The sequence below is a fragment of the Eleutherodactylus coqui genome, chromosome 10, assembly GCF_035609145.1.
Source record: "Eleutherodactylus coqui strain aEleCoq1 chromosome 10, aEleCoq1.hap1, whole genome shotgun sequence".
Lineage (NCBI taxonomy): Eukaryota > Metazoa > Chordata > Amphibia > Anura > Eleutherodactylidae > Eleutherodactylus > Eleutherodactylus coqui.
Genome location: NC_089846.1, coordinates 97,419,362 through 97,491,450, shown reverse-complemented (window position 1 = coordinate 97,491,450; position 72,089 = coordinate 97,419,362). Strand labels below are relative to the sequence as shown.

The window sequence follows — 72,089 nt, the reverse complement described above, 5'->3', positions numbered from 1 at the left end:
CAGCAATGTCCTGAGATGAGAGACACTGAACCCAAAGATCCAGTGGAAGGCGAAAATACCCCGCGGAGGGTTCTTCCGCAGGGGGGGGGGGGGGGGGGGGCAAAAAATTCCTTCCTGACCCCAGATGTGGCGATCGGCTATCACCCTGGATCCAGTCTGTGCTACTGTATATTGCTGAAATTATAGATGGCAGTCAGTGTACAGTCTCATGTTATGCTGCAGTCAGTCAGTGTACTATCTAGTATAATTCTGTAGTCAGTCAGTCTATAGGACAGTGTAATGCTACAGTATGTCTACTCTCTAGTGCACAATTTCGGACAGCCGGTCAAAAGTCCACCTTTAGGGTGCCCACCCACTGGCGATTTTTTTCCTTGCGAAATACGCAGCATTTTTTTCTCTGCAGGGGTCTATTGGACTTGTAATGTTAAAATTGCGATCGCGCAAAATCACAATTTACTGCGAAATCGCGATTTTGCCGATCGCGATTTTAACATTACAAGTCCCATAGACCCCTGCAGAAAAAAAAATGCTGCGTATTTCGCAGGGAAAAAAAATCGCCAGTGGGTGGGCGCCCTAAGTCAGGCAGTACACAGTCCAGCCTCTCTCAGCCAGTCCTCAGTCCAGCCTTGATCTTAACTAGAGATGAGCGAGCGTACTCGGAAAAGTACTACTCGCTCGAGTAATGTGCTTTATCCGAGTATCGTTGTGCTGCTGCGGCTGACAGGTGAGTCGCAGCGAGGAGCAGGGGAGAGCGGGCGGGGGAGAGGGAGAGAAAGATCTTACCTCCGTTCCTCCCCGCTCTCTGGTCCCCAGGAATGGTTAGGGCCGGGTATAACTTTACTTGATATAACTTTTGCAAAAACAGATATTTACAGAAAAGCAGGTATAATTCTTTTACGTGTAAGCAGGCTAAAGCTCAAAGGTCAGGGAGGATACACAGGATGAAACTGGTCCTACAGTCCACGTTATCTGTATGGTACCGTTCCTGGCCTAGGAGCACTCCAGAGGAGGAAGGGGGCAGGGGTCACTCCGGAGACGCTGTGGAAGACAATTATTCACTTGAAAGACTTAGCAATAACACCCCGCACGACAGGCATGTGGGTTTGTCTCAGTAATGTACCTCTGTGTGGTGATCCTGACTTTGGACGGACGCACAGTAAAAATTGGTAGAGTGAATTGGTACTTGAACGATGGGTTCCTCTATAAAATCTCTCTATTGAAAATCTCTCTCTCTCTGGGATCTTGGGACTCACCCCAATCACATCCAGACTCCTATCGCTACGGAATATCTCTCCTCTTCCTCCATCTTCACCTACATGGAAGCTAAAGGTGCTTTCATGTGGCTCTATGTTAGCACTCTCTCAGAAGACAAAATGGAAGCCCTCTTCCCGTTCTCAAGCACTCACATTTATACCTTATCTCATACTACGTGACATGACAATCTGATACATCTACATGCAGGCAATGATTTTATTACTGTTAACCTCTCAAGTGCCACAGCTGCGCAACACACACTGAATATGACAGGACAAGTTTTGCACAGTGCATTTACATATGACATTTATGGAGGGGACCAGGATAGTGTTCTGCGCCACTACAATGAGCCTTGTGATGTCATCATAACTGCCAGTGTTGTTTTGTGTATCCAGGTTAAAGCAATAAAGAAGTATTAAATTACTGTATATTCCCGACTATGTGCACAGCTGAAAACTACAGGAAGCAGGAGTGCCACCAACGCAAAGTGTAGTTTAGCACCAGTGACAAGTCTGGCGGGTACATGTTTGGGAACATTATACACACAAGCTACTCAGTCAAAAATTCACAGTTAGATCCGCGGATTTTGGTGTGGAATTCCACAGCTGCAGATTTGGCCGTGTCCTGCAGTGTTATTCCGTCCTGGGTAAAAGGTCTCTCAGTAGTCTCGCTTTGTCTTCTTGTAAACCTAACTTCACACGGGCGAGCACAATATCGGACCGTGAATCCCCAACATGCCTCGCATCCCTTCAGGGATCACAGAGTTTTTCCCATTGTTTTCAATGCATCTCTCTCTAGAGGTCCTGGCACTTTTGGAACTGACCATGGAATAGCAACAATGTAATACTTTATTTCTCCTGTGGAGGCAACAAAGGAAAAATGGACACTCAGTAGCAGGTTCCCCTATTTATGGCTGGAATCATCATCCTACTTTATGCGGTTAATTCTACCAAAAAACAAATGATCTAAGGGCTTATTCAGACGACCGTATATCAGCTGAGGTTTCACGCCCGGCCAATATACACTGTCCCTCTCTGCAGGGGGAGGAGGCGGGACGGCACAGGAGCAATGCACTGAGCTCCCCCCCCCCCTCTCTGGTCCTCACCACTGTTTGCAATGGGAGGGCCAGAGTGGGGCGGTGCTAATTCGCGCCACCGCCCCTCCCATTGCAAATAGTGGCGAGGGGCGGAGAGTTCAGTGCACTGCTCCCATCCTGTCCCATCCCAACCTCTTCCCCTGTAAAGAGGGACAGCTCTCTGAAAACCCGGCCGATATATGGACATCTGAATAAGCCCTCAAGCAGACAACCCTTTTAAAAGTGATTAAAACAGCTTCTTACCACCTCTGTAAGGAAGATGATCTGCAGTGAAAATAATGTGGGCTGTGGAATTTCTCACTGTGGAAGTGCACTGTTAGCCCCTTAAGGACAAGGCTTATTTTGACCATGAGGACACCACAATTTTTGCGGGATTTTCATCTGCACTTTTCAAAAGCCATAACTTTTTTTCCATTGTGTTTTTAGCGCGGCGAACTGTCGTTTTTATTGTTACCATTTTTGGGTCAGATAATGTATTGTAAAACGTTTTTTTTTTATTTGTTTTTGAGAGCAGGGAGAGAAAATCGATCAATTCTGCCAATGTTTTTTAATTTTTTTTTTTTATAGCATCAGGGCTTTTTGCACATGAACATATATCGGACGCCGTTTTCACGGCCGGCCTATATACGCTATGATCTGGTGCATTGGATTCCAGTGCATCAGATCACACATGCGTGTTGTCGCGGCATAAAAGCGCCTGTGTGGGTGCTTTTATGCCGGGCAGGAAAGACAGTCCTGGAACTATCTTCCTGGCCAGACTATGGCTGCTGCTATAGACTTCTATGGGAGCCAATGACAGCGGCTGGAGAAGGGAGGTGGGAGGGAGTTTAACTGCTAAACTCCTTCCCCCTTCTCTCCTCTTCTCTCCTCCCCTCCAGCTGTTTACAATAAGAGGAGGCGGGGTGGGGGTGGGGCTTAGCCCTATGCCACTCCTTCCCCTCTTATTGTAAACAGCCAAAAGGGAGGAGAGAGGAGGTGAGTCGGCAAGGGGGAGGGAAGGAGGAGAAAAGCTTAGCAGAGCTATGCTGTCTCCCCCCACCCGATGGCATATACGCCAAGCCCGTGCATCACATGGTAGCATATATCGGTCAGCCGTAAACTCAGGTGAATAAGCCCTCAATCATACAGCACAAATGACACAATACATTTTTTCTGGAGGTCAGTACGATTGCAATGATACCAAAAATATTATCTTTTTTTTAAAGTTTTTTCACTTTTGCACAATAAAAACCCTAATTATAATTACTTTTACATCGCTGCATTCAAAGTCCCATAACTTTCATATTTTTTCATGGACGGAGCTCTGTGAGGGCTTATGTTTTGTGTCATGAGCTATAGTCTTTATTTGTAACATTTTGGGCATTTATGATCACTTTTATTGTGCTTTTTGGGAGGTAAAACAAATATAATAAGCCTTTTGCCTCTCTTTTTTTATGTTTCTTGCTGTGCAGGATTAATAGTGCGCTCAATCCACCAGGGGTAGATACTGGATAACAGCCTGGAGGCTGATGGAGGTAATAATGAGTGATAAGGATTTGGGATCACAAAACTTTTTTCTAAGTATCAGATATCATGATGTATAAAAACGACGAACATATCATAGAGGCGATTCCTTTATTGGCTAACCAGAAATATTGTATTTGAAAGCTCTTGAGGTTAGACAAGAGTATCTATGAGTATTTAGATGGAGGTACTGGCATACTCTGTGCAGCTTATATCAGAATATATCCAAAAGAAAGCAGCAGGAGCATCCAGGTGCAGTAAAACAGGTATTATTCCTTTATTCCATCCTCAGTAACCACGCAATGTTTCGGCCGTTACAAACAGCCTTTGTCAAGCATGTTATACAAAATCTCCACCCCCCTTAAATAGTTTAAAACAAGGAGAGTGCAAACATCACATTGAATAATAAATTGTTCCTCCTACCGCTTAATCAGCTGTCAGCTGCACCATGAACGTTCCTGTGTCCAATCAAGGACACCCAGGGCTTCAGAGTCCTCCTCTCTGTCTGGGCACACCACCATCAGAGCTTCTGTCGCCATTACCAGCGTCTCCATGGAAGCAGCGTGTCCGCACCGACTTCCTGATGACGTCATCACGTTCCTTACGTCTCATCACGAGTTCCACATCCAATCACAACACTAGCATATGGTAACCTAGAGACTGCTGCACCTATCACGGTGCAGCCCTATGCATCCAGGACATTTTACCAGCTCGGACCCTAGGATCATGTTCCAGCGTCCATAGCAGCAATCTCAGCGTTAAGTGGCATAGCATTAACCCCTTCTTACTGCCACAATGCTACGTTATTCTCTCCATTATCGCAACCTCTGCATTAGGTCCTATATGTTATAATGGGCACTCAATATATCTATATGAATATATTGTGAATCACAAGTTGATTTTAAAGCTATTTTGATGTTAACACCGCACACCATAACAAGAACAGCAGCAACCTCAGCGTTAAGCGGCATAACAATAGCTCCTTCTCATTGCCACAACGCTATGTCATTCTTTTCATTATCCTAACCTCTGCATTAGGTCCTGCAAAATATGACGTACACTCAGTATATTTATGTGTGCATTGCGAATCACAGGTTTATTTTAAAGCTACTCTGATGTAAACACTGCACACCATAACAGGGGTCATTATGCAACATCCCAACATCATTTATACCATGTTACACAAATCTAACCCCTTTATTCAGCGAATCCTAAAGTATGTTGCACCCAATCTATTTATCAATAGTTCACATGACGCATTACCATAAACCTAGTTATATCCCTCACTAGATCACTTATTACAATATTAATTACGCAATTCACAATGAATCTCTTTGCATTGATTTATTAGATACAAAAGTTGAAAAAATAGCACAAGAATGTCCCGAGACACAGTAATATCTTTTCGTTACTATTGTGTGTCGCCCCTTTTGCCATCAAGGAACGCATCAGAGCTTCGGTGATGCAGCCCAACCTGAGAAGGAGGAACTCTGATCCTGAAAAATATAGAGGAATATATTAATATCCACCCATGTTATACAAACTCTCCATTGAATAAAAACAAGCACATTTCAGAATCACATTCTAGATGTGCGGCAAGTAACAATATTCATTATTGAGCCCCTTTGGTACCATAGTGTCAAGCGTGTGGATCCATCGCAATTCTTTGCGTTTCAAGAGATTTTCTCTGTCCCCCCCTCTAGTAAGTGTAGGGACATGGTCTATAACCCTAACCGTAGTTGATCCACGGTATGACCATGCTCTAGAAAATGTTTGGGGATAGGCAGTTCTTTCTTTTCGGTACGAATTGTACTTTTGTGTTGGAAAATCCTCTGCTTCACCTCTTGCGTGGTCTCCCCCATGTAACCCAGCCCACACGGGCAGGTTATTAAGTACACTACAAATCTAGAGTTACAGGTGAATCTCCCCTTAATTCTGAACTCTTTTCCTGTGTACGGATGCCTAAATGTGTTACCTTTTACTAAATTGCTGCAACAGGCACATCCCAAGCAGGGAAAATTGCCAGGCCTAAAGGGCTGCAATACTCTCTGCTCAGGACTCCTCTTCCCCTCCACTAATGTGTGTACCAGCATGTCTTTGAGGTTCTTTCCCCTCCTGTACGCCATAACTGGAGGGGAACAAAACTCACAAATCTCATCACAGCCTCTTTGTAATATATCCCAATGCCTCTTCAGTGTATCCGCTATTCTGCAACTCATGTTATTATAAGTCATTACACAGGGAATCCTGTTAGATGTCCTCTCTCTCTTCTGTGTGCCTATCACTTCAACCTCTTCCACCTTTTCTTTTGCTCTTTCTAACACCACTTCTGGGTAACCTCTCTGGCGAAACTTATCGCACATTTGCGGTAACCTTTCTTCCACCACCTCTTCATTAGCAATTCTTTTCACTCTCAAGAGTTGGCTACCCGGCAAAGATATGATCATGGGTTTAGGGTGAAAACTCTCATATCTCAGCAGGTTGTTCCGATCGGTGGGCTTCCTATAGATGTCTGTGCTCAAAGTATTCGCTGTTTTACTAATTAGTACATCCAAAAATTGGATCTGTGTCTGCGAACACGTTAAGGTGAAACGCAATTCAGGGAGGACACTGTTCAGGGCTTCCTGAAAACAGTTTAGCTCCTCAACAGTGCCCTCCCAAAGCACAAAAATATCATCGATGAAGCGCCACCATGATTTTACATGTTGCCAAAATCCAGAGGTGTACACATGGTCTTCCTCGAACGCCCTCATGAACATGTTCGCATATGTCGGAGCCATGTGCGCCCCCATGGCAGTGCCCTGTCGCTGCCGGTAGTACACCCCCCCAAACAAAAAATAATTGTTGGTGAGGATGTACTCCAGCAGCGACAGGGCAAACATAACACATCGCGTGGAGACACCAGAACCGTTCAGATAACGCTCAACCGCCTCCAAGCCTCTGGGGTGCTTGATAGAAGTATATAAGGCTACGACATCGAATGTCGCCAGTATGGTATTTTGCGTTATCTGAACTTCTCTCAAGCTCTCCAAAAAATGGCTCGTATCTCTGATATACGATGTGGAATTCACAGCAAATTCACGTAGCACCCTATCCAGGAATTTCGAGGCATTTGAAAACAACGAATCATATCCAGAAACAATTGGGCAGCCCGGGGGATGAGTCAGATCTTTGTGGATTTTTGGCAACGTGTATAGGATAGGGATTCGGGGGGATTCAATATCAAGAAACTTCACCAACGCTTGATCCACAATACCTTCCAAGAGGGGCGTCATTATACATAATCCTTAACTCCCTCTGAAAGCGTATTGTAGGATTTGTCTCCAACTTTTCATATACGTCTGTTTGGGCCAATTGACTTCTAATCTCTCCTACATACTGCTCCGTATTCATCACAACAACTGCCCCGCCCTTATCAGCAGCCCTTATTGTTATGTTGGCATCACCAGCAAGAGACTTGATTGCTAATTTTTCATCTTTACAAAGGTTGTTATTATATTTACTCCTACCTCTCAAACATTTCATTCTTAGTCTCCTAATATCCCTGTCTACCACATCAACATATGTTTCGACAGGGTGATTATTAGCTGGTGGCTGGTAGCGACTCTTGTTGCGCAGTCCAACCCCTCCGAGGCTAAATCCCTCACGTGGGTTGGACTGCGCAACAACGCCACCAGTCGCCTCAGCATGTGATGAGAAATATGCCTTAAGGCGTAGGTTCCTATAGAACCTCTTCAGATCTAGATCCACCTGGAACCAGTCCACATTATTCACCGGGCAAAAGGACAGTCCTTTACTTAACACAGCGGTTTCAATTTTGCTTAATGTTCTAGATGATATATTCACCACTAGGTCTGTCTCTGCATTCTCCCCTCTGGCATCGGTGGTCTGTCTGCGGATCTGGTCATCATTCTTCCTTGACCCCTTCCGTGTCCTCTTATGTTTCCTTCCACCACGTCTCTGTCTGCGTTGGGATTTTCTTTTCTCTTCTTCTGGAATCTCCCACCAGCTCCTAAAAAAGAATCTCTGTTACTCTGTTCACCCATCAACTCATCAGCCGAACTCGAGCCTGCTGAGGAAAAACCAAATTCTCTGCGTGGTTTAAATCTTCTTCACTGTCTGTGTTTCACAGCCCTGGGTTCATGCATATTCTGGGAAGCTTGTCCTTGCCAACTATAAACACGATTGTTATTATAGTCCTCTAAATCCCGGAACCATTTGCTTTTCTTTTGCTTCTCCAAATCCGCTCTATATTTTTTAATGAAATCCATTTTATTAACATAATGCACTTCCCACTCCTGTGAGCTGAACATGTCTGCCAATAGTCTCTCAGTTTTCTCAGCTTGTTCTTTACATACAATCACCTCCTTTTGGAGGAACTCAATGTTCAGCAACATTATATCCAACGCAAACTTATTGCAAATTGATTCAAACTTCACCGTAAAGGCCACATTACCAGGCAAAAGTGTTGGTTTTACATGGGCTCTCAGACCTCTAGGTATCCTCTTCACCTTGAAATACTTGGTCAAAGTTATTAAATGTAACTCCAGGGACGTTATACGTTTTAACCCCTTGAGTGGTGGGTTTCCTACCACCCTGTCGTGCCCACCAGGGCAGGTTTTTTAAAATGGTCTAATCATTGAATTTCAACTACTTTTGCAGTTGTGTCTCAAGAGCCATAACTTTTTCATTTTTCCATTGACACGGCCATATGAGGGCTTGTTTTTTGCGGGACAAGTTGTGATTTTTTAAACAGGGGGGAGGAAAAAAAGAAATGGGGAAAAAAGAAAAAAAGGGGCCATGTCATTAAGGGGTTAAATAATGCATTAACTTCCTTCTCTGGGTCATTACGACGCATGGATACCACATGTGTGATTGTATTTTTGATTTTTTACAAAGTAAAGGGAGACAAGTGTTTTTATAATTTTTTTTATCATTTTTTAACTTTTTTTTTTTGTCCCTTTAGGGGACTTCCACAGGGACCCATCAGGACCCCTGATCACATTCCGGGGGTCCGATGCTGACAGCCCTTTACATGCTGCAGTGACAGCCCTTTACATGCTGCAGTCACATAGACTGCAGCATGTAAAGGGTTAACACAGCAGAGATCGGAGGTTTTCTCTGATCTCTGCTGTAAGAGCTAGTACCTAGCTGTCCTCTGACAGCCAAACACCAAGCTCTCGCTGCCACAGAGACCATTGGCTTGCTTCTGACAAGCCGATGGTCTCTATGGCAACCTGTAAACAAAGCAGGAGGTTGCCGGCATATCATCTTCTGCTGGTTTTTCAAAGCCCTTGCTTCGTTCACTGTGGGTCTGTGCAGGCAGAGCACACTGACACAGCTTGTGGCACTGTGCTCTGCAGCTCCCGTAGTGATACATAGCCCGGAAATCTGGAGCTCGTCCCAGAAATTTTCCGGGCGTGCCACTCAAGGGGTTAATTCGCCTTCCCATCTTCTAAGGAGCATATCATTAGATGGGGAGTCAAACATGGCGCCATTAGTGGCATAAGCCGCCATGATTCTGTCAGCATCCGCTGATGTGTAAAAAAAGGTTGGTGTACCTGCAGCACCTTGTTCAAGATGTCCACTCATCCCCTCGCCTCCGCTGTGTGCTCGCTGGTTTGGATCCATAGTATACACTTCCAACAATATATAGATACCTGCAGCACTACAGCAAACCCTTATCCAAGGGGAGGCTCTCCCTGCACAGCCGTTAATTAGGAGACGGATCCAGATCATCCAAAATCTCAGAATATATCCAAAAGAAAGCAGCAGGAGCATCCAGGTGCAGTAAAACAGGTATTATTCCTTTATTCCATCCTCAGTAATAATGCAACGTTTCGGCCGTTACAAACAGCCTTTGTCAAGCATGTTATACAAAATCTCCACCCCCCTCAAATAGTTTAAAACAAGGAGAGTGCAAACATCACATTGGATAATAAATTGTAATTCCTTTATTGGCTAACCAGAAATATTGTATTTGAAAGCTCTTGAGGTTAGACAAGAGTATCTATGAGTATTTAGATGGCGGTACTGGCATACTCTGTGCAGCTGACAGGAAGGGGTCATCGATTCATGCTACTTGTGCCTAATTCTGACCTCCCAAAATATCCAACACATCTTCCTGGTTCAATAGCATATGCTCCGGTTGTGACTGGAGTAGAAGACGCAATTTCAGTACAGCTCTGGATCCAACTGGAGCAAAAGACACAATGTGACCACAGTTCTGGGTGTAACCGAAGCAGAAGACATGATGTGACCGCAGCTCCAGGTGTAAACAGAGTAGAAGTCGCGACTGCAACAGAAAATGTGATTTGACTGGAGTAAAAGACATGATGCGACCACAGCCCTAGATGTAACTGGAGTAGAAGAAGTGTTCCTTCTCATCAGTGTCTTAGTACTTTACAAAGAGTAACCAAATAGGGCTATAGTCCATATCCCATATGGAATAGAATCCACCTAATGACTTCTGATGTCTACAATAACGGCATCTGTCTTCTTTTCCGAGCGTTGGATGCAGTTAAACTCCCTCCCTTTTATTTCAGACCATTGGAGTCTATGGACACTCCTGCGAATTGCACACTAAAGATACATCAGGTCCCATCTTTTCGTGTAGCAGGGAATTTCAGCCGCTCATGTACTAACTCTTTGGGTACAATTGTTTTTGTGTGGCTAAATTCCTTTGTCTGAATGTTTCCATAGGAAACCATTAGTTCTAATAGTCACGATTTTGCTCATGTAAGTTAGCTACGCCAATTCCCTTATGTGAATGAGCCCTACGTGTGCTGCTCTGTATTACGTGTATGTCTAGTCTAATGATATTCACAGTGTTAAAACTGCTGAGTACATACAACGAGAGCAGAGAACCCAAATAATACAAGCAGTAGTGTAAGGATGCAATGGAAATAAAACCAGTCACACAAAGATATCGGGGTGAAAACAGAGAATTTTATTGATTTACAATTTTATTAATGAGGATGATTTGACGTGTATTTTGAATAAAAGTCAAGGATATGTTAGATCCATTGATTTTCATTGATTCAAGGGAAGGCGAAAAACCCTGTAAGGGGAAAAATTCCTTCCCGACTCCACTGAGGGCAGTCAGACAAGTTCCCTGGATCATTTATTGTAATACATTAATCCAGGGGAAGGAGAAAAAACCTCAATGAGCCATCTGCCAATTCAGCTTCAATGAGGAAAAATTCCTTCCCGACTCCACATATGGCAGCCAGAACCGTCCCTGAATCAATGGATGACTCGTTTGTCCCAAGCAAGTGACAAAATATTGGGAAGTGGCCAAATGGGGGAGGGAGGGGTTTGGCAGTTATATTGATCCAGTGGAAGGCGAAAAACCCCACCGGAGAGTTCTACCTCAGGGGGGCAAAAAATTCCTTCCTGACCCCAGATGTGGCGATCGGCTATCACCCTGGATCCAATCTGTGCAGCTGCATATTGCTGTAATTATAAGATAGCAGTCAGTGTTCATTCTCATGTTATGCTGCAGTCAGTCAGTGTACTATCTAGTATAATTCTGTAGTCAGTCAGTCTATAGGACAGTGTAATGCTACAGTATGTCTACTCTCTAGTGCACAGTCTAAATTTCGGACAGCCGGTCAAAAGTCCACCTTTAGTCAGGCAGTACACAGTCCAGCCTCTCTCAGCCAGTCCTCAGTCCAGCCTTGATCAGATAATCCATAGTATGTCCTTGGTCAGCCAATCCACAATCCCTCCTCAGTCTGCAAGTCAACAAAACTGTCCTCCGTCACCAAGTCCACAGTCCATCTTCGGTCACACGATGTGTGGACAAGGCATCAGCACTTACTGAGGAGCTACTTACCTGCACCCGTCCTCTTCAAGATGTCACACTGAAGTCCGCGGTCTGTCCTCGATCACCAGCTCCAGAGACTGTCCTCGGTCACCAAGTCCGCAGTTTATCCTCGGTCACTAAGTCCACAGACCGTCCTCGGTCACCAAATCCACAGTTCGTCCTCAGTTATACGATGCATGAATTAGACCTCAGCACTTACTGCGGAGCTACTTACCTGCACCAATACTCTTCAAGATGTCACGCTGAAGTCCGCAGTCAGTCCTCGGTCACCAAGTCCACAGTCCGTCCTCGGTCACCAAGTACACAAACCGTCCTTGGTCACCAAGTCCACAGACCATCCTCGGTCACCAAGTCCACAGACCATCCTCGGTCACCAAGTCCACAGTCCGTCCTCGGTCACTAAGTGCAAAAAAATCTTTAGTCACCAAGTCCACAGACCGTCCTCGGTCACCAAATCCACAGTTCGTGCTCAGTTATACGATGCATGAATTAGACCTCAGCACTTACCTCTTCAAGATGTCACGCTGAAGTCCGCAGTCTGTCCTTGATCACCAGTTCCACTGATCGTCTTCAGTCAGCAAATCCACAGACCGTCCTCGGTCACCAAATCCACAGTTCGTCCTCAGTTATACGATGCATGAATTAGACCTCAGCACTTACCTCTTCAAGATGTCACGCTGAAGTCCGCAGTCTGTCCTCGGTCACCAAGTTCACAGTCCGTCCTCGGTCACCAAGTACACAAACCGTCCTTGGTCACCAAGTCCACAGACCATCCTCGGTCACCAAGTCCACAGACCATCCTCGGTCACCAAGTCCACAGTTCGTCCTCGGTCACTAAGTCCAAAAAAATCTTTAGTCACCAAGTCCACAGACCGTCCTCGGTCACCAAATCCACAGTTCGTCCTCAGTTATACGATGCATGAATTAGACCTCAGCACTTACCTCTTCAAGATGTCACGCTGAAGTCCGCAGTCTGTCCTCGGTCACCAAGTTCACAGTCCGTCCTCGGTCACCAAGTCCACAAACCGTCCTTGATCACCAAGTCCACAGACCGTCCTCGGTCACCGAGTCCACAGACCATCCTCGGTCACCAAGTCCATTTACTGAGGAGCTACTTACCTGCACCTGGCCTCTTCAAGATGTCACGCTGAAGTGACACAAGCTGGCTCTGGTTAGAGCTTTAAACATTCTGAGCCAATTGTGATGTCTATGATGTCATCATAACTGCCAGTGTTCTTTTGTGTATCCAGATTAAAGCATTAAAGAAGTATTAAATTACCGTATTTTCCTGACTATGTGCACAGCTGAAAACTACAGGAAGCAGGAGTGCCACCAACGCAAAGTGTAGTTGAGCACCAGTGACAAGTCTGGCGGGTACATGTTTGGGAACATTATACACACAAGCTACTCAATCAAAAATTCACAGTTAGAGCTGCGGATTTTGGTGTGGAATTCCACAGCTGCAGATTTGGCCGTGTCCTGCAGTGTTATTTCGTCCGGGGTAAAAGGTCCCTTAGTAGTCTTGCTTTACCTTCTTGTAAGCCTAACATCACACAGGCGAGCACAATATCGGACCGTAAATCCCCAACATGCCTCGCATCTCTTCAGGGATCACGGAGTTTTTCCCCTTGTTTTCAATGCATCTCTCTCTAGAGGACCTGGCACTTTTGGACCTGACTATGGATTAGCAACAATGTAATACTGTATTTCTCCTGTGGCGGCAATGCAGGAGAATTGGACACTTGGTAGCAGGTTCCCCTATTTATGGCTGGAGGTTCCAGTGGTCATGAAGCATCAGCTTACTTTATGGGATCCTTCTACCAAAAAAGATTATCTAAAGCAGACAACCCTTTTAAAGGTGATTAGAACAGCTTCTTACCACCCCTGTCTAGAAGATGATCTGCAGTGAAAATAATATGGGCTCCTATTTCATGTGTGTGGATAGAATTCACGGCTTGTCTCATATTGTCGTGCTTTTATAAGTTTCCAGTTTTAGAGCAACTGCTCCCTCAACCCCTTAAGGACAAGGTCTATTTTGGCCATGAGGACACAACGATTTTGGGGGGATTTTCATCTCCACTTTTCAAAAGCCATAACTTCTTTATTTTTCCGACGTGGTTTTTGCGCGGCGAACTGTAGTTTTTATTGATACCATTTTTAAGTCAGATAATGGATTGTAAAACCTTTATTATTTGTGTTTAAGAGCAGTAAGAGAAAATACATCAATTCTGCCATTGTTTTAAAAAAATTTTTTTACAGCATCAGGGCTTATTCACACGAGCGTTTATCGGCCGCTGTTTTCACAGGCGGTCTATATACACTACAATCTGATGCATTGGATTTCAGTGCATCAGATCACACAGGTGAATTTCCGCAGCATAAATGCGCCTGGAACTATCTTTCTGGTTGGACCACGGCCGCTGCCATAGCCTCCTATGGGCGCCAATGACAGCGCCCCAGAGAAAGGAGGTGGGGGGGAGTTTAGCAGCGTGAAAACGCCGGCCGATATATGCCCGTGTGCATAAGCCCTCAATCATACAGCACAAATGACACAATACATTTTTTCTGTGGGTCAGTACGATTGAAACGTTACCAAAAATATGATCATTTTTTTAAGGTTTTTAACTTTTGCACAATAAAAATCCTGTTTTTAGGAAATTATAATTACTTTTACATCGCTGCATTCAAAGTCCCATAACTTTTATATTTTTTCATGGACGGAGCTCTGTGAGGGCTTATTTTTTGCAAACAGCCAGAGTGGAGGAGAGAGGCAGAGAGTCGTTGAGCGGGAAGGAAGACAGAAGACATCTCAGACGGTAGCGTATATCGGCCGGCCGTGAAAACGGTGGCCGATATACACTTTTGTGAATAAGCCCTTATTGCGACTTTTGGGTGGTAAAATGAACAAAATAAGCATTTTGCCTCTAAAACGCCGGGAGTAAATGTTTGATAATAGCCTGGAGGCTGTTGGAGGGAATAGCGAGTAATATTCACATGGACAGAGACAGTCTATTAATTAAGCACCCTTCACAGAATAGATGTCAAATAAAAACTTTATTAATTATCATTAAAACCTCGGGCTGGACAGACACACACCCAGGGGCGTACCTAAAGGCTCAGGGGCCCGGGTGCAAAAGTTCAGCTCGGGGCCCCCCCACCCCGGGCCTCCACCCCACACGCCCCCGTACCCATACCTAGATCGTGCTGCATACATGATCTGCCCCTTGGCGTAATCTTTCCAAACATGACACATTTCCTGCACTACATAAAGCTTTGTTTGTAGCCCCGCAGGCCGCTCTCACACACACCGCTTTTTACTGCTATTAGCACAGCGCCCCGAGTGCCGTACTAACCGCGGTACAACACTCCCTTAGATTTCGATGAGGTTACTCAAATTTGTGCTCGAACACGGTGTTTCTAACGCTGTGATTTTCGAGAGCTGTCTGTTCTGTTCCTGCATTTTTGTGGTTTTTAACACACCTCATCACCCATCACAATGATGGGGTGCATTGAAGAGTGCTGTCAGACGCTGTAACCTGTGTTCAAAAACACTGCTCGAAATTACGGTAAAAATGCCACGATTTTGAGCTGCGTTTTCTGAACACCTGTGAGAGCGGCCTCAGGGGGGTCGTGTTCATGTTGCACTTTAGAACCACAATTAAGACACATAAAAACCTGCATGCAGCATTTAAAGACCGCGTACGGTATTAGGGGGACTGCCCACTACAGGTTTTTTTCACGACGAAATTTACAGCGTTTTTTTTTTTCTGCAGGGGTCTATGGGACTTGTAATGTTAAAATCACGATCGCACAACATCGCGATTTCGCGGTAAATTGCGATTTTGCGCGATCATTATTTTAGCATTACAAGTCCCATAGACCCCTGCAGAGAAAAAAACGCTGACAATTTCGCCATGAAAAAAAAATGTAGTGGGCAGTCACCCTAAAGGAGCTGCAGACACTATTAATAACAGCATGCGGTTTTGATGCGGTTTTTAATTGCGTGTAAAGGGTGCAAATAAATACAGAAAATCCAGGGAGAAGGAGAGGGAGAGAGAGATACACACACACACACACACACAGATATACACACACACACATATACACACACATATATACACACACACACACAGATATACACACACACACACACAGATATACACACACACACAGATATACACACACACACACACAGATATACACACACACACACACAGATATACACACACACACAGATATACACACACAGATATACTCACATACACACACATGCATACACACACACAGATATACACACACACACACAGATGTACACACACACATGTACACACACACACAGATGTACACACACACACACACGTACACACACACACAGATGTACACACACACACACAGATGTACACACACACACACACACACAGATGTACACACACACACAGATGTACACACACACACAGATATACACACACACACACAGATATACACACACACACAGATATACACACACAGATATACTCACATACACACACATGCATACACACACACACAGATATACACACACACACACACAGATGTACACACACACATGTACACACACACAGATGTACACACACACACACACACAGATGTACACACACACACAGATATACACACACACACACACAGATATACACACACACACAGATATACACACACAGATATACTCACATACACACACATGCATACACACACACAGATATACACACACACACACAGATGTACACACACACATGTACACACACACACAGATGTACACACACACACACACATGTACACACACACACACAGATGTACACACACACACACACACACAGATGTACACACAGACACAGATATACACACACACACACACAGATATACACACACAGATATACTCACATACACACACATGCATACACACACAGATATACACACACACAGATATACACACACAGATATACTCACATACACACACATGCATACACACACACAGATATACACACACACACACAGATGTACACACACACACAGATGTACACACACACACACACACACAGATGTACACACACACACAGATATACACACACACACACACATATATACACACACACACAGATATACACACACAGATATACTCACATACACACACATGCATACACACACACAGATATACACACACACACAGATGTACACACACACATGTACACACACACACAGATGTACACACACACACACATGTACACACACACACACAGATGTACACACACACACACACAGATATACACAGACACAGATATACACACACACACACAGAGATATACACACACACAGATATACACACACAGATATACTCACATACACACACATGCATACACACACACAGATATACACACACACACACACACAGATGTACACACACACACAGATATACACACACACACACACAGATATACACACACACACAGATATACACACACAGATATACTCACATACACACACATGCATACACACACACAGATATACACACACACACACAGATGTACACACACACATGTACACACACACACAGATGTACACACACACACACAGATGTACACACACACACAGATGTACACACACACACAGATGTACACACACACACACATATACACTTACCCCAGGGCTCGGTCCACTTCTCCTCCATGTGACAGCAGCAGCAGGAGAGGTAAACTCAGAAGCTTCCCCGTTCAGCAGGAAGCAGGGGGGGCAGCACATGATCCCTGTCCCCTGCCGTCCCATGTGACCTCCTCCCTCCTCCCCTGCCGGCCCATGTAAGTACCTCCCTGCTTTTCCTCTCAGGCTGGCTGTTCTGACTGCCGCATCATGCGGGGGAAAGAACGGTCAGCCATTAATGCACTGAATGTGCATGGGGGTATGTCGGAGGGCGGCTCCGGGGCCCCTTGAGCTCATGGGCCGGGTCGCCATGGCGACCCCAGCACCCCCTGACGCTACGCCTATGCACACACCAATACCATGGGATTCCACTAGAAGAACATGGGTCCGTGGGTAAAGAGCAATTAATGGAATAAATAATAATGGATCCGAACCGGAACACTCGTCAACCTGATCAGGTATCACGGAGGTCTAGATACAAAGTAATATAGTATGTTAGGCTGAATGAAGACAATGTCCATCTAGTCCAGCCTGCTTCAATCCCCTTTCTTGTTGGTCAGGAGGAAGGCAAAGAAAAACCAGGGAGCCAATTAGCTCCTATTGAGGAAAAAAATTCCTTCCTGACTGCATAATGACAGCGAGGGTAATCCCTGGATCAACATTTGAGATCAACAACCCCGGTGGATATGTAATGTCTATATCCTGTAATATCATAGCGCTCTAGAAAGATATCTAGTCCCCTCTTAAACTCCTCTATGGATTTTGCCATCACCACGTCCTCAGGCAGAGAGTTCCACAGTCTTACTGCTCTTTCAGTAAAGAACCCCCTTCTATGTTGGTGATGAAACCGGCTTTCTTTTAGACGTAGAGGATGCCCCCTTGTTACCGTCGCAGTCCTGGGTATAATCAGATCATGGGAGAGATCCTTGTATTGTCCCCTCATGTATTTATACATAGTTATTTGATCGCCCCTTGGACGTCTTTTTTCCAGGGTGAATAATCCCAATTTTGATGCCTCTCTGGGTATTCCAGTCCCGTCATTCCATTTATTATTTTTGTTGCCCTTCTTTGAACCCCCTCAAGCACTGTAACATCTTTCCTGAGCACCGGTGTCCAGAACTGTACACAGTATTCCATGTGGGGCCTGACACGTGTCTTATATAGTGGGAGGATAATGTTCTCGTCTCTCGCCCCTATACCTCTTTTAATGCACCCCAAGACTTTATTAGCTTTTGCAGCAGCTGACTGCCATTCATTACTCCAGTTTAGTCTACAGTCCACTAGTACCCCCAGGTCTTTTTCCATCTCACTCTTCCCTAGCAGTACCCCATTTAGTGTATATTGGTGACATCTGTTTCTCCTGCCCATGTGCATAACCTTACATTTATCAATATTAAACTTCATTTGCCATTCTTCTACCCAAGCCCCCAGCTTATCTAGGTCGGTTGTAGCCATACCTTGTCCTCCATTGTATTAATTATATTGTATAATTTTGTATCATCTGCTGATATTTTATATTGATATTTTACTGTGCAGCCCCTCTATCAGGTCGCTGATAGATATATTGAACAGAATGGGGCCCAATACTGAACTTGAATAAGACTATAATAGGCTGCACTGGTTGGGCGAGGTGATACAGAGATAATTTACTACCCCACAGACCAGTATGGAGCCTAATATCGTGATAGTAATAATGAGATTTAATTTCAGACTTCAGCACTGATGTTATCAGAACTCAATTTTTGCCAGACTTAGGTTACACTTTTATTCTAAAGCACTTTTATTATTGGTTCAATGCATTTCATCTGTCTATCTATCTATCTGTCTCTCTGTCTATCTCATATCTGTTTATCTCATATTTATCTATCTATCTCCTATGTATCTATCTAATATCTATTTAGCTATTTCATATTTTTTATCTGATATCTAGCTATTTCATATCCATCAATCAATCTATCTCACATCTATCCATCTATCTCATTTCTATCTGCCTATCTATCTATCTATCTATCTATCTATCTATCTATCTATCTATCTATCTATCTATCTATCTATCCATTTCATATTTTTTATCTGGTATCTATTAGAAATGAGTGAGCACCAAAATGCTCCGCTGCTCGTTACTCGAGTCGAACTTCCCGCGATGCTCGAGGGTTCAATTCGAGTAACGAACCCCATTGAAGTCAATGGGCGACCCGAGCATTTTTGTATGGCACCTATGCTCCGCTAAGGTTTTCATTTGTGAAAATCTGGGAAATTCATGAAAGTGATGGGAATGACACAGAAACGGATAGGGCATTCGAGGGGCTACATGTTGGGCTGCATCTCAAGTTCCCAGGTCCCACTATTAAGCCACAATAGTGGCAACAATTTTTACTTCTGAAAAACCCTCATTAGCAAGGCATACCTTAGCTAAGCACCACACTACCTCCAACAAAGCACAATCACTGCCTGCATGACACTCCGCTGCCACTTCTCCTGGGTAACATGCTGCCCAACTGCCCATTTCAGTAATAATAGCAGTCAAGACAGGCCCCAGTAACATATCACTAGCAGCAGTATAGGGGGAGCACAGTATTAGTTCCATTTCAGTAATAGTAGCAGTCAAGACAGGCCCCAGTAACAATTCCGAAGCAGCAGTATAGGGGGAGCACAGTATTAGTTCCATTTCAGTAGTAGTAGCAGTCAAGACAGGCCACAGTAACATTCCCGTTGCAGCAGTTTAGGGAGACAACAGTCTCTTTCACATTTCAGTAGTTGCAGTATAGACAAGGCCCCAATTACATTTATGTAGCAAAAGTGTAGGCCAACCCCACACACCTTGCTGTACCATGAGTGCAGGCAAAGCCCATAAAAATTACTAGGATTACACTGTAGGCGAGGGCCCAAAAAAATTGGTGTACCAGCAGTACTAATGTACCTCAGAAAAATTGCCCATGCCCAACCAAGAGGGCAGGTGAAACCCATTAATCGCTTTGGTTAATGTGGTTTAATTGGTAACTAGGCCTGGAGGCAGCCCAGTTAAAATAAAAATAGGTTCAGGTGAAAGTTTCAACACTTTAATGAGAATTGAAATGTATAAACATTGTTTACAAAAGTTCGGCGTGATTACATGAGGTTTCAGGAGAAGGAGCAGGAGGAGGAGGATGAATATAATACACAGATTGATGAAGCTAAAAGGTCCCCGTTTTTTATGGTGATAGAGAACGATGCTTCCATCCGCAGGTGCAGCCTACGTATTGTTTAGGTACCGCTGCTGTCCGCTGGTGAAGAAGAGAAGTCTGGGGAAATCCAGGCTTTGTTCATCTTTATGAGTGTAAGCCTGTCGGCACTGTCAGTTGACAGGCGAGTACGCTTATCTGTGATGATTCCCCCAGCCGCACTAAACACCCTCTCTGACAAGACGCTAGCCTCAGGGCAAGCAAGCACCTCCAGGGCATACAGCGCGAGTGCAGGCCACGTGTCCAGCTTCGACACCCAGTAGTTGTAGGGGGCAGAGGCGTCACCGAGGACGGTCGTGCGATCGGCTACGTACTCCCTCACCATCCTTTTACAGTGCTCCCGCCGACCCAGCCTTGACTGGGGAGCGGTGACAGTCTTGCTGGGGAGCCATAAAGCTGGCAAAGGCCTTGGAGAGTGTTCCCCTGCCTGCGCTGTACATGCTGCCTGATCTCCGCACCTCCCCTGCTACCTGGCCCTCGGAACTGCGCCTTCTGCCACTAGCGCTGTCGCATGGGAATTTTACCATCAGTTTGTCCACCAGGGTCCTGTGATATAGCATCACTCTCGAACCCCTTTCCTCTTTGGGTATGAGAGTGGAAAGGTTCTCCTTAAACCGTGGGTCGAGCAGTGTGTACACCCAGTAATCTGTAGTGGTCAGAATGCGTCTAACGCAAGGGTCACAAGAAAGGCATCCTAACATGAAGTCAGCCATGTGTGCCAGGGTACCTGTACGCAACACATGGCTGTCCTCACTAGGAAGATCACTTTCAGGATCCTCCTCCTCCTCCTCAGTCCATACACGCTGAAAGGATGACAGGCAAGCAGCATGGGTACCCTCAGCAGTGGGCCCGGCTGTCTCTTCCCTCTGCTCCTCCTCAGGCTCCTCCATCTCCACCTCCTCTTCCTCCTCAACGCGCTGAGATATAGACATGAGGGTGCTCTGACTATCCAGCGACATACTGTCTTCCCCCACCTCCGTTTCCGAGCGCAAAGCGTCTGACTTTATGCTTTGCAGGGAACTTCTCAAGAGGCATAGCAGTGGAAAGGTGACGCTAATGATTGCAGCATCACCGCTCACCATCTGGGTAGACTCCTCAAAGTTTCCAAGGACCTGGCAGATGTCTGCCAACCAGGCCCACTCCTCTGTAAAGAATTGAGGAGTCTGACTCCCACTACGCCGCCCATGTTGGAGTTGGTATTCCACTATAGCTCTACGCTGCTCATAGAGCCTGTCCAACATGTGGAGCGTAGAGTTCCACCATGTGGGCACGTCACACAGCAGTCGGTGCACTGGCAGATTAAACCGATGTTGCAGGGTCCGCAGGGTGGCAGCGTCCGTGTGGGACTTCCGGAAATGTGCGCTGAGTTGGCGCACCTTTCCGAACAGGTCTGACAAGTGTGGGTAGCTTTTCAGAAAGCGCTGAACCAGAAAATTAAAGACGTGGGCCAGGCATGGCATGTGCGTGAGGCTGCCGAGCTGCAGAGCTGCCACCAGGTTACGGCCGTTGTTACACACGACCATGCCCGGTTGGAGGCTCAGCGGCGAAAGCCAGCGGTCGGTCTGCTCTGTCAGACCCTGCAGCAGTTCGTGGGCCGTGGGCCTCTTCTCTCCTAAGCTGAGTAGTTTCAGCATGGCCTGCTGACGCTTGGCCACCGCTGTGCTGCCACGCCACGTGACACCGACTGCTTGCGACGTGCTGCTGCTGACACATCTTGATTGCAAGACAGAGGTTGCGTAGGAGGAGGAGGAGGGTGGTTTAGTGGAGGAAGCATACACCGCCGCAGATACCAGCACCGAGCTGGGGCCCGCAATTCTGGGGGTGGGTAGGACGTGAGCAGTCCCAGGCTCTGACTCGGTCCCAGCCTCCACTAAATTCACCCAATGTGCTGTCAGGGAGATATAGTGGCCCTGCCCGCCTGTGCTCGTCGACGTGTCCGTTGTTAAGTGGACCTTGCCAGTAACCGCGTTGGTGAGGGCGCGTACAATGTTGCGGGAGACGTGGTCGTGCAGGGCTGGGACGGCACATCGGAAAAAGTAGTGGCGACTGGGAACCGAGTAGCGCGGGGCCACCGCCGCCATCATCATGTTTTTGAAAGTCTCCGTTTCCACAAGCCTATACGGCAGCATCTCCAGGCTGATCAATTTGGCTATGTGCACGTTTAACGCTTGAGCGTGCGGTTGCGTGGCGGCGTACTTGCGCTTGCGCTCAAACAATTGCGCTAGCGACGGCTGGACGCTGCGCTGAGAGACTTTGCTGGATGGGGCCGAGGACAGCGGAGGTGAGGGTGTGGGTGCAGGCTGGGAGACGGTCGTGCCTGTGTCCCGAGAGGGGCGTTGGATCTCAATGGCAGGTTGGGGCACAGGGGGAGAGGCAGTGGTGCAAACCGGAGGCGATGAATGGCCTTCGTCCCACTTTGTGGGGTGCTTGGCCATCATATGCCTGCGCATGCTGGTGGTGGTGAGGCTGGTGGTGGTGGCTCCCCGGCTGATCTTGGCGCGACAAACCTTGCACACCACAGTTCGTCGGTCGTCTGCACTCTCAGTGAAAAACTGCCACACCTTTAAGCACCTCGGCCTCTGCAGGGTGGCATGGGGCGAGGGGGCGCTTTGGGAAACAGTTGGTGGATTATTCGGTCTGGCCCTGCCTCTACCCCTGGCCACCGCACTGCCTCTTCCAACCTGCCCTGCTGCTGCACTTGCCTCCCCCTCTGAAGACCTGTCCTCAGTAGGCTTAGCAAACCAGGTGGGGTCAGTCACCTCATCGTCCAGCTGCTCTTCCTCCGAATCCTCTGTGCGCTCCTCCCTCGGACTTACTGCCCTTACTACTACCTCACTGATAGACAACTGTGTCTCATCGTCATCGTCCTCCTCACCCACTGAAAGCTCTTGAGACAGTTGCCGGAAGTCTCCAGTCTCCTCACCCGGATCCCAGGAACTTCCCAAAGGTTGGGCATCGGTCATGAGAAACTCCTCAGGTGATAGAGGATCCATTTTTTCGCACTGAAGGCCGGGACCCGAGAACAGTTCCTGGGAGCCTGTCTGCTCTTCTGAATGTGTCATTTGCTGGGAGGGAGGAGGCTGGGAGAAGGGAGGAGCAGCAGCGAGAGGATTCAGGGATGCAGCAGTGGACGGCGTAGAAGACTGGGTGGTGATGGTGGATAGTTTGCTGGATGCACTTTCTGCCATCCACGACAGGACCTGCTCACACTGCTCAGTTTCTAATAAAGGTCTACCGTGTGGACCCATTAATTGTGAGATGAATCAATGTATCAATTTATGTCCTGTCATATGGCTTTTGATAAATGGAGAAGAAAATCCGCCAAAAATTCTTGCGTCCTCAAGCCAAAAATAGGCCATGTCATTAAGGCGTTAACATAATTGTACAAATTCAGAACTGATTAACATTAGCATTTTATATAATTTATTGCCTTTCACACATCTATAAATGGTCATGTAGTCAACAGATTTATGCATTGAATCAATGTTTTTAAGAAACCAAGTTACAAAATATATTTACTTATTGTCTTCGGAGTCAAAATATTGAACATGAATGGATTTAGGGCTCACACCCACTTGTGTTTTTTAACGCTGCGATATCACTGCGTTTTTTTCCACGTAATTGTCAATGGGACTTTCTAATGTTAAAAACGCATCTTAAATTGGTGCTTTGCAATTTTTGTGCGATGTATTTTTAACATTAGAAAGTCCCATTGACAATCGTGTGAAAAAAACGCAGCGATATCGCATGAAAAAAAGCGTAAGAAAAACGCAAGTGTTCAGGAGCCCTAACTCTTCTGATACCATTTGGCGCTCTGTGATATTGCAGAGTCAGAGGGTATACAGCCCATGGAGCCTTGTTTACATATAACATTATTGTCTATAGCAGTTGGAACATTTACCCCAGAGGAGGTTACTACACTACCCATCAGAGAAGATGGAAGAGTAAGTGGAGGTCCATCAATATGGACAGAAGATACAACACAGGTGACTATGAAAAGAGAGCTACACAAGGTCTGACAACGGCACCGAAAAGCCAACACTGCAATAATAACCAGAGTCAGGGCAAAGTTACAAAATGCACTTATCCCTGCTACAGAAGTTAAAGGGGTTGTCGGAGTTGCACCATCCGTGGAGAACCCCTTTCCCGTGCACTTAGATAACAAACTGTCATATCCTCCTGTCTCCCGCTGTGTCCCGTGAAGGTGCTCAGTCTCCAGCTCCACTCTGTTGGCAGCTGCAATCCCGCCCAGTTTACAGGATGTCACAGGGGCTGCAACCAATAACAGATCTCAGCGATCAATAGCACTAGTGATCCAGTTACAGAAAGTACTACAATAATGAGTGCAGAAGGTACAACAATAATTCCCCAGAGTACTAGAATAAATGCAGAAAGTACAACAGAAATAACTCCAAAATGTACAATAGATGCAGAAAGTGCGACTATAATAACTACTAACAGTCTAACGATGAATGCAGAAAGTGGACAACTATAATAACTCATAAAAGTACAATAAATGCAGAAACCACAACTATACCAACTCCTAAAAAGTGCCACAATAAATACAGAAAGTATGGTAGTTTTTAGTAATTACTAAAAGTACAAGACATACAGAAGGTGCAACAAAACTAATTCCTAATAGTATAACAATAAATGCAGAAAGTATAATGACTCATAAAAGTACCAAAAAGTGGACAACTATAATAACTCCTAAGTATTCTTTCACACGGGGTAAAATTAGCCATCAAATTGCACCTAAATTTGCTGCTGTGACTTCTGCATCAAAACCCGCAGGGCTAATTCCACCTGTGAGAAAAGGTCCCTAAAAAGTACAACAATAAATAAAATAATTCCTAAAAGTACAAAAAGAAATGCAGAAAATGCAATGCTAATAGCTACTGTCACATTCATCACAGGGCTTATTCACCTTGTCTGCAAGAACGTACATATGGCTAAAACTATACAGAACAACTTCCTTCAAACCCCTACAGTCCATCACAGGACAGTAAGTTTCAGGACATACATAGACACCACATGAACATACGAAACACGTAATGTTATCAGACTAGACAAGGATATTAGTGTGTTTTGACGCCACCGGAAGCTAGGGGTTTGACAGGAGGAATGCCCCTCTCACACCCCTAGCTCCCAATTGGCGCAAGTATGGAAAGTCCTAGCAGCCTGTATGCAGCCAATGTACGCTGCTAGTAGCTTGCTTGGAAGCTACAATAGGTTATCTGCCCACTACCTCGCCCCCTAAAACACTGCAAATATCGTGCGAGTACACCCCAGAGCTGCAAGCACCTTTCCCGTAGTCGCACCAGAAGAGGCCCCCCACGTTGTATTTCACAGCAGAAGGTTGTTGCCACAAGGGAGAGGACAGCCGCCTGAAGTGCCTTCCCCATCGCAACGCTCACTGCCGTCGGAAGCAGGGAGTCCTCAGCGCCACATGGCTGCCCAAAGACCGCAATGCAGGAGGACACAGTGGACACTGGGAGCCCATGCACAGTTACATGAGACCTAGGGGGAGCTTCCTTGAGAGCCGGGACAGAAGGGAGCCCATACTGCCAAAATACAGTGGCCAGCCAGCAACGCACACCAGGAAGAGCAGCGGGGAAGGGCCAAGTATAATCACAGCAGCTGCGGGGACACTTCCATCTGCGCCGTGAGCAGCAACAGCAGAAGAATAGTGGGCAGCCAGGACCTGCAGGGGACCGTTGTCTGCAGCCAATGAGGTAGAGAGGGGCCTCTCCCCCCTGTCAAGTTTGACTCCACCAGGACTTCCTGGTGGCATCAAGATACACTAATACCCTAGACAAGTACACAATATACAACTATATTGTCATATAGGAGCAAGGAGAAATCTAACCCTGGTCTAAAATGGGAGGGGTGCCCTGCCTATAAGCAGGGTAATGGTCCCAACAAGGATGGCCCCATATCAGGAACCTAGGGTTAAACTGAAAGCAGAGGCATAAATGTCACATAATGTAAACTCCAACTAATAATACAACATGAACAACAGGCAAACCCCCAAGACCAGGGAACAGAGCCGACATCAGACAGGAGATAGTTCAGACAACACATACCTTAGATACAAATGTGACTGAAACCTCTGCAGATTGGTCAGTCTGAGTGATGTCCGTATGTCTGCACACCTACAGGGGATTCAGACAGAAAGGGAATACAAACAGAACTGCATGCATGAAGAACACAAAACTAGACAGACAAAACTAGATGTTACCTCCTATCACCAGAGCTCAGTGAGGATGGTCCATATACACATGAAGCAGCATCAAGGGGTATCTTCTTAATAACGTTGTCCACTCACATCCGTTGATCTAAATCATCTTTATTGTGCCCAAAGTGATGACAACGTTTCCACCACAACGTCAGTGGTCTTTGTCAAGTCCATGACAAAGACTTGACAAAAGACCACAGACGTTGTGGTCGAAAAGTTGTCATCACCTTGGGCACAATAAAGATGATTTAGATCAACAGATGTGAGTGGACCCCATTATTAAGAAGATACCCCTTGATGCTGCTTCATGTGTATATGGACTATTGGCATTTACCCGTTTAGGATCCAAGAACGGGTGAGAAGCGTGCATCTGGCAACCGTTTGTAGATACCTTCCTCTTATATGACCACTCGTATCAAATAGAAAAATTTCCCCCGCACTCGTGGGTTCCAGCAGAGATAGAGGACACAATGTCCATAAATAACTTTAAATGGTTTATTAATTCCTTTGCTACGCGTTTCTGCGGGCTTACCCGCTCTCTTCAGGCATACAATTGAACAACACAGTACACATTTTATACGTTACTAAGGCTCACAGGAGTGCTCAGACGCCGACTTTCGGAGCCGCCCTCTGCTTCATGTGGGATAACACGTCATATCATTAGTCAGTAACCCTTTACATACTACTACGTTTCTCCATTCATAAAAAGCAGCAAAATATGCTATTTAAAAGTCCGTTCGACTCACTTATGCTCTTCATTATCTGCTATATTCCACAGTATTATTTAAAAAAACATAAATTATCTATATCAATAAATAACTACTACAATTATATTCTAAAAATAAAAATATTACTATAAACGAATTAACAATTAATTACATTTTTCCCGATTTTTCTGCTATATATACTATATAACCATCATTCATTTTTTCTCAAATAGACCTCCTCCATTGTAAAAGACAACATTTTATATATAAATACTAGAGATGAGCGAACGTACTCGTCCGAGCTTGATATTCGTGCGAATATTAGGGTGTTCGGGATGCTCGTTACTCGTAACGAGTACCACGCGATGTTCTGGTTACTTTCAGTTTCCTCTCTGAGACGTTAGCGCGCTTTTCTGGCCAATTGAAAGACAGGGAAGGCATTACAACTTCCCCCTGTGACGTTCAAGCCCTATACCACCCCCCTGCTGTGAGTGGCTGGGGAGATCAGATGTCACCCGAGTATAAAAATCGGCTCCTCCCGCGGCTCGGCTTAGATGCCTTGTGACTTAGCTGAGGGAAAGTACTATTGTGCTGGAGCTGCTGTAGGGAGAGCGTTAGGAGTTAGTGTAGGCTTCAAGAACCCCAACGGTCCTTCTTAGGGCCACATCTAATAGTGTGCAGTACTGTGTTAGCACTGTATTTTTTTTTTTTTTTTCCAAAATTGGATCTGCAGAGCATTGCGCCCTGCAATAGGGACAGCAGTGGTGGTTAGGCAGGGAGAGAGTAGGAGTTAGTGTAGGCTTCAAGAACCCCAACGGTCCTTTCTAGGGCCACATCTATCCGTGTGCAGTACTGTCCAGGCTGCTGTTAGCAGTGTTGCATTTTTTTTTTTTTTTTTCTCAAAACCGGCTGTGCAGAGCATTGCACCCGGCATTAATACTACAGGGATAGAATTGTGTAGGCAGGGCCAGAAGACATACATTATTCATTGAATACACGCAGTGTGGGTTTTCCTTGGAAAAACAAGGGAAAAAAATCTATTTGGCCTGCCTCTGACAGTCCTCAGGGCTCTGGGTACGTGTGTGTTGCGTGCAGAAGGTTCAAAAAAATCACACGCAGCCAGCAACGTTTTACTGCAGGCTTGCGCCAATTTTTTTCCTGCATGGGAAATTCCTGATGTGCTGTAGCGAATAACTTTGCATCACTGCAGTTCTGTGACACTTTTGCAGGGCCACAACACAGTTATTAAACTTAGTAGTATTCATTGAATACACGCAGTGTGGCTTGTCCTTTGAAAAACAAGGGAAAAAATTGTATTTTGGCTGCAGGCTTGCGCCAATTTTTTTCCTGCATGGGAAATCCCTGATTTGCTGTAGCGAATAACTTTACATCACTGCAGTTCTGTGACACTTTTGCAGGGCCACAACACAGTTATTAAACTTAGTAGTATTCATTGAATACACGCAGTGTGGCTTGTCCTTTGAAAAACAAGGGAAAAAATTGTATTTTGGCTGCAGGCTTGCGCCAATTTTTTTCCTGCATGGGAAATCCCTGATCTGCTGTAGCGAATAACTTTGCATCACTGCACTTCTCTGACACATTTGCAGGGCCACAACACAGTTATTAAACTTAGTAGTATTCATTGAATACACACAGTGTGGCTTGTCCTTTGAAAAAGAAGGGAAAAAATTGTATTTTGGCTGCAGGCTTGCGCCAATTTCTTTCCTGGCTTGGAAATTACTGGTAATACAGCATGCTGAGGGGTAGGGGTAGGCCTAGAGGACGTGGACGCGGCCGAGGACGCGTAGGCCCAAGTGAGGATGTGGGCACAGGCCGAGCTCCTGATCCAGGTGTGTCGCAGCCGACTGCTGCGCGATTAGGAGAGAGGCACCTTTCTGGCGTCCCCACATTCATCGCCCAATTAATGGGTCCACGCGGGAGACCTTTATTAGAAAATGAGCAGTGTGAGCAGGTCCTGTCGTGGATGGCAGAAAGTGCTTCGAGCAAGCTATCATCCACCCAGAGTTCTGCGCCGTCCAGTGCTGCAAATCCGAATCCTCTGTCTGCTGCTCCCCCTTCCTCCCAGCCTCCTCACTCCACTACAATGACACATGCTCTGGAGCGGGAACACTCCCAGGAACTGTTCTCGGGCCCCTGCTGAGATTGGGCAGCAGTGGTTCCTCTCCCACCAGAGAAGTTTATCGTCACTGATGCCCAACCATTGGAAAGTTCCCGGGGTCCGGGGGATGAGGCTGGGGACTTCCGGCAACTGTCTCAAGACCTTTCAGTGGGTGAGGAGGACGATGACGATGAGACACAGTTGTCTTGCAGTGAGGTAGTAGTAAGGGCAGTATGTCCGAGGGAGGAGCGCACAGAGAATTCGGAGGAAGAGCAGCAGGACGATGAGGTGACTGACCCCACCTGGTGTGCAACGCCTACACAGGACAGGTCTTCAGAGGGGGAGGCACGGGCAGCAGCAGGGCAGGTTGCAAGAGGCAGTGCGGTGGCCAGGGGTGGAGGCAGGGCCAGACCGAAAAACCCACCAACTGTTTCCCAAAGCGTACCCTCGCGCCATGCCACCCTGCAGAGGCCGAGGTGCTCTAAGGTCTGGCAGTTTTTCACAGAGACGCCTGACGACCGACGAACAGTGGTGTGCAACCTTTGTCGCGCCAAGATCAGCCGGGGAGCCACCACCAACAGCCTCACCACCACCAGCATGCGCAGACATATGATGGCCAAGCACCCCACAAGGTGGGACGAAGGCCGTTCACCGCCTCCGGTTTGCACCGCTGCCTCTCCCCCTGTGCCCCAACCTGCCACTGAGATCCAACCCCCCTCTCAGGACACAGGCACTACCGCCTCATGGCCTGCACCCACACCCTCATCTCCGCTGTCCTCGGCCCCATCCACCAATGTCTCGCACCACACAGTCCAGCCGTCGCTAGCGCAAGTGTTGGAGCGCAAGCGCAAGTACGCCGCCACGCACCCACACGCTCAATTGTTAACCATCCACATAGCCAAATTTATCAGCCTTGAGATGCTGCCGTATAGGGTTGTGGAAAAGGACGCTTTCAAAGCTATGATGGCGGCGGCGGCCCCGCGCTACTCAGTTCCCAGTCGCCACTACTTTTCCCGATGTGCCGTCCCAGCCCTGCACGACCACGTCTCCCGCAACATTGTACGCGCCCTCACCAATGCGGTTAGTGGCAAGGTCCACTTAACTACGGACACGTGGACAAGCACAGGCGGGCAGGGCCACTACATCTCCCTGACGGCACATTGGGTGAATTTAGTGGAGGCTGGGACAGAGTCAGAGCCTGGGACCGCTTACGTCCTACCCACCCCCAGAATTGCGGGCCCCAGCTCGGTGGTGGTATCTGCGGCGGTGTATGCTTCCTCCACTAAACCACCCTCCTCCTCCTACGCAACCGCTGTCTCGCAATCAAGATGTGTCAGCAGCAGCACGTCGCCAGCAGTCGGTGTCGCGCAGCGTGGCAGCACAGCGGTGGGCAAGCGTCAGCAGGCCATGCTGAAACTACTCAGCTTAGGAGATAGGAGGCACACGGCCCACGAACTGCTGCAGGGTCTGACAGAGCAGACCGACCGTTGGCTTGCGCCGCTGAGCCTCCAACCGGGCATGGTCGTGTGTGACAATGGCCGTAACCTGGTGGCGGCTCTGCAGCTCGGCAGCCTCACGCACGTGCCATGCCTGGCCCACATCTTTAATTTGGTGGTTCAGCGCTTTCTGAAAAGCTACCCACGCTTGTCAGACCTGCTCGTAAAGGTGCGCCGGCTCTTCGCACATTTCCGCAAGTCCCACACGGACGCTGCCACCCTGCGCACCCTGCAACATCGGTTTAATCTGCCAGTGCACCGACTGCTGTGCGACGTGCCCACACGGTGGAACTCTACGCTCCACATGTTGGCTACGCTCTATGAGCAGCGTAGAGCTATAGTGGAATACCAACTCCAACATGGGCGGCGCAGTGGGAGTCAGCCTCCTCAATTCTTTTCAGAAGAGTGGGCCTGGTTGGCAGACATCTGCCAGGTCCTTGGAAACTTTGAGCAGTCTACCCAGATGCTGAGCGGGGATGCTGCAATCATTAGCGTCACCATTCCTCTGCTATGCCTCTTGAGAAGTTCCCTGCAAAGCATAAAGGCAGACGCTTTGGAATCGGAAACGGAGGCGGGGGAAGACAGTATGTCGCTGGATAGTCAGAGCACCCTCCTGTCTATATCTCAGCGCATTCAGGAGGAGGAAGAGGAGCATGAGGAGGATGAGGAGGAGGGGGAAGAGACAGCTTGGCCCACTGCTGAGGGTACCCATGCTGCTTGCCTGTCATGCTTTCAGCGTGTATGGCCTGAGGAGGAGGAGGATCCTGAAAGTGATCTTCCTAGTGAAGACAGCCATGTGTTGCGTACAGGTACCCTGGCACACATGGCTGACTTCATGTTAGGATGCCTTTCTCGTGACCCTCGCGTTACACGCATTCTGGCCACTACGGATTACTGGGTGTACACACTGCTCGACCCACGCTATAAGGAGAACCTGCCCACTCTCATTCCCGAAGAGGAAAGGGGTTCGAGAGTGTTGCTATACCACAGGACCCTGGCGGACAAGCTGATGGTAAAATTCCCATCCGACAGCGCTAGTGGCAGAAAGCGCAGTTCCGAGTGCCAGGTAGCAGGGGAGGTGCGGAGATCGAGCAGCATGTACAGCCCAGGCAGTGCAACAGTCTTTAAGGGCCTGGACAGCTTTATGGCTCCCCAGCAAGACTGTGTCACCGCTCCCCAGTCAAGGCTGAGTCGGCGGGAGCACTGTAAAAGGATGGTGAGGGAGTACGTAGCCGATCGCACGACCGTCCTCCGTGACGCCTCTGCCACCTACAACTACTGGGTGTCGAAGCTGGACACGTGGCCTGAACTAGCGCTGTATGCTCTGGAGGTGCTTGCTTGTCCTGCGGCTAGCGTCTTGTCGGAGAGGGTGTTTAGTGCGGCTGGGGGAATCATCACAGATAAGCGTACCCGCCTGTCAACCGACAGTGCCGACAGGCTAACACTCATCAAGATGAACAAAGCCTGGATTTCCCCAGACTTCTGTTCTCCACCAGAAGGAGCAGCGATACCTAAGCAATACGTAGGCTGCACCCGCGGATGGAAGCATCGTTCTCTCTCACCATCCAAAACGGGGACATTTCTGCTTCATCAATCTGTGTATAATATTGCTCCTCCTCCTCCTGCTCCTCCTCCTGAAACCTCACGTAATCACGCTGAACGGGCAATTTTTCTTAGGGCCACAAGGCTCACTCATATAATTTTTCTAAAATTTTTTTATACGTTTCAATGCTCTTAAAAGCGTTGGAACTTTAACTTGAAACAATTTTTCGTTAAACTGGGCTGCCTCCAGGCCTAGTTACCACTTAAGCCACATTAACCAAAGCGATTAATGGGTTTCACCTGCCATCTTGGTTGGGCATGGCCAATTTTTACTGAGGTACATTAGTACTGTTGGTACACCAATTTTTTGGGGCCCTCACCTACAGTGTAATCATAGCAATTTCTATGTTCTTCGCCTGCACTCATGGTACAGAAAGGTGTGTGGGGTTGGCCTACACTTTAGCTACATAAATGTAACTTGGGCCTTGGCTATACTGCAGCTACTGGAATGGAACTAAGACTGCGCTCCCACTATACTGCTGCTTCGGAATTGTTCCTGGGGCCTGTGTAGGCTGCTACTATTACTTAAATGGAACTTAGACTATGCTCCTCCTATACTGCTACTTCGAAATTGTTACTGGTTCCTGTCTTGAGTGCTACTATTACTGAAATGGAACGAAGACTGCGCTCCCACTATACTGCTGCTTCGGAATTGTTACTGGGGCCTGTCTTGAGTGCTACTATTACTGAAATGGAACTAATACTGTGCTCCCCCTATAATGCTGCTAGTGATATGTTAGTGGGGCCTGTCCTAATGCTACGGCTGAAATGTTACGAATTATGGGCTCTGCCTATACCGCTGCTAATGGTATGTCTCTGGGGTGTGGAAACAGAGGCTTCCCAAAGACATGATGGCGGCGAGGCCATTTCCCACCAACGCGGTTACTGTTAAGGTGCATATAACCACGGACACGTGGAGAAGACACGTAGTGCCTCAAAAACATCCCCCTCCTCCTCCAACAATGAAAACATTCTTGGCAAATGCCTTTGCATTGGTTCGTCTGGTGGCAGTCCAAGAATTTCACCTTTACCGACACAACAAGAGAGCCCCCCCACCATCCCCCCGCCACGGCCCACTTAATCCTGGCCACATTCCGAAAACCAACAAAATAAAACCACGCTACTAGGTCCGCAGTCACCACCACATTACCACGAACGCGGTTACTGTTAAGGTGCATATAACCACGGACACGTGGAGAGGACACGTAGTGCCTCAAAAACATCCCCCTCCTCCTCCAACAATGAAAACATTCTTGGCAAATGCCTTTGCATTGGTTCGTCTGGTGGCAGTCCAAGAATTTCACCTTTACCGACACAACAAGAGAGCCCCCCCACCATCCCCCCGCCACGGCCCACTTAATCCTGGCCACATTCCGAAAACCAACAAAATACAACCGCGCTACTAGGTCCGCAGTCACCACCACATTACCACCAACACGGTTACTGTTAAGGTACATATTAACAGTCTGACTGGGGCATACAGACACCTTGACAGAATGAATAGTGTGTGGCACATAGGTTCCCCATTGCTATGCCCACGTGTGCAGCTCCTGGTGGAGGTGGCACAGGATTGGATTTCTCATTGCTTCTGTACAGCATTGTGGGCTATCGCCCCACCACTTTTAAAGAGGGTCGCTGCCTAGCCGTGCCAACCCTCTGCAGTGTGTGCCTGCAGTTCCTCCTCATGGCAGACGCACTTATAAATAGACATGAGGGTGGTGTGGCATGAGGGCAGCTGAAGGCTGCGCAGGGATAGTTTGGTGTGCGCTGTGGACACTGTGTCGTGCAGGGGGGAGGGGGGTTGGGCAGCATGTAACCCAGGAGAAGTGGCAGTGGAGTGTCATGCAGGCAGTGATTGTGCTTTGTTGTAGGTAGTGTGGTGCTTAGCTAAGGTATGCCATGCTAATGAGGGCTTTTCAGAAGTAAAAGTTGTTGGGAGGGGGGGGCCCACTCTTGCCGGTATTGTGGCTTAATAGTGGGACCTGTGAACTTGAGATGCAGCCCAACATGTAGCCCCTCGCCTGCCCTATCTGTTGCTGTGTCGTTCCCATCACTTTCTTGAATTGCCCAGATTTTCACACATGGAAACCTTAGCGAGCATCGGCGAAATACAAAAATGCTCGGGTCGCCCATTGACTTCAATGGGGTTCGTTATTCGAAACAAACACCCGAGCATCGCGAAAATTTCGTCCCGAGTACCGAGCACCCGAGCATTTTGGTGCTCGCTCATCTCTAATAACAACACCGTTAATTATGAAAGAAAAAACAACAGTAAAGAAAAAAAGCTCTACAATAACAAAAAACACTCCACCTATCACGAGATCAAAAATAAACCAATATTTCAGCAAGACGCTGACCACGAAAACCCCACAAACATTAAAAAATCAATCAAAAGGAGGAGAGGCAAAAGAGGGGGTAGAAAGAGTAGAACAAAAAGAGAGAAGGAAACCTACGATAACAAAAATGAAGAAATAACAAACAATCAATCCCGAACATATGGCATATTCAACATCTCTAGTCAAAAATTATATAAAAATGATGTAGAATTATTAGCCAAAGGGCTATCCTTTTGCCCTAGCAATAATTTAAATTTGTTTGATATATTCATAGATCTCCATCAATTCATCAGGAAATTGACCCTAAATAGGTACTACATCATGAATAAAGATAATTGTTTAGAAGTAAAAACTGTTGAATTTAATTTAAATGAACCCATTCAAACAGATCTTAAACCTATTAATAATTTTTACCCTATAGAAAGTAAAGGCCCCCATATAGAAATTTTCTACAATAATGTTTTAAAAGAATTTACTGATTTAGAAGGAGATATTAAAAAACAAAACACAAAAAAGAATTTAACTAGGGCTCAACAATAAAACGATTCAAGAATGATAATGAATTAGTAATAAAAAAAGCAGATAAGGGAGGGGGGATCGTGCTTATGGATCTAACAAGATATAACAAAGTTAGTTTAATGATTTTAGAAGATAAAGAACAATACAGCGAATTAAAAACAGATCCCACAGATAGTATACAAAGGGCACTAAACACGTTAGTGCAAAAAGGTATTGATAATTTAGGAGTTACCAAGATAGAAGGCAAATATATAATGCAAATCCAACCAGAGATTCCGTATTTTCATCATCTTCCCAAAGTACATAAAAACAGTATAGATCCCCCCGGGAGACCTATCATTGCGGGGATACAATCCATCACCAGTCGTTTAGCTGAATACATCGATAGACAGCTGCAAAAATACATGCAGAGTCTTCCATCCTATCTGAAAGACTCTGGTCATCTGAGAGAAATCATTAAAGATGTTCAGTGGAAAGATACATATGTCTGGTGTTCACTAGACGTAGAAGGACTTTATTCCTGCATTCTGCACAATAAAGGCGTCCGATCCGTTCAAAAATATTTAGATACCGATTTTTTAATGCCCAAAGCCCAAGTCCAATTTATAATAGAATCCATTTCATTCATTTTAGAAAACAATTATTTTACATACGATAATAGATTTTTTAAACAGGAGCGGGGGACGGCAATGGGCTGTAAATTCCCCCGACGTATGCAAATTTGTATGTCGGGGCTTTTGAAGAGAATAATATTTTAGATGATAGGATAGTTCTATTTAAAAGATATATAGATGATATTTTAATCATATGGGACGGTGAAACGAAAGAATTGGAAGAATTTACAAATCGACTCAATTGCAACGATCAGAATTTAAAATTCACTATTAACATAGATAAAAAGAAATTAATATTTTTAGACCTTGAACTCCATTCGGAAAACAACGAAATTTTTACTGTCACGCATTTTAAAAAAGTCGACAGCAATAATTATATAGATTTTACAAGCTGTCATGCCCGGCATTGGAAGACTAATATTCCTTACGGACAATATAAGAGGATTGGAAGGAATTGTACAAAAACTGAAGATTATGTCCAACAGTCTGATATTTTAAAGAAAAATTTTTTAGAAAAACACTATCCCAAATCGCTTATCAACGCAGCCCAAAATAAAGTAATGATAGAAAGAGAAAAGAATGTAGAAAAATCCCCGGTAAAAGAAAAACAAAAACAAAATAATGCATATAAAAAAACATCCTTTATAACCAAGTATAATAACCAGTCGAATAATATAAGAGGTATTTTAAAAAAACATTGGCCCATTTTACTTAACGATCCTGTTTTAAAACCCGTTTTAGAAGTCGAACCTAGATTAGTTTTCAGAAAAAATAAAACATTACAGAACATTAGAGATGAGCGAACGCGTTCGTCCGAGCTTGATATTCGTGCGAATATTAGGGTGTTCGGGATGTTCGTTATTCGTAACGAACACCATGCGGTGTTGTGGTTATTTTCACTTCCTTCCCTGAGACGTTAGCGCGCTTTTCTGGCCAATTGAAAGACAGGGAAGGCATTACAACTTCCCCCTGCAACGTTTAAGCCCTATACCACCCCCCTGCTGTGAGTGGCTGGCGAGATCAGGTGTTCGCCTAATATAAAAGTCGGCCCCTCCCGCGGCTCGCCTCAGATGCGGTGTGAGTTAGATGAGGGACAGTGCTGTTTATACCGGAGCTGCTGTAGGGAAAGAATTGGTAGTTAGTGTAGGCTTCAAGACCCCCCAAAGGTCCTTATTAGGGCCACTGATAGCTGTGTGTTGGCTGCTGTTAGCAGTGGCATTTTTTTTTTCTCAAAATCGCCTCTGCAGACCGTTGCACCTGGCATTAGGGACAGAAGTGCTGCATAGGCAGGGAGAGTGTTAGGAGTGAGTGTAGCCTTCAAGAACCTCAACGGTCCTTTCTAGGGCCATATTTATCCGTGTGCAGTACTGTCCAGGCTGCTGTTAGCTGTGCTGCATTTTTTTTGGGCTTCTCAAAATCGCCTCTGCAGAGCATTCCACCCTCCATTGATACTGCAGGGAAAGAATTGTATAGGCAGGGCCACAACACAGTTATTATTCATAGAATATACGCAGTGCTGCCTTTTGGTGGAAAAACAAGTGGAAACAAATCTATTTGTCCAGCCTGTGTCCGTCCTTACGGGCGGTGGACACGTGTGAGCTGCGTGAAAAACATTGCTAAATCAGACGCACCCAGCTACGCTTTACTGCTGGCTTCGCCATTTGCTTTCCTTAATTGGGAAAAAAAATACCTGCTCTGCCAGAGTTATAATAACTCTGCTACCCTCACGTTCTGTGACACATAAGCAGGGACACAGCACAGTTATTACACTTCTCATGTTCATTGAATATACGCAGTGCTGCCTTTTGGTGGGAAAAAACTGAAAACAAATCTATTTGTCCAGCCTCTGTCCGTCCTAACGCCTGTGGACACGTGTGAGCTGCGTGAAAAACATTGCTAAATCATACGCACCCAGCTACGCTTTACTGCTGGCTTCGCCATTTGCTTTCCTTAATTGGGAAAAAAAATACCTGCTCTGCCAGAGTTATAATAACTCTGCTACCCTCACGTTCTGTGACACATAAGCAGGGACACAGCACAGTTATTAAACTTCTCATGTTCATTGAATATACGCAGTGCTGCCTTTTGGTGGGAAAAAACTGAAAACAAATCTATTTGTCCAGCCTCTGTCCGTCCTAACGCCTGTGGACACGTGTGAGCTGCGTGAAAAACATTGCTAAATCATACGCACCCAGCTACGCTTTACTGCTGGCTTCGCCATTTGCTTTCCTTAATTGGGAAAAAAAATACCTGCTCTGCCAGAGTTATAATAACTCTGCTACCCTCACGTTCTGTGACACATAAGCAGGGACACAGCACAGTTATTAAACTTCTCATGTTCATTGAATATACGCAGTGCTGCCTGTTGGTGGGAAAAAACTGAAAACAAATCTATTTGTCCAGCCTCTGTCCGTCCTTACGCCTGTGTAGACGTGTGAGCTGCGTGAAAAACATTGCTAAATCATACGCACCCAGCTACGCTTTACTGCTGGCTTCGCCATTTGCTTTCCTTAATTGGGAAAAAAAATACCTGCTCTGCCAGAGTTATAATAACTCTGCTACCCTCACGTTCTGTGACACATAAGCAGGGACACAGCACAGTTATTAAACTTCTCATGTTCATTGAATATACGCAGTGCTGCCTTTTGGTGGGAAAAAACTGAAAACAAATCTATTTGTCCAGCCTCTGTCCGTCCTAACGCCTGTGGACACGTGTGAGCTGCGTGAAAAACATTGCTAAATCATACGCACCCAGCTACGCTTTACTGCTGGCTTCGCCATTTGCTTTCCTTAATTGGGAAAAAAAATACCTGCTCTGCCAGAGTTATAATAACTCTGCTACCCTCACGTTCTGTGACACATAAGCAGGGACACAGCACAGTTATTACACTTCTCATGTTCATTGAATATACGCAGTGCTGCCTTTTGGTGGGAAAAAACTGAAAACAAATCTATTTGTCCAGCCTCTGTCCGTCCTAACGCCTGTGGACACGTGTGAGCTGCGTGAAAAACATTGCTAAATCATACGCACCCAGCTACGCTTTACTGCTGGCTTCGCCATTTGCTTTCCTTAATTGGGAAAAAAAATACCTGCTCTGCCAGAGTTATAATAACTCTGCTACCCTCACGTTCTGTGACACATTAGCAGGGACACAGCACAGTTATTAAACTTAGATTATTCATTCACTAGAGGCAGTGGGGCCTTTCGTTTTCCCAAAAGGGCAAAAATTATATTTGGCCTGCAGTCTTGCGCCAATTTATTTCCTGCCTGTTAAATCAAATCACTGGTAATACAGCATGCTGAGGGGTAGGGGTAGGCCTAGAGGACGTGGACGCGGCCGAGGACGCGGAGGGCCAAGTCAGGGTGTGGGCACAGCCCGAGCTCCTGATCCCGGTGTGTCGCAGCCGACTGCTGCGCGATTAGGAGAGAGGCACGTTTCTGGCGTCCCCACATTCATCGCCCAATTAATGGGTCCACGCGGGAGACGGTTATTAGAAAATGAGCAGTGTGAGCAGGTCCTGTCCTGGATGGCAGAAAGTGCTTCGAGCAACCTATCGTCAACACGCAGTTCTGCGCCGTCCACTGCTGCAAATCCGAATCCTCTGTCTGCTGCTCCTCCTTCCTCCCAGCCTCCTCACTCCACTACAATGACACCTGCTCAGGAGCGGGAACACTCCCAGGAACTGTTCTCGGGCCCCTGCTTAGATTGGGCAGCAGCGGTTCCTCTCCCACCAGAGGAGTTTATCGTCACTGATGCCCAACCATTCGAAAGTTCCCGGGGTCCGAGGGAAGAGGCTGGGGACTTCCGCCAACTGTCTCAACAACTTTCTGTGGGTGAGGAGGATGATGACGATCAGACACAGTTGTCTTGCAGTGAGGTAGTAGTAAGGGCAGTAAGTCCGAGGGAGCAGCGCACAGAGGATTCGGAGGAAGAGCAGCAGGACGATGAGGTGACTGACCCCACCTGGTGTGCAACGCTTACTCAGGAGGACAGGTCTTCAGAGGGGCAGGCACGGGCAGCAGCAGGGCAGGTTGCAAGAGGCAGTGCGGTGTCCAGGGGTAGAGGCAGGGCCAGACCGAATAATCCACCAAGTGTTTCCCAAAGCGCCCCCTCGCGCCATGCCACCCTGCAGAGGCCGAGGTGCTCTAAGGTCTGGCAGTTTTTCACAGAGACGCCTGACGACCGACGAACAGTGGTGTGCAACCTTTGTTGCGCAAAGCTCAGCCGGGGAGCCAACACCAACAGCCTCACCACCACCACCATGCGCAGACATATGATGGCCAAGCACCCCACAAGGTGGGACGAAGGCCGTTCACCGCCTCCGGTTTGCACCGCTGCCTCTCCCCCTGTGCCCCAACCTGCCACTGAGATGCAACCCCCCTCTCAGGACACAGGCACTACCGCCTCATGGCCTGCACCCACACCCTCATCTCCGCTGTCCTCGGCCCCCTCGAGCAGTGTAGTTCAGCGCACCGTTCAGCCGTCGCTTGCGCAAGTGTTCGAGCGCAAGCGCAAGTACGCCGCCACGCACCCGCACGCTCAAACGTTAACCGTCCGCATAGCAAAATTCATCAGCCTTGAGATGCTGCCGTATAGGGTTGTGGAAACTGAGTCCTTCAAAAGTATCATGGAGGCGGCGGCCCCGCGCTACTCAGTTCCCAGTCGCCACTACTTTTCCCGATGTGCCGTCCCAGCCCTGCACGACCACGTCTCCCGCAACATTGTGCGCGCCCTCACCAACGCGGTTAATGCCACGGTCCACTTAACTACGCACACGTGGACAAGCACAGGCGGGCAGGGCCACTACATCTCCCTGACGGCACATTGGGTGAATTTAGTGGAGGCTGGGACAGAGTCAGAGCCTGGGACCGCTCACGTCCTACCCACCCCCAGAATTGCGGGCCCCAGCTCGGTGGTGGTATCTGCGGAGGTGTATGCTTCCTCCACTAAAGCACCCTCCTCCTCCTCCTCCTCCTCCTCTGTCTCGCAATCAAGATGTGTTAGCAGCAGCATGTCGCCAGCAGTCGGTGTCGCGCGGTGTGGCAGCACAGCGGTGGGCAAGCGTCAGCAGGCCGTGCTGAAACTACTCAGCTTAGGCGATAAGAGGCACACGGCCCACGAACTGCTGCAGGGTCTGACACAGCAGACCGACCACTGGCTTGCGCCGCTGAGCCTCCAACCGGGCATGGTCGTGTGTGACAACGGGCGTAACCTGGTGGCGGCTCTGCAGCTTGGCAGCCTCACGCACGTGCCATGCCTGGCCCACGTCTTTAATTTGGTGGTTCAGCGCTTTCTGAAAAGCTACCCACGCTTGTCAGACCTGCTCGTAAAGGCGCGTCGGCTCTGCGCACATTTCCGCAAGTCCCACACAGACGCTGCCACCCTGCGCACCCTGCAACATCACTTTAAGCTGCCAGTGCACCGACTGCTGTGCGACGTGCCCACACGGTGGAACTCTACGCTCCACATGTTGGCCAGGCTCTATGAACAACGGAGAGCTATAGTCGAATACCAACTCCAACATGGGCGGCGCAGTGGGAGTCAGCCTCCTCAATTCCTTTCAGAAGAGTGGGCCTGGTTGGCAGACATCTGCCATGTCCTTGGTAATTTTGAGGAGTCTACCCAGGTGGTGAGCGGCGATGCTACAATCATTAGCGTCACCATTCCTCTGCTATGCATCTTGAGAAATTCCCTGCAAACCATAAAGGCAGCTGCTTTGCGCTCGGAAACGGGGGCGGGGGAAGACAGTATGCCGCTGGATAGTCAGGGCACCCTCCTGTCTATTTCTCAGCGCGTACAGGAGGAGGAGGAGGAGCATGAGGAGGATGAGGAGGAGGGGGAAGAGACAGCTTGGGCCGCTGCTGACGGTACACCGGCTGATTGCCTGTCATCCTTTCAGCGTGTATGGCCTGAGGAGGAGGAGGAGGATCCTGAAAGTGATCTTCCTAGTGAAGACAGCCATGTGTTGCGTACAGGTACCCTGGCACACATGGCTGACTTCATGTTAGGATGCCTTTCTCGTGACCCTCGCGTTGCACGCATTCTGGCCACTACGGATTACTGGGTGTACACACTGCTCGATCCACGGTATAAGGAGAACCTGCCCACTCTGATTCCCGAAGAGGAAAGGGGTTCGAGAGTGTTGCTATACCACAGGACCCTTGCGGACAAGCTGATGGTAAAATTCCCAGCCGACAGCGCTAGTGGCAGAAGGCGCAGTTCCGAGGGCCAGGTAGCAGGGGATGTGCGTAGATCGAGCAGCATGTACATCCCAGGCAGTGCAACAGTCTTTAAGGGCCTGGCCAGCTTTATGGCTCCCCACCAAGACTGTGTCACCGCTCCCCAGTCACGGCTGAGTCGGCGGGAGCACTGTAAAAGGATGGTGAGGGAGTACGTAGCGGATCGCACGACCATCCTTGGTGACGCCTCTGCCCCCTACAACTACTGGGTGTCGAAGCTGGACATGTGGCCTGAACTAGCGCTGTATGCCCTGGAGGTGCTTGCTTGTCCTGCGGCTAGCGTGTTGTCGGAGAGGGTGTTTAGTGCGGCTGGGGGAATCATCACAGATAAGCGTAGCCGCTTGTCAACCGACAGTGCCGACAGGCTAACACTCATCAAGATGAACAAAGGCTGGATTTCCCCAGACTTCTGTTCTCCACCAGCGGACAGCAGCGATACGTAAGCAATACGTAGGCTGCACCCGCGGATGGAAGCTACGTTCTCTCTCACCATCCAAAACGGGGACATTTCTGCTTCATCAATCTGTGTCTAATATTCCTCCTCCTCCTCCTCCTGCTCCTCCTCCTGAAACCTCACGTAATCACGCTGAACGGGCAATTTTTCTTAGGGCCACAAGGCTCACTCAAATAATTTTTCAGAACAATTTTTATAAGTTTCAATGCGCTTAAAAGCATTGGAACTTTAACTTGAACCAATTTTTCGTTACACTGGGCTGCCTCCAGGCCTAGTTACCACTTAAGCCACATTAACCAAAGCGATTAATGGGTTTCACCTGCCCTCTTGGCTGGCCATGGCCAATTTTTGGGATGTACATTAGTACTGTTGATACAGCAATTTTTGTGGGCCCTCGCCTACAGTGTAATCAAATTAATTTTTAGCCCACCTGCATTACAGCTGACGTTACCTCAGCTGTGTTGGGCAATGCAATGGGATATTTCTGTGTACCGCCGGTGGGTTCCAGGGAGCCACCCATGCTGTAGGTGCACACTGAGTTTTTAATACATCTGTACACTTCTAAAGAACCCCAGTCTGACTGGGGCATGCAGTGTGGGCCGAAGCCCACCTGTATTACGCACGACATTACTACCTCAGCTGTGTTGGGCAATGCAATGGGATATTTCTATGTACCGCCGGTGGCTTCCTGGCACCCACCCAGGCAGTGGGTCCACAGGGAGTTTAACCTACATGTGTCCACTTGTAAAGAACCCCAGTCTGACTGGGGCATGCAGTGTGGGCCGAAACCCACCTGCATTAACCCTTTCCAGTCCACTGTGTGACCTGTGAAGACATTAGGGTTTAAGGCTGTACAGCTCCGTTGTTGGTAGACGTCCGTCGGGGTTCTCTTACTGTATATTGCCAGCCTCTCTGCTGTCGGAGCCTATCCTACGTGTCAGCTCATGCAGTACTGGCTTTAGCCAGCATATAGCGCCGTTGTATAACAGCAGAAAAAGAGTAAGCCCCCTAGGAAAACCATATACAAATTGGATTGGAAAGGGTTAAGCACAACATTACTACCTCAGCTGTGTTGGGCAATGCAATGGGATATTTCTGTGTACCGCCGGTGGGTTCCAGGGAGCCACCCATGCTGTGGGTCGACAGGGACTTCACAATAGGGAGTTGTACCTGCCTGTGTCTATGAATTAAAAAGCCCGGTCTGACTGGGGCATGCAGACACCTTGACAGAATGAATAGTGTGTGGCACATAGGTTCCCCATTGCTATGCCCACGTGTGCAGCTCCTGATGGCGGTGGCACAGGATTCTATTTCTCATTGCTTCTGTACAGCATTGTGGGCTATCGCTCCGCCACTTTTAAAGAGGGTCGCTGCCTAGCCGTGCCAACCTCTGCAGTGTGTGCCTGCGGTCCCTCGTCATGGCAGACGCAATTCTAAATAGACATGAGCGTGGTGTGGCATGAGGGCAGCTGAAGGCTGCCCAGGGACACTTTGGTGTGCGCTGTGGGGGGGGGGGGAGGGGGGGCGGTTGGGCAGCATGTAACCCAGGAGAAGTGTCAGTGGAGTGTCATGCAGGCAGTGATTGTGCTTTGTTGGAGGTAGTGTGGTGCTTAGCAAAGGTATGCCATGCTAATGAGGGCTTTTCAGAAGTAAAAGTTGTTGGGAGGGGGGGGGGGGGCCCACTCTTGCCGGTATTGTGGCTTAATAGTGGGACCTGTGAACTTGAGATGCAGCCCAACATGTAGCCCCTCGCCTGCCCTATCCGTCACTGTGTCATTCCCATCACTTTCCTGAATTGCCCAGATTTTCACACATGAAAACCTTAGCGAGCATCGGCGAAATACAAAAATGTTCTGGTCGCCCATTGACTTCAATGGGGTTCGTTGTTCGAAACGAACCCTCGAGCATCACGGGAAGTTCGTTCCGAATAACGAACACCCGAACATTTTGGTGTTCGCTCATCTCTAATCTAGATCCACCTGGAACCAGTCCACATTATTCACCGGGCAAAAGGACAGTCCTTTACTTAACACAGCGGTTTCAATTTTGCTTAATGTTCTAGATGATATATTCACCACTAGGTCTGTCTCTGCATTCTCCCCTCTGGCATCGGTGGTCTGTCTGCGGATCTGGTCATCATTCTTCCTTGACCCCTTCCGTGTCCTCTTATGTTTCCTTCCACCACGTCTCTGTCTGCGTTGGGATTTTCTTTTCTCTTCTTCTGGAATCTCCCACCAGCTCCTAAAAAAGAATCTCTGTTACTCTGTTCACCCATCAACTCATCAGCCGAACTCGAGCCTGCTGAGGAAAAACCAAATTCTCTGCGTGGTTTAAATCTTCTTCACTGTCTGTGTTTCACAGCCCTGGGTTCATGCATATTCTGGGAAGCTTGTCCTTGCCAACTATAAACACGATTGTTATTATAGTCCTCTAAATCCCGGAACCATTTGCTTTTCTTTTGCTTCTCCAAATCCGCTCTATATTTTTTAATGAAATCCATGACTAGGGTATTACGGAGTCGCCGGGCACTGTGACCTATCCCCACCTCCCTTTACCTCCATACCTTACAAACCACGCAACACCAATATTGGATTAATTAATGGCCACAGCAGCCACATTTATTTAAACAACAAACATCAACAGTAAAATAACCAATTTTTAACCGCAGATAACCTGGGAAGGGATCCCATGGAGCCCTACCCCCGGACTGTCGCCTTACCAGAAAAACTGGAAGTAGTTGTGCCTGTCACCCGTCGCATGGCGGACTCGGGCAACACTACTTCCCTACAAGTGCCCCGGCCGCAAGTCGACAGACACGGGGGCCCGGCACTCTCCACTTCGTCTCAGGTCGCCTCATCCGGACCCTGAGGACGGCTAGCCATAACCTGGCTAACCCATCCCAAAACCACTGCAAGGCACCGCCTTGCTACTCCCATAGGCGACAGTTCTAACAAACAGTTTACCGAGGGGAACGGAAGCTATCCAGCTCCCTGTTACCCCCTACTACCCCCACTTTCTGACTCCACGGGACCCCTCCACAGCCAGCACGGCTTGACCCCCTCAAGCCTGCGCCGCCCGCCACAACAACAACGCTCGCTCGATTCCTTCCTGAATCCCCTCCATCCATAAATCTGTCCCTATCTCGTTCAGATGGACCCCATCCGACCTCCAGTAGTTGCCTATACCCCGTTCCAAATCAATATGCCTAATGGCCAAACCCCCTCGCTGCCCAACGAAGCGTGAAACTTCCCTGTTCAATTTGATTCTGGCTTTGTCTAACCCCTTAATTGATCTCACCCCCCTCCACGTTTTTCTGGGGACTATCTCCGACCAGACTATTTTTAATCCCGGGTATGACGACATCAATCTAAGTATGTCATACCTAATGTCCCTAGATAAGTCTCTAAACGGTCTCTGCCCCAAATCATTCCCCCCGGCGTGCAGGACCAGTACGTCCGGCACTCTATCCAACTCTATTCCTCTTTCCACTTCTTCTATCACCCTACCCCACAGCATCCCCCTAATCCCAATCCACCTGAGTAACGCCTCACTCCTAGCAAACCGAAGCTGCCTCCCGTTAGACCTAACCCTAGCCCGCTCAGCCCCCCAAAAAACAAAAGAATGTCCTAATATCCACACTAAAGCTTGAGGACAACCTGAAAGAAAACAAAACAGAACCAATCACAGACAAAATAAATCCACTTTTTTATTATTAAACAAAAATTTTTTTTTTTTTAATTTTTTTATTTTTTTTTTTTTTATTATTTTTATTTTTTTATTTTTATTTATTTATTTATTTATTTATATATATATATATATATTTTTTTTTTTTTTAAATATTAATTTCTTTAAATACCTTACAACTCTTAATTATAACAGGTGTGGTCGTACATATGACCTAAATCGTGCCGAGTCCCAACGCCCTATCCTTCTCACCGCCTGCTCATCCATACCCTGAACCGTGGCCTCCGTCGCTGCCCCGATTCTGAAGGAATGGGACCCAAACTGCGAGCTATCAAAACCCGCCTCCTCTAACGCTCTCTTAAAAACCGCCGTGAATTGGAAACGCGACAAAAATTGCCCGTCCCGGTGTCGAAACAATGGACCGCTACCCCCCCCTGCAACTTGCCTATAGTTATTGAAAGCTCTAATCGGGCACATAACAGCCCCTGCGACCTTTCCCAACCGTACCAGTTGTCCCCTCCCCTCCTGATCTGTCTTAGACCGTCGCACAAAAATTTCCAGTCGATCCTTCACCAACCTAACGTCCTCCCTCTGCACTCCTCCCCCTACCGCCTTGCTTGGTGAAACTAATTCTCCCACCCGAAAAGCCCCAAAAAACGCCAGGGAAAAAACCGCTTTAAACAACAAACGCTCAAAATTTTCCCCGCAAACCGAGTCTATGGCCCCCCCCAACCTTTCTAAGATGCCAAAAGACACTGGCCTTCTCGTATCTGGCCGCCCCTTCCCTCTCCTAAAACCCTTTAACGCCTGTCTTACAATAAAGTTTTTTGTCACGTCTACTACCCCTTTTAGTTTACACCCAAATGCTACCCCGGCCATAAACCTGTTAACCCGCCCCAGTGTCCACCCTTCCCTGGAACCCCTTCCCAACCAACTCAATAACATTCCTACCCTATCATCCGTCGAATAAGCCCCCCCACATTGATCCATCCAATCCTCCCACTCCGTCCACGCAGCGCTATACGCCGCTCTCGTCCCCCGAGCCAGTGATTGTGAAATCAAGTCCCCCACTGCTCGCTTACCACGTTCCAGAGCTGTTGAGGGCACCGCCTCCCCGTCTGCTCCGCTCCCGGCGCCAGCGTCCGGAACCGCTCCCACTGAAAGCGAGAGAGAGCATCCGCAATTGAATTATGGACTCCTGGAACGTGAACCGCTACTATCCAGATGTTCAGTGCCAGCGCTTCAAGTACTAAGTGCCGCAATAAATTAACAACTGGGGGAGATGAGGCCGTCATATTATTGATGACCTGTACAACCCCCAAGTTGTCGCAGTGAAACCTCACCTTTCGATCCCGAAAGTGAGCCCCCCAAAGCGCCACCGCTACAACTATTGGAAATAGCTCCAATAGCACCAGGTTCCGAACCAGGCCCTCTCGCTTCCACTGTTCTGGCCATTCGCCAACACACCACTTGCCCTGAAAATAGGCCCCAAAACCTGCCCCCCCAGCTGCGTCTGTGAACAGCTCCCAGTCTGCGTTTTCGCTGACTTCGGCCATCATAACCGACCTGCCGTTGTAACGCTTCAAAAAAGCGTCCCAAACCGCCAGATCGTTTTTGTGTCCTGATCCTAACCTAATAAAATGATGGGGAGCGCTCACCCCTGCCGTCGCTGCCGCCATCCGCCTGCAGAAGACCCGGCCCATAGGCATGATTCTGCAGGCAAAGTTAAGCTTGCCCAGCAAGGATTGCAAACGTCGCAACGTGACTTTTTTGGCGGAACGCGCAAACTGCACCTCCCCCTGCAAATCGCGCAATTTATTTTCCGGCAGTCGGCACTCCATTGCATCTGTATCGATGGAAATGCCCAAAAAACTAAGGCAGGTTGTGGGGCCCTCCGTTTTTTCCGGGGCCAGCGGTACACCAAACCGCTCTGCCACCCACTGGACCGTACCCAGTAGGGTCGCACAAAGTGGCGACCCCCCGGGACCAACGCACAAGAAGTCATCCAGATAATGGATGACCGATTGTACTGCCGCGGTATCCCTTACCACCCATTCGAGGAATGTGCTAAAGGCCTCGAAGTATGCGCATGAGATGGAACATCCCATAGGCAAACAGCGATCCGCGAAGAATTCTCCCTCCCAAAAACACCCCAGTAGTCTAATGCTCTCAGGTGCCACCGGCAGTAGGCGAAAGGCCGATTCAATATCGACCTTTGCCAACAAAGCCCCCCTACCGTATTTTCTAACCCACCGAACGGCCGCATCGAATGACGTATAAACTACTGAACAAATGTCAGGGTCAATTCCGTCATTCACCGAGGACCCTTTTGGATAGGATAGGTGGTGAATTAGCCGAAACTCATTCGGCTCTTTTTTCGGCACCACGCCAAGTGGCGACACCACCAAATCTGGAACAGGGGGTTCGGAAAAGGGGCCGGCCATGCGGCCTAGCCTCACTTCCTTCGCGAGCTTCTTCCCCACCACCCCCGGGTGCTCCCGCGCCGAACGCAAATTTTTAACCGAAAAGGGGACCGCGTGAGCCGGGGGTGGGATAACAAAACCGTCTAAAAAACCGTTCAACAGTAATTCCGCCTTTTCCCTATCTGGATATTTATTTAGAAAGGGTGCCATCTCTGCCACCCTCACTGGGGTCATCCCTTTTTGGAACACCCCCTGCACCTCTACCCCGACCTTTTTTGAAACATCTGACCGCCCCGTGGGACTGGGCACTACAATGGGAACATGCATGTTTGAACTTGCATGTCGCCCCGAATTTACATTGGCCTTCATTGAATTGCCAACAAAATCCGGGCCGATTCCCTCCAGCCTGCCCTCCTTGTCCTGATCCGGAAGTAGAGGCCGAGCCCGAAGACCCGGCGCCTCCTTGAAAGGGATGTCCTAGCCGTGCCGGGGCCATCACCCTCAGCCACAGCCCGATATCTTTTTGGTCCCACCGAATGGAGGGACGCACCGCCTTACGTTGCCTGAACTGCTCGTCGTATCGCAGCCAGGTCTGTCCACCGTAAACCCGATAGGCTTCGCCAATCGAGTCTAGGTAGCAAAAAAGGCCGGAACAATTTTCCGGCGCTTTTTCCCCAATCACGCTTGCCAGAATGGCGAACGCTTGGAGCCAGTTAGTGAACGTCTGTGGGATCAGACGCCACCTCCGCTTCTCCTCTTCCTCCTTTTTGAATTCGGTTCTCTTCCCCTTGTCAAGGTTAAATTTCTCCAAGGGGAGGAGGGAGAATATTTCGACATATTCGTCCCTCCATATTTTCTCTCTAACTTCTTTCTTCAGATGGGCCCCCAGGGGGCCCTCGAAGCAGACGTACACCTCCCCCCTGGCTCTATCATCCAATCTAACCCCGTCCCCATCTTTTTCCGCTACCGTTACTGACTGGTTAACGCCCGCACCCCCGCTTGCTGCCTGTCTCCTGTCCCCCTGCGAGCCTATGTCCGAGCTCCATGCTGACACCACTGAAGGGGATGGCTGTTCTATGGCTCCCCACACCGCCTATTCACCCCCAGTCCCCCCAGACGAGCTCCCGCTTGGGCCGCTCGTGACGCTGGATGACGCTCTACACGGCGCTATGTCCGCCGCCACAGGCGGCGTGGCTTGCCCTACTCCCTCCCCCCCCTGACGCATAAGTAACCCACACAACACACCCAGCAACGCTCCCATATCGCCCCCGCCCGGCACGTTAACCGTCGCTGCGCCACCGCCTGCTTGCGCCCCTGACCTAACTCCCGTACGCGCCACATGGCTGAACGCATTGGACAATACCGACATAGATCTCTCACCTGGCTGCGAGGGGGCTGTGTACCCACCAGCCGCTGCTCCCACGTCCTGCTGCTGACTCTCATCGTCCTCCGGGTCGTCGATCCTTGCTGCTGGTAGCTCTCCTCCTGGCTGAAACCGCTCTGTTCTGGTCCCAGCCGCTTTTCGTGGCGCCGATGCGCGCTTGGCCGCCTCTGTGATGCTGGGGCGCTGCCTGCTGCCCCCATCTTCGGCCTGCTGTTGCCTGATGGGGCGCTGTCTGCTGCCCCCATTGTCTGGCCTGTTGCTGCGTCTGGTGGGTGCCCCGACCGGCACATGTCCGGGTGCACCTCCCCCCGCTCCCTGCCTCCTCTCCGATGCTGCCGCTGTTTGCTGCTCAGTCGCCCTCTCCTGCTCCCTTACATCCGGAGCTGCTCTGATGTTCCGGCGTGCAGCCGCCCCCCCCGGCCTCCTTCCCCTGCCCGTAGGGGTTGCAGGAGGAACATCTCGTGGTGGGGCGGGGGAGGGGCTCCGCACGCGGCGCCGCCGAGCAGGCGCCTGCTCCGGGCTCAACCTGACCGGCACCCGAGCCCTCCTCGGTCTTCTCCCGCTTTCCTCCGGCATTGGAAACATCGGAGCTGCAGCCGGGGCCGGCGCAGCCTCTCCCGCGGGTCCATCAATCAGCCTCACCAGCCAGGTGAGGTCCCTCTCCTCCGCTTCAGCCCGGATCCTCCTCAGCATCTCTTCCATTTCTTCACCCGGTAAGTGGACGTCGGGACTCTCTTCTACAATCTTCGCCCCGCTGCCTTTCTTCTCTCCCCGCCGATATTCCGCTCCTCTTCTATGGCTTCTCTTCTCACTTCCCGCTGCCTCTTCCCGGCTCCTGGTCTTCTCTCTTCACCTTTCTTGGTCTTCCCTCTTCACCTTTCTTGGTCTTCCCTCTTCTCCCTTCCTAGTCTTCCCTCTTCTCCTTTTCTTCCTGGTCTTCCCTTCCCGGTCTTCCCTCTTCACCTTTTTACCTTTTTCTTCCCTCTTGGTCTGGTCGTCGCTGTTCTTCTTGCTTCTTCACTCTTCCACGTCTCGGCTCCAACTGCTCCTCTTTGAATTTTAACCCCTCCCCTTCCTCTTTCTTGCCGCTCTTTTCTCTCCCCACTCACCCCTCCTTCTCTTACTCCCAGCTTTCTACAATTAACCCTTTCACTCCCCGTTAACCCCGTCATGCCTGCCTCCCGCCTACACCCTGGGTTTTTCGGCTCCGGCAGTTCCTTTTTATTAACATAATGCACTTCCCACTCCTGTGAGCTGAACATGTCTGCCAATAGTCTCTCAGTTTTCTCAGCTTGTTCTTTACATACAATCACCTCCTTTTGGAGGAACTCAATGTTCAGCAACATTATATCCAACGCAAACTTATTGCAAATTGATTCAAACTTCACCGTAAAGGCCACATTACCAGGCAAAAGTGTTGGTTTTACATGGGCTCTCAGACCTCTAGGTATCCTCTTCACCTTGAAATACTTGGTCAAAGTTATTAAATGTAACTCCAGGGACGTTATACGTTTTAACCCCTTGAGTGGTGGGTTTCCTACCACCCTGTCGTGCCCACCAGGGCAGGTTTTTTAAAATGGTCTAATCATTGAATTTCAACTACTTTTGCAGTTGCGTCTCAAGAGCCATAACTTTTTCATTTTTCCATTGACACGGCCATATAAGGGCTTGTTTTTTGCGGGACAAGTTGTGATTTTTTAAACAGGGGGGAGGAAAAAAAGAAATGGGGAAAAAAGAAAAAAAGGGACCATGTCATTAAGGGGTTAAATAATGCATTAACTTCCTTCTCTGGGTCATTACGACGCATGGATACCACATGTGTGATTGTATTTTTGATTTTTTACAAAGTAAAGGGAGACAAGTGTTTTTATAATTTTTTTTATAATTTTTTAACTTTTTTTTTTTGTCCCTTTAGGGGACTTCCACAGGGACCCATCAGGACCCCTGATCACATTCCGGGGGTCCGATGGTGACAGCCCTTTACATGCTGCAGTGACAGCCCTTTACATGCTGCAGTCACATAGACTGCAGCATGTAAAGGGTTAACACAGCAGAGATCGGAGGTTTTCTCTGATCTCTGCTGTAAGAGCTAGTACCTAGCTGTCCTCTGACAGCCAAACACCAAGCTCTCCCTGCCACAGAGACCATCGGCTTGCTTCTGACAAGCCGATGGTCTCTATGGCAACCTGTAAACAAAGCAGGAGGTTGCCGGCATATCATCTTCTGCTGGTTTTTCAAAGCCCTTGCTTCGTTCTCTGTGGGTCTGTGCAGGCAGAGCACACTGACACAGCTTGTGGCACTGTGCTCTGCAGCTCCCATAGTGATACATAGCCCGGAAATCTGGAGCTCGTCCCAGAAATTTTCCGGGCGTGCCACTCAAGGGGTTAATTCGCCTTCCCATCTTCTAAGGAGCATATCATTAGATGGGGAGTCAAACATGGCGCCATTAGTGGCATAAGCCGCCATGATTCTGTCAGCATCCGCTGATGTGTAAAAAAAGGTTGGTGTACCTGCAGCACCTTGTTCAAGATGTCCACTCATCCCCTCGCCTCCGCTGTGTGCTCGCTGGTTTGGATCCATAGTATACACTTCCAACAATATATAGATACCTGCAGCACTACAGCAAACCCTTATCCAAGGGGAGGCTCTCCCTGCACAGCCGTTAATTAGGAGACGGATCCAGATCATCCAAAATCTCAGAATATATCCAAAAGAAAGCAGCAGGAGCATCCAGGTGCAGTAAAACAGGTATTATTCCTTTATTCCATCCTCAGTAATAATGCAACGTTTCGGCCGTTACAAACAGCCTTTGTCAAGCATGTTATACAAAATCTCCACCCCCCTTAAATAGTTTAAAACAAGGAGAGTGCAAACATCACATTGAATAATAAATTGTAATTCCTTTATTGGCTAACCAGAAATATTGTATTTGAAAGCTCTTGAGGTTAGACAAGAGTATCTATGAGTATTTAGATGGAGGTACTGGCATACTCTGTGCAGCTGACAGGAAGGGGTCATCGATTCATGCTACTTGTGCCTAATTCTGACCTCCCAAAATATCCAACACATCTTCCTGGTTCAATAGTATATGCTCCGGTTGTGACTGGAGTAGAAGACGCAATTTCAGTACAGCTCCGGATCCAACTGGAGCAAAAGACACAATGTGACCGCAGTTCTGGGTGTAACCGGAGCAGAAGACATGATGTGACCGCAGCTCCAGGTGTAAACAGAGTAGAAGTCGCGACTGCAACAGAAAATGTGATTTGACTGGAGTAAAAGACATGATGCGACCACAGCCCTAGATGTAACTGGAGTAGAAGAAGTGTTCCTTCTCATCAGTGTCTTAGTACTTTGCAAAGAGTAACCAAATAGGGCTATAGTCCATATCCCATATGGAATGATATCCACCTAATGACTTCTGATGTCTACAATAACGGCATCTGTCTTCTTTTCCGAGCGTTGGATGCAGTTAAACTCCCTCCCTTTTATTTCACACCATTGGAGTCTATGGACACTCCTGCGAATTGCACACTAAAGATACATCAGGTCCCATCTTTTCGTGTAGCAGGGAATTTCAGCCGCTCATGTACTAACTCTTTGGGTACAATTGTTTTTGTGTGGCTAAATTCCTTTGTCTGAATGTTTCCATAGGAAACCATTAGTTCTAATAGTCACGATTTTGCTCATGTAAGTTAGCTACGCCAATTCCCTTATGTGAATGAGCCCTACGTGTGCTGCTCTGTATTACGTGTATGTCTAGTCTAATGATATTCGCAGTGTTAAAACTGCTGAGTACATACAACGAGAGCAGAGAACCCAAATAATACAAGCAGTAGTGTAAGGATGCAATGGAAATAAAACCAGTCACACAAAGATATCGGGGTGAAAACAGAGAATTTTATTGATTTACAATTTTATTAATGAGGATGATTTGACGTGTATTTTGAATTAAATTCAAGGATATGTTAGATCCATTGATTTTCATTGATTCAAGGGAAGGCGAAAAAACCCCTGTAAGGGGAAAAATTCCTTCCCGACTCCACTGAGGGCAGTCAGACAAGTTCCCTGGATCATTTATTGTAATACCTCAATCCAGGGGAAGGCGAAAAAACCTCAATGAGCCGTCTGCCAATTCAGCTTCAATGAGGAAAAATTCCTTCCCGACTCCACATATGGCAGCCAGAACTGTCTCTGAATCAATGGATGACTCGTTTGTCCCAAGCAAGTGACAAAATATTGGGAAGTGGCCAAATGGGGGAGGGAGGGGTTGGGCAGTTATATTGATCCAGTGGAAGGCGAAAAACCCCACCGGAGAGTTCTACCTCAGGGGGGCAAAAAATTCCTTCCTGACCCCAGATGTGGCGATCGGCTATCACCCTGGATCCAATCTGTGCAGCTGCATATTGCTGTAATTATAAGATAGCAGTCAGTGTTCATTCTCATGTTATGCTGTAGTCAGTCAGTGTACTATCTAGTATAATTCTGTAGTCAGTCAGTCTATAGGACAGTGTAATGCTACAGTATGTCTACTCTCTAGTGCACAGTCTAAATTTCGGACAGCCGGTCAAAAGTCCACCTTTAGTCAGGCAGTACACAGTCCAGCCTCTCTCAACCAGTCCTCAGTCCAGCCTTGATCAGATAATCCATAGTATGTCCTTGGTCAGCCAATCCACAATCCCTCCTCAGTCTGCAAGTCAACAAAACTGTCCTCCGTCACCAAGTCCACAGTCCATCTTCGGTCACACGATGTGTGGACAAGGCATCAGCACTTACTGAGGAGCTACTTACCTGCACCCGTCCTCTTCAAGATGTCACACTGAAGTCCGCGGTCTGTCCTCGATCACCAGCTCCAGAGACTGTCCTCGGTCACCAAGTCCGCAGTTTATCCTCGGTCACTAAGTCCACAGTTCATCCTCGGTCACCAAATCCACAGTTCGTCCTCAGTTATACGATGCATGAATTAGACCTCAGCACTTACTGCGGAGCACTTACCTGCACCAATACTCTTCAAGATGTCACTCTGAAGTCCGCAGTCTGTCCTCGATCACCAAGTCCACAGTCCGTCCTCGGTCACCAAGTACACAAACCGTCCTTGGTCACCAAGTCCACAGACCATCCTCGGTCACCAAGTCCACAGATCATCCTCGGTCACCAAGTCCACAGTCCGTCCTCGGTCACTAAGTGCAAAAAAATCTTTAGTCACCAAGTCCACAGACCGTCCTCGGTCACCAAATCCACAGTTCGTCCTCAGTTATACGATGCATGAATTAGACCTCAGCACTTACCTCTTCAAGATGTCACGCTGAAGTCCGCAGTCTGTCCTTGATCACCAGTTCCACTGATCGTCTTCAGTCAGCAAATCCACAGACCGTCCTCGGTCACCAAATCCACAGTTCGTCCTCAGTTATACGATGCATGAATTAGACCTCAGCACTTACCTCTTCAAGATGTCACGCTGAAGTCCGCAGTCTGTCCTCGGTCACCAAGTTCACAGTCCGTCCTCGGTCACCAAGTACACAAACCGTCCTTGGTCACCAAGTCCACAGACCATCCTCGGTCACCAAGTCCACAGACCATCCTCGGTCACCAAGTCCACAGTTCGTCCTCGGTCACTAAGTCCAAAAAAAACTTTAGTCACCAAGTCCACAGACCGTCCTCGGTCACCAAATCCACAGTTCGTCCTCAGTTATACGATGCATGAATTAGACCTCAGCACTTACCTCTTCAAGATGTCACGCTGAAGTCCGCAGTCTGTCCTTGATCACCAGTTCCACTGATCGTCTTCAGTCAGCAAATCCACAGACCGTCCTCGGTCACCAAATCCACAGTTCGTCCTCAGTTATACGATGCATGAATTAGACCTCAGCACTTACCTCTTCAAGATGTCACGCTGAAGTCCGCAGTCTGTCCTCGGTCACCAAGTTCACAGTCCGTCCTCGGTCACCAAGTCCACAAACCGTCCTTGGTCACCAAGTCCACAGACCGTCCTCGGTCACCAAGTCCACAGACCATCCTCGGTCACCAAGTCCATTTACTGAGGAGCTACTTACCTGCACCTGGCCTCTTCAAGATGTCACGCTGAAGTGACACAAGCTGGCTCTGGTTAGAGCTTTAAACATTCTGAGCCAATTGTGATGTCTATGATGTCATCATAACTGCCAGTGTTCTTTTGTGTATCCAGATTAAAGCATTAAAGAAGTATTAAATTACCGTATTTTCCTGACTATGTGCACAGCTGAAAACTACAGGAAGCAGGAGTGCCACCAACGCAAAGTGTAGTTGAGCACCAGTGACAAGTCTGGCGGGTACATGTTTGGGAACATTATACACACAAGCTACTCAATCAAAAATTCACAGTTAGAGCTGCGGATTTTGGTGTGGAATTCCACAGCTGCAGATTTGGCCGTGTCCTGAGGTGTTATTCCGTCCTGGGTAAAAGGTCCCTTAGTAGTCTTGCTTTACCTTCTTGTAAGCCTAACATCACACAGGCGAGCACAATATCGGACCGTAAATCCCCAACATGCCTCGCATCTCATCGGGGATCACAGAGTTTTTCCCCTTGTTTTCAATGCATCTCTCTCTAGAGGACCTGGCACTTTTGGACCTGACTATGGATTAGCAACAATGTAATACTGTATTTCTCCTGTGGCGGCAATGCAGGAGAATTGGACACTTGGTAGCAGGTTCCCCTATTTATGGCTGGAGGTTCCAGTGGTCATGAAGCATCAGCTTACTTTATGGGATCCTTCTACCAAAAAAGATTATCTAAAGCAGACAACCCTTTTAAAGGTGATTAGAACAGCTTCTTACCACCCCTGTCTAGAAGATGATCTGCAGTGAAAATAATGTGGGCTCCTATTTCATGTGTGTGGATAGAATTCACGGCTTGTCTCATATTGTCGTGCTTTTATAAGTTTCCAGTTTTAGAGCAACTGCTCCCTCAACCCCTTAAGGACAAGGTCTATTTTGGCCATGAGGACACAACGATTTTGGGGGGATTTTCATCTCCACTTTTCAAAAGCCATAACTTCTTTATTTTTCCGACGTGGTTTTTGCGCGGCGAACTGTAGTTTTTATTGATACCATTTTTAAGTCAGATAATGGATTGTAAAACCTTTATTATTTGTGTTTAAGAGCGGTAAGAGAAAATACATCAATTCTGCCATTGTTTTAAAAAAAATTTTTTACAGCATCAGGGCTTATTCACATGAGCGTTTATCGGCCGCTGTTTTCACAGGCGGTCTATATACACTACAATCTGATGCATTGGATTTCAGTGCATCAGATCACACAGGTGAATTTCCGCAGCATAAATGCGCCTGGAACAATCTTTCTGGCTGGACCACGGCCGCTGCCATAGCCTCCTATGGGCGCCAATGACAGTTCCCCAGAGAAAGGAGGTGGGGGGGAGTTTAGCAGCGTGAAAACGCCGGCCGATATATGCTCGTGTGCATAAGCCCTCAATCATACAGCACAAATGACACAATACATTTTTTCTGTGGGTCAGTACGATTGAAACGTTACTAGGGATGAGCGAACGTGTCCGTTACGGACACATCCGCACCCGGACACCGGCTTTGCCGAACACTGCAGTGTTCGCGCGTAAGTGTCCGGGTGCCGCCGGGGGGCGGGGAGATGCGCGGCGGCGCGGGCGGCAGTAGCGGGGAACAGGGGGGAGCCCTCTCTCTCTCCCTCTCCCCCCCACTCCCCGCCGCACCCCTCCGCACTGCCACGGCGGCCCCCGAACTTTTTCGCCCGAACACTGAAGTGTTCGCAAAGTTCGGTGTTCGGGCGTAAAAGGGGCGGTGCCGAACGTGTTCGCTCATCTCTAAACGTTACCAAAAATATGATCATTTTTTTAAGGTTTTTAACTTTTGCACAATAAAAATCCTTTTTTTTTAGGAAATTATAATTACTTTTACATCACTGCATTCAAAGTCCCATAACTTTTATATTTTTTCATGGACGGAGCTCTGTGAGGGCTTATTTTTTGCAAACAGCCAGAGCGGAGGAGAGAGGCAGAGAGTCGTTGAGCGGGAAGGAAGACAGAAGACGTCTCAGACGGTAGCGTATATCGGCGATATACGCTTTTGTGAATAAGCCCTTATTGCGACTTTTGGGTGGTAAAATGAACAAAATAAGCATTTTGCCTCTAAAACACCAGGAGTAAATGTTTGATAATAGCCTGGAGGCTGTTAAAGGGAATAGCGAGTAATATTCGCATGGACAGAGACAGTCTATTAATTAAGCACCCTTCACAGAATAGATGTCAAATAAAAACTTTATTAATTATCATTAAAACCTCGGGCTGGACAGACACACACCAATACCATGGGATTCCACTAGAAGAACATGGGTCCGTGGGTAAAGAGCAATTAATGGAACAAATAATAAAGGATCCGAACCGGAACACTCGTCAACCTGATCAGGTATCACGGAGGTCTAGATACAAAGTAATATAGTATGTTAGGCTGAATGAAGACAATGTCCATCTAGTCCAGCCTGCTTCAATCCCCTTTCTTGTTGGTCAGGAGGAAGGCAAAGAAAAACCAGGGAGCCAATTAGCTCCTATGGAGGAAAAAAATTCCTTCCTGACTGCATAATGACAGCGAGGGTAATCCCTGGATCAACATTTGAGATCAACAACCCCGGTGGATATGTAATGTCTATATCCTGTAATATCATAGCGCTCTAGAAAGATATCTAGTCCCCTCTTAAACTCCTCTATGGATTTTGCCATCACCACGTCCTCAGGCAGAGAGTTCCACAGTCTAACTGCTCTTTCAGTAAAGAACCCCCTTCTATGTTGGTGATGAAACCGGCTTTCTTTTAGACGTAGAGGATGCCCCCTTGTTACCGTCGCAGTCCTGGGTATAAACAGATCCTGGGAGAGATCCTTGTATTGTCCCCTCATGTATTTATACATAGTTATTTGATCGCCCCTTGGACGTCTTTTTTCCAGGGTGAATAATCCCAATTTTGATGCCTCTCTGGGTATTCCAGTCCCATCATTCCATTTATTATTTTTGTTGCCCTTCTTTGAAGCCCCTCAAGCACTGTAACATCTTTCCTGAGCACCGGTGTCCAGAACTGTACACAGTATTCCATGTGGGGCCTGATAAGTGCCTTATATAGTGGGAGGATAATGTTCTCGTCCCTTGCCCCTATACCTCTTTTAATGCACCCCAAGACTTTATTAGCTTTTGCAGCAGCTGACTGGCATTGATTGCTCCAGTTTAGTCTACAGTCCACTAGTACCCCCAGGTCTTTTTCCATCTCACTCTTCCCTAGCAGTACCCCATTTAGTGTATATTGGTGACATCTGTTTCTCCTGTCCATCTGCATCACCTTACATTTATCAATATTAAACTTCATTTGCCATTCTTCTACCCAAGCCCCAGGCTTATCTAGGTCGGTTGTAGCCATACCTTGTCCTCCATTGTATTAATTATATTGTATAATTTTGTATCATCTGCTGATATTTTATATTGATATTTTACTGTGCAGCCCCTCTATCAGGTCGCTGATAGATATATTGAACAGAATGGGGCCCAATACTGAACTTGAATAAGACTATAATAGGCTGCACTGGTTGGGCGAGGTGATACAGAGATAATTTACTACCCCACAGACCAGTATGGAGCCTAATATCGTGATAGTAATAATGAGATTTAATTTCAGACTTCAGCACTGATGTTATCAGAACTCAATTTTTGCCAGACTTAGGTTACACTTTTATTCTAAAGCACTTTTATTATTGGTTCAATGCATTTCATCTGTCTATCTTATCTATCTGTCTCTCTGTCTATCTCATATCTGTTTATCTCATATTTATCTATCTATCTATCTCCTATGTATCTATCTAATATCTATTTAGCTATTTCATATTTTTTATCTGATATCTAGCTATTTCATATCCATCAATCAATCTATCTCACATCTATCCATCTATCTCATTTCTATCTGCCTATCTATCTATCTATCTATCTATCTATCTATCTATCTATCTATCTATCTATCTATCCATTTCATATTTTTTATCTGGTATCTATTAGAAATGAGTGAGCACCAAAATGCTCCGGTGCTCGTTACTCGAGTCGAACTTCCCGCGATGCTCGAGGGTTCAATTCGAATAACGAACCCCATTGAAGTCAATGGGCGACCCGAGCATTTTTGTATGGCACCTATGCTCCGCTAAGGTTTTCATTTGTGAAAATCTGGGAAATTCATGAAAGTGATGGGAATGACACAGAAACGGATAGGGCATTCGAGGGGCTACATGTTGGGCTGCATCTCAAGTTCCCAGGTACCACTATTAAGCCACAATAGTGGCAACAATTTTTACTTCTGAAAAACCCTCATCAGCAAGGCATACCTTAGCTAAGCACCACACTACCTCCAACAAAGCACAATCACTGCCTGCATGACACTCCGCTGCCACTTCTCCTGGGTAACATGCTGCCCAACTGCCCATTTCAGTAATAATAGCAGTCAAGACAGGCCCCAGTAACATATCACTAGCAGCAGTATAGGGGGAGCACAGTATTAGTTCCATTTCAGTAGTAGTAGCAGTCTAGACAGGCCCCAGTAACATATCACTAGCAGCAGTATAGGGGGAGCAAGTCTTAGTTCCATTTCAGTAATAGTAGCAGTCAAGACAGGCCCCAGTAACAATTCCGAAGCAGCAGTATAGGGGGAGCACAGTATTAGTTCCATTTCAGTAGTAGTAGCAGTCAAGACAGGCCACAGTAACATTCCCGTTGCAGCAGTTTAGGGAGACAACAGTCTCTTTCACATTTCAGTAGTTGCAGTATAGACAAGGCCCCAATTACATTTATGTAGCAAAAGTGTAGGCCAACCCCACACACCTTGCTGTACCATGAGTGCAGGCAAAGCCCATAAAAATTACTAGGATTACACTGTAGGCGAGGGCCCAAAAAAATTGGTGTACCAACAGTACTAATGTACCTCAGAAAAATTGCCCATGCCCAACCAAGAGGGCAGGTGAAACCCATTAATCGCTTTGGTTAATGTGGCTTAATTGGTAACTAGGCCTGGAGGCAGCCCAGTTAAAATAAAAATTGGTTCAGGTGAAAGTTTCAACACTTTAATGAGAATTGAAATGTATAAACATTGTTTACAAAAGTTCGGCGTGATTACATGAGGTTTCAGGAGAAGGAGCAGGAGGAGGAGGATGAATATAATACACAGATTGATGAAGCTAAAAGGTCCCCGTTTTTTATGGTGATAGAGAACGATGCTTCCATCCGCAGGTGCAGCCTACGTATTGTTTAGGTACCGCTGCTGTCCGCTGGTGAAGAAGAGAAGTCTGGGGAAATCCAGGCTTTGTTCATCTTTATGAGTGTAAGCCTGTCGGCACTGTCAGTTGACAGGCGGGTACGCTTATCCGTGATGATTCCCCCAGCCGCACTAAACACCCTCTCTGACAAGACGCTAGCCGCAGGGCAAGCAAGCACCTCCAGGGCATACAGCGCGAGTGCAGGCCACGTGTCCAGCTTCGAAACCCAGTAGTTGTACAGAGCAGAGGTGTCACGGAGGACGGTTGTGCAATCGGCTACGTACTCCCTCACCATCCTTTTACAGTGCTCCCGCCGACCCAGCCTTGACTGGGGAGCGGTGACAGTCTTGCTGGGGAGCCATAAAGCTGGCAAAGGCCTTGGAGAGTGTTCCCCTGCCTGCGCTGTACATGCTGCCTGATCTCCGCACCTCCCCTGCTACCTGGCCCTCGGAACTGCGCCTTCTGCCACTAGCGCTGTCGCATGGGAATTTTACCATCAGTTTGTCCACCAGGGTCCTGTGATATAGCATCACTCTCGAACCCCTTTCCTCTTTGGGTATGAGAGTGGAAAGGTTCTCCTTATACCGTGGGTCGAGCAGTGTGTACACCCAGTAATCTGTAGTGGTCAGAATGCGTCTAACGCAAGGGTCACAAGAAAGGCATCCTAACATGAAGTCAGCCATGTGTGCCAGGGTACCTGTACGCAACACATGGCTGTCCTCACTAGGAAGATCACTTTCAGGATCCTCCTCCTCCTCAGTCCATACACGCTGAAAGGATGACAGGCAAGCAGCATGGGTACCCTCAGCAGTGGGCCCGGCTGTCTCTTCCCTCTGCTCCTCCTCAGGCTCCTCCATCTCCACCTCCTCTTCCTCCTCAACGCGCTGAGATATAGACATGAGGGTGCTCTGACTATCCAGCGACATACTGTCTTCCCCCACCTCCGTTTCCGAGCGCAAAGCGTCTGACTTTATGCTTTGCAGGGAACTTCTCAAGAGGCATAGCAGTGGAAAGGTGACGCTAATGATTGCAGCATCACCGCTCACCATCTGGGTAGACTCCTCAAAGTTTTCAAGGACCTGGCAGATGTCTGCCAACCAGGCCCACTCTTCTGTAAAGAATTGAGGAGTCTGACTCCCACTACGCCGCCCATGTTGGAGTTGGTATTCCACTATAGCTCTACGCTGCTCATAGAGCCTGTCCAACATGTGGAGCGTAGAGTTCCACCATGTGGGCACGTCACACAGCAGTCGGTGCACTGGCAGATTAAACCGATGTTGCAGGGTCCGCAGGGTGGCAGCGTCCGTGTGGGACTTCCGGAAATGTGCGCTGAGTTGGCGCACCTTTCCGAACAGGTCTGACAAGTGTGGGTAGCTTTTCAGAAAGCGCTGAACCAGAAAATTAAAGACGTGGGCCAGGCATGGCATGTGCGTGAGGCTGCCGAGCTGCAGAGCTGCCACCAGGTTACGGCCGTTGTTACACACGACCATGCCCGGTTGGAGGCTCAGCGGTGAAAGCCAGCGGTCGGTCTGCTCTGTCAGACCCTACAGCAGTTCGTGGGCCGTGTGCCTCTTCTCTCCTAAGCTGAGTAGTTTCAGCATGGCCTGCTGACGCTTGGCCACCGCTGTGCTGCCACGCCACGTGACACCGACTGCTGGCGACGTGCTGCTGCTGACACATCTTGATTGCAAGACAGAGGTTGCGTAGGAGGAGGAGGAGGAGGGTGGTTTAGTGGAGGAAGCATACAACGCCGCAGATACCAGCACCAAGCTGGGGCCCGCAATTCTGGGGGTGGGTAGGACGTGAGCAGTCCCAGGCTCTGACTCGGTCCCAGCCTCCACTAAATTCACCCAATGTGCTGTCAGGGAGATATAGTGGCCCTGCCCGCCTGTGCTCGTCGACGTGTCCGTTGTTAAGTGGACCTTGCCAGTAACCGCGTTGGTGAGGGTGCGTACAATGTTGCGGGAGACGTGGTCGTGCAGGGCTGGGACGGCACATCGGAAAAAGTAGTGGCGACTGGGAACCGAGTAGCGCGGGGCCACCGCCGCCATCATCATGTTTTTGAAAGTCTCCGTTTCCACAAGCCTATACGGCAGCATCTCCAGGCTGATCAATTTGGCTATGTGCACGTTTAACGCTTGAGCGTGCGGTTGCGTGGCGGCGTACTTGCGCTTGCGCTCAAACAATTGCGCTAGCGACGGCTGGACGCTGCGCTGAGAGACTTTGCTGGATGGGGCCGAAGACAGCGGAGGTGAGGGTGTGGGTGCAGGCTGGGAGACGGTCGTGCCTGTGTCCCGAGAGGGGCGTTGGATCTCAATGGCAGGTTGGGGCACAGGGGGAGAGGCAGTGGTGCAAACCGGAGGCGGTGAATGGCCTTCGTCCCACTTTGTGGGGTGCTTGGCCATCATATGCCTGCGCATGCTGGTGGTGGTGAGGCTGGTGGTGGTGGCTCCCCGGCTGATCTTGGCGCGACAAACCTTGCACACCACAGTTCGTCGGTCGTCTGCACTCTCAGTGAAAAACTGCCACACCTTTGAGCACTTCGGCCTCTGCAGGGTGGCATGGCGCGAGGGGGCGCTTTGGGAAACAGTTGGTGGATTATTCGGTCTGGCCCTGCCTCTACCCCTGGCCACCGCACTGCCTCTTCCAACCTGCCCTGCTGCTGCACTTGCCTCCCCCTCTGAAGACCTGTCCTCAGTAGGCTTAGCAAACCAGGTGGGGTCAGTCACCTCATCGTCCAGCTGCTCTTCCTCCGAATCCTCTGTGCGCTCCTCCCTCGGACTTACTGCCCTTACTACTACCTCACTGATAGACAACTGTGTCTCATCGTCATCGTCCTCCTCACCCACTGAAAGCTCTTGAGACAGTTGCCGGAAGTCTCCAGTCTCCTCACCCGGATCCCAGGAACTTCCCAAAGGTTGGGCATCGGTCATGAGAAACTCCTCAGGTGATAGAGGATCCATTTTTTCGCACTGAAGGCCGGGACCCGAGAACAGTTCCTGGGAGCCTGTCTGCTCTTCTGAATGTGTCATTTGCTGGGAGGGAGGAGGCTGGGAGAAGGGAGGAGCAGCAGCGAGAGGATTCAGGGATGCAGCAGTGGACGGCGTAGAAGACTGGGTGGTGATGGTGGATAGTTTGCTGGATGCACTTTCTGCCATCCACGACAGGACCTGCTCACACTGCTCAGTTTCTAATAAAGGTCTACCGTGTGGACCCATTAATTGTGAGATGAATCAATGTATCAATTTATGTCCTGTCATGTGGCTTTTGATAAATGGAGAAGAAAATCCGCCAAAAATTCTTGCGTCCTCAAGCCAAAAATAGGCCATGTCATTAAGGCGTTAACATAATTGTACAAATTCAGAACTGATTAACATTAGCATTTTATATAATTTATTGCCTTTCACACATCTATAAATGGTCATGTAGTCAACAGATTTATGCATTGAATCAATGTTTTTAAGAAACCAAGTTACAAAATATATTTACTTATTGTCTTCGGAGTCAAAATATTGAACATGAATGGATTTAGGGCTCACACCCACTTGTGTTTTTTAACGCTGCGATATCACTGCGTTTTTTTCCACGTAATTGTCAATGGGACTTTCTAATGTTAAAAACGCATCTTAAATTGGTGCTTTGCAATTTTTGTGCGATGTATTTTTAACATTAGAAAGTCCCATTGACAATCGTGTGAAAAAAACGCAGCGATATCGCATGAAAAAAAGCGTAAGAAAAACGCAAGTGTTCAGGAGCCCTAACTCTTCTGATACCATTTGGCGCTCTGTGATATTGCAGAGTCAGAGGGTATACAGCCCATGGAGCCTTGTTTACATATAACATTATTGTCTATAGCAGTTGGAACATTTACCCCAGAGGAGGTTACTACACTACCCATCAGAGAAGATGGAAGAGTAAGTGGAGGTCCATCAATATGGACAGAAGATACAACACAGGTGACTATGAAAAGAGAGCTACACAAGGTCTGACAACGGCACCGAAAAGCCAACACTGCAATAATAACCAGAGTCAGGGCAAAGTTACAAAATGCACTTATCCCTGCTACAGAAGTTAAAGGGGTTGTCGGAGTTGCACCATCCGTGGAGAACCCCTTTCCCGTGCACTTAGATAACAAACTGTCATATCCTCCTGTCTCCCGCTGTGTCCCGTGAAGGTGCTCAGTCTCCAGTTCCACTCTGTTGGCAGCTGCAATCCCGCCCAGTTTACAGGATGTCACAGGGGCTGCAACCAATAACAGATCTCAGCGATCAATAGCACTAGTGATCCAGTTACAGAAAGTACTACAATAATGAGTGCAGAAGGTACAACAATAATTCCCCAGAGTACTAGAATAAATGCAGAAAGTACAACAGAAATAACTCCAAAATGTACAATAGATGCAGAAAGTGCGACTATAATAACTACTAACAGTCTAACGATGAATGCAGAAAGTGGACAACTATAATAACTCATAAAAGTACAATAAATGCAGAAACCACAACTATACCAACTCCTAAAAAGTGCCACAATAAATACAGAAAGTATGGTAGTTTTTAGTAATTACTAAAAGTACAAGACATACAGAAGGTGCAACAAAACTAATTCCTAATAGTATAACAATAAATGCAGAAAGTATAATGACTCATAAAAGTACCAAAAAGTGGACAACTATAATAACTCCTAAGTATTCTTTCACACGGGGTAAAATTAGCCATCAAATTGCACCTAAATTTGCTGCTGTGACTTCTGCATCAAAACCCGCAGGGCTAATTCCACCTGTGAGAAAAGGTCCCTAAAAAGTACAACAATAAATAAAATAATTCCTAAAAGTACAAAAAGAAATGCAGAAAATGCAATGCTAATAGCTACTGTCACATTCATCACAGGGCTTATTCACCTTGTCTGCAAGAACGTACATATGGCTAAAACTATACAGAACAACTTCCTTCAAACCCCTACAGTCCATCACAGGACAGTAAGTTTCAGGACATACATAGACACCACATGGACATACGAAACACGTAATGTTATCAGACTAGACAAGGATATTAGTGTGTTTTGACGCCACCGGAAGCTAGGGGTTTGACAGGAGGAATGCCCCTCTCACACCCCTAGCTCCCAATTGGCGCAAGTATGGAAAGTCCTAGCAGCCTGTATGCAGCCAATGTACGCTGCTAGTAGCTTGCTTGGAAGCTACAATAGGTTATCTGCCCACTACCTCGCCCCCTAAAACACTGCAAATATCGTGCGAGTACACCCCAGAGCTGCAAGCACCTTTCCCGTAGTCGCACCAGAAGAGGCCCCCCACGTTGTATTTCACAGCAGAAGGTTGTTGCCACAAGGGAGAGGACAGCCGCCTGAAGTGCCTTCCCCATCGCAACGCTCACTGCCGTCGGAAGCAGGGAGTCCTCAGCGCCACATGGCTGCCCAAAGACCGCAATGCAGGAGGACACAGTGGACACTGGGAGCCCATGCACAGTTACATGAGACCTAGGGGGAGCTTCCTTGAGAGCCGGGACAGAAGGGAGCCCATACTGCCAAAATACAGTGGCCAGCCAGCAACGCACACCAGGAAGAGCAGCGGGGAAGGGCCAAGTATAATCACAGCAGCTGCGGGGACACTTCCATCTGCGCCGTGAGCAGCAACAGCAGAAGAATAGTGGGCAGCCAGGACCTGCAGGGGACCGTTGTCTGCAGCCAATGAGGTAGAGAGGGGCCTCTCCCCCCTGTCAAGTTTGACTCCACCAGGACTTCCTGGTGGCATCAAGATACACTAATACCCTAGACAAGTACACAATATACAACTATATTGTCATATAGGAGCAAGGAGAAATCTAACCCTGGTCTAAAATGGGAGGGGTGCCCTGCCTATAAGCAGGGTAATGGTCCCAACAAGGATGGCCCCATATCAGGAACCTAGGGTTAAACTGAAAGCAGAGGCATAAATGTCACATAATGTAAACTCCAACTAATAATACAACATGAACAACAGGCAAACCCCCAAGACCAGGGAACAGAGCCGACATCAGACAGGAGATAGTTCAGACAACACATACCTTAGATACAAATGTGACTGAAACCTCTGCAGATTGGTCAGTCTGAGTGATGTCCGTATGTCTGCACACCTACAGGGGATTCAGACAGAAAGGGAATACAAACAGAACTGCATGCATGAAGAACACAAAACTAGACAGACAAAACTAGATGTTACCTCCTATCACCAGAGCTCAGTGAGGATGGTCCATATACACATGAAGCAGCATCAAGGGGTATCTTCTTAATAACGTTGTCCACTCACATCCGTTGATCTAAATCATCTTTATTGTGCCCAAAGTGATGACAACGTTTCCACCACAACGTCAGTGGTCTTTGTCAAGTCCATGACAAAGACTTGACAAAAGACCACAGACGTTGTGGTCGAAAAGTTGTCATCACCTTGGGCACAATAAAGATGATTTAGGTAAACAGATGTGAGTGGACAACGTTATTAAGAAGATACCCCTTGATGCTGCTTCATGTGTATATGGACTATTGGCATTTACCCGTTTAGGATCCAAGAACGGGTGAGAAGCGTGCATCTGGCAACCGTTTGTAGATACCTTCCTCTTATATGACCACTCGTATCAAATAGAAAAATTTCCCCCGCACTCGTGGGTTCCAGCAGAGATAGAGGACACAATGTCCATAAATAACTTTAAATGGTTTATTAATTCCTTTGCTACGCGTTTCTGCGGGCTTACCCGCTCTCTTCAGGCATACAATTGAACAACACAGTACACATTTTATACGTTACTAAGGCTCACAGGAGTGCTCTGACGCCGACTTTCGGAGCCGCCCTCTGCTTCATGTGGGATAACACGTCATATCATTAGTCAGTAACCCTTTACATACTACTACGTTTCTCCATTCATAAAAAGCAGCAAAATATGCTATTTAAAAGTCCGTTCGACTCACTTATGCTCTTCATTATCTGCTATATTCCACAGTATTATTTAAAAAAACATAAATTATCTATATCAATAAATAACTACTACAATTATATTCTAAAAATAAAAATATTACTATAAACGAATTAACAATTAATTACATTTTTCCCGATTTTTCTGCTATATATACTATATAACCATCATTCATTTTTTCTCAAATAGACCTCCTCCATTGTAAAAGACAACATTTTATATATAAATACTAGAGATGAGCGAACGTACTCGTCCGAGCTTGATATTCGTGCGAATATTAGGGTGTTCGGGATGCTCGTTACTCGTAACGAGTACCACGCGATGTTCTGGTTACTTTCAGTTTCCTCTCTGAGACGTTAGCGCGCTTTTCTGGCCAATTGAAAGACAGGGAAGGCATTACAACTTCCCCCTGTGACGTTCAAGCCCTATACCACCCCCCTGCTGTGAGTGGCTGGGGAGATCAGATGTCACCCGAGTATAAAAATCGGCTCCTCCCGCGGCTCGGCTTAGATGCCTTGTGACTTAGCTGAGGGAAAGTACTATTGTGCTGGAGCTGCTGTAGGGAGAGCGTTAGGAGTTAGTGTAGGCTTCAAGAACCCCAACGGTCCTTCTTAGGGCCACATCTAATAGTGTGCAGTACTGTGTTAGCACTGTATTTTTTTTTTTTTTTCCAAAATTGGATCTGCAGAGCATTGCGCCCTGCAATAGGGACAGCAGTGGTGGTTAGGCAGGGAGAGAGTAGGAGTTAGTGTAGGCTTCAAGAACCCCAACGGTCCTTTCTAGGGCCACATCTATCGTGTGCAGTACTGTCCAGGCTGCTGTTAGCAGTGTTGCATTTTTTTTTTTTTTTTTCTCAAAACCGGCTGTGCAGAGCATTGCACCCGGCATTAATACTACAGGGATAGAATTGTGTAGGCAGGGCCAGAAGACATACATTATTCATTGAATACACGCAGTGTGGGTTTTCCTTGGAAAAACAAGGGAAAAAAATCTATTTGGCCTGCCTCTGACAGTCCTCAGGGCTCTGGGTACGTGTGTGCTGCGTGCAGAAGGTTCAAAAAAATCACACGCAGCCAGCAACGTTTTACTGCAGGCTTGCGCCAATTTTTTTCCTGCATGGGAAATTCCTGATGTGCTGTAGCGAATAACTTTGCATCACTGCAGTTCTGTGACACTTTTGCAGGGCCACAACACAGTTATTAAACTTAGTAGTATTCATTGAATACACGCAGTGTGGCTTGTCCTTTGAAAAACAAGGGAAAAAATTGTATTTTGGCTGCAGGCTTGCGCCAATTTTTTTCCTGCATGGGAAATCCCTGATCTGCTGTAGCGAATAACTTTGCATCACTGCACTTCTCTGACACATTTGCAGGGCCACAACACAGTTATTAAACTTAGTAGTATTCATTGAATACACACAGTGTGGCTTGTCCTTTGAAAAAGAAGGGAAAAAATTGTATTTTGGCTGCAGGCTTGCGCCAATTTCTTTCCTGGCTTGGAAATTACTGGTAATACAGCATGCTGAGGGGTAGGGGTAGGCCTAGAGGACGTGGACGCGGCCGAGGACGCGTAGGCCCAAGTGAGGATGTGGGCACAGGCCGAGCTCCTGATCCAGGTGTGTCGCAGCCGACTGCTGCGCGATTAGGAGAGAGGCACCTTTCTGGCGTCCCCACATTCATCGCCCAATTAATGGGTCCACGCGGGAGACCTTTATTAGAAAATGAGCAGTGTGAGCAGGTCCTGTCGTGGATGGCAGAAAGTGCTTCGAGCAAGCTATCATCCACCCAGAGTTCTGCGCCGTCCAGTGCTGCAAATCCGAATCCTCTGTCTGCTGCTCCCCCTTCCTCCCAGCCTCCTCACTCCACTACAATGACACATGCTCTGGAGCGGGAACACTCCCAGGAACTGTTCTCGGGCCCCTGCTGAGATTGGGCAGCAGTGGTTCCTCTCCCACCAGAGAAGTTTATCGTCACTGATGCCCAACCATTGGAAAGTTCCCGGGGTCCGGGGGATGAGGCTGGGGACTTCCGGCAACTGTCTCAAGACCTTTCAGTGGGTGAGGAGGACGATGACGATGAGACACAGTTGTCTTGCAGTGAGGTAGTAGTAAGGGCAGTATGTCCGAGGGAGGAGCGCACAGAGAATTCGGAGGAAGAGCAGCAGGACGATGAGGTGACTGACCCCACCTGGTGTGCAACGCCTACACAGGACAGGTCTTCAGAGGGGGAGGCACGGGCAGCAGCAGGGCAGGTTGCAAGAGGCAGTGCGGTGGCCAGGGGTGGAGGCAGGGCCAGACCGAAAAACCCACCAACTGTTTCCCAAAGCGTACCCTCGCGCCATGCCACCCTGCAGAGGCCGAGGTGCTCTAAGGTCTGGCAGTTTTTCACAGAGACGCCTGACGACCGACGAACAGTGGTGTGCAACCTTTGTCGCGCCAAGATCAGCCGGGGAGCCACCACCAACAGCCTCACCACCACCAGCATGCGCAGACATATGATGGCCAAGCACCCCACAAGGTGGGACGAAGGCCGTTCACCGCCTCCGGTTTGCACCGCTGCCTCTCCCCCTGTGCCCCAACCTGCCACTGAGATCCAACCCCCCTCTCAGGACACAGGCACTACCGCCTCATGGCCTGCACCCACACCCTCATCTCCGCTGTCCTCGGCCCCATCCACCAATGTCTCGCACCACACAGTCCAGCCGTCGCTAGCGCAAGTGTTGGAGCGCAAGCGCAAGTACGCCGCCACACACCCACACGCTCAATTGTTAACCATCCACATAGCCAAATTTATCAGCCTTGAGATGCTGCCGTATAGGGTTGTGGAAAAGGACGCTTTCAAAGCTATGATGGCGGCGGCGGCCCCGCGCTACTCAGTTCCCAGTCGCCACTACTTTTCCCGATGTGCCGTCCCAGCCCTGCACGACCACGTCTCCCGCAACATTGTACGCGCCCTCACCAATGCGGTTAGTGGCAAGGTCCACTTAACTACGGACACGTGGACAAGCACAGGCGGGCAGGGCCACTACATCTCCCTGACGGCACATTGGGTGAATTTAGTGGAGGCTGGGACAGAGTCAGAGCCTGGGACCGCTTACGTCCTACCCACCCCCAGAATTGCGGGCCCCAGCTCGGTGGTGGTATCTGCGGCGGTGTATGCTTCCTCCACTAAACCACCCTCCTCCTCCTACGCAACCGCTGTCTCGCAATCAAGATGTGTCAGCAGCAGCACGTCGCCAGCAGTCGGTGTCGCGCAGCGTGGCAGCACAGCGGTGGGCAAGCGTCAGCAGGCCGTGCTGAAACTACTCAGCTTAGGAGATAGGAGGCACACGGCCCACGAACTGCTGCAGGGTCTGACAGAGCAGACCGACCGTTGGCTTGCGCCGCTGAGCCTCCAACCGGGCATGGTCGTGTGTGACAATGGCCGTAACCTGGTGGCGGCTC

At 47.9% G+C, this 72,089-nt stretch overlaps 1 protein-coding gene across 1 annotated transcript; it reads right to left on the bottom strand.

The window, feature by feature from the left end:
* Positions 1–44,862: 44,862 nt before the first annotated feature.
* Positions 44,863–51,091, bottom strand: LOC136581117 (uncharacterized). The gene is made up of 3 exons (XM_066582102.1): positions 50,386–51,091; positions 47,028–47,739; positions 44,863–45,139 (listed from the first exon to the last, which is right to left on the bottom strand). The coding sequence occupies exons 1-3, from the start codon at positions 51,089–51,091 to the stop codon at positions 44,863–44,865; spliced, it is 1,695 nt and encodes a 564-aa protein (XP_066438199.1).
* Between the last annotated feature and the right edge of the window lie 20,998 nt (positions 51,092–72,089).

What these genes read in the sequence shown, in the direction of transcription:
- LOC136581117 (XM_066582102.1), bottom strand. Translation starts at nt 51,091, where the DNA reads ATGGAAGAGATGCTGAGGAGGATCCGGGCTGAAGCGGAGGAGAGGGAC. An exon ending in CACAGCCCCCTCGCAGCCAG is followed by an intron (nt 47,740 to 50,385) that starts GTGAGAGATCTA and finishes TCTCGCTTTCAG; the next exon opens with TGGGAGCGGTTCCGGACGCT. An exon ending in AGAGCTTTCAATAACTATAG is followed by an intron (nt 45,140 to 47,027) that starts GCAAGTTGCAGG and finishes ATTCTTTTTTAG; the next exon opens with GAGCTGGTGGGAGATTCCAG.